At 34.6% G+C, this 52,775-nt stretch overlaps 1 protein-coding gene and 1 long non-coding RNA gene across 2 annotated transcripts; one reads left to right on the top strand and one right to left on the bottom strand.

The window, feature by feature from the left end:
• Positions 1–4,690: 4,690 nt before the first annotated feature.
• Positions 4,691–40,157, bottom strand: LOC134235328 (uncharacterized). The gene is made up of 5 exons (XM_062717460.1): positions 39,823–40,157; positions 36,978–37,342; positions 26,402–26,641; positions 22,993–23,145; positions 4,691–5,365 (listed from the first exon to the last, which is right to left on the bottom strand). Exons 1-5 carry the CDS (start codon positions 40,155–40,157, stop codon positions 4,830–4,832), a joined length of 1,629 nt encoding a protein of 542 aa, XP_062573444.1. The 3' UTR covers positions 4,691–4,829.
• A 6,888-nt stretch (positions 40,158–47,045) lies between these two features.
• Positions 47,046–51,108, top strand: LOC134235327 (uncharacterized). Its single transcript, XR_009985385.1, has 5 exons — positions 47,046–47,146; positions 47,527–47,586; positions 47,921–47,992; positions 48,791–48,918; positions 50,531–51,108. It is a non-coding gene; the product is annotated as an uncharacterized LOC134235327 (long non-coding RNA).
• The last annotated feature ends 1,667 nt before the right edge of the window (positions 51,109–52,775 follow it).

The raw sequence follows: 52,775 nt of genomic DNA, 5'->3' as shown, positions 1-52,775 counted from the left end.
TTTCAAAATGTTTTTTAAGAAAATGTATGTTTTATATGACGGTAAATTGAGAGAAAATTTATTTTTTTTTTTTAACATATTTAAAATGGGTAAAGTTAAAGGTACCACAATAAAAACGAATAGTTTATTCCCATTGAAATAAAATGAATGTGAGCATTTACATTTATATATAGTTATGTCGTAAAATGCAAGCACTTAGCGGCATATCGTCTGAGTGGGCACGTTGTGGCATAATCGGCCTTTTAAAATTAAATAAATAACTTACCGTTTTGTTCAAAAATACATGTAGTTCTATAGGGTGTAAAAAGCATGTAAACAATAATATATCTGCGATGAAAATTAGCATGTGATAGAGAAGCAATTAGTAATTCTTCCATAGAATTAAATACTGTAGATCACTAAATTTTCGCGACACCTTATTTTCGCGAGATTGTCATTGACTCTTAGTAAGCGAGACATAATTTTCACGAATAGTTGTTATTCCTCTATATAATCCTAAGGAATACTTTTAAACGCGAGAATTAAATTTTCACGAACGCATTGTCTCGCGTAATTACGCGAAAATAAAGGTCTCGCGAATAAAAAGTGATTTACAGTAACAAAAAAGAATAGACGAGTTTTGTTAGATAATATATAAATAAATCTCCAAACATTAATAGAAACCAGAGGTATTGTAAGCAATGAGCTCATGAAATGATACCCCGCCCCGCCTCCCATATAATACTAATGGCAAAGTCCATGTTTTGCTGTGGCCGGGAAACCCAAAATATGTGTCGGATCAAAAATGTAATATAGAAGGTGAACAACGACAGTTTGTAATAAAGATTCTGTGAAAGTTTCATCAAATTTCACTCAGTGATATAAGAGAAGTTGCGAATAAGAGATGTGTATACCCTAAAGCGTGACAGACAGAGGAGAGGACAGACATTATTACCCATTACTATATACCCTCCCACTTTTCAAGCGGATACAAAACAAGAGGCCCATGGGCCACATCGCTCACCTGAGAAGCTTTGACCATTCTGTTCTTTACCAGATTTCCCCCTTGTTATACATAATGCATCCCCACCCTACCCCACTGATCATAATTTAGACATTTTGAAATCTACACTACCCCATGATCCTTCCATGGGCACATATGTTTCAGCTTTTTTGGCCCAGTGGTTCCTGAGAAGAAGATTTTCAAAGATTTTTCCTATATATTTCTATGTAAAACTTTGATACCCTATAATGGCCCCGCCCTTCCCCCGGGGGTCATTATTTGAAGAATTTAGAATCTACATTATACCAGGATGCTTCTACATAAGTTTCAGCTTTTCTGGCCCAGTGGTTCTTGAGAAGAAGATTTTCAAAGATTTTTCCTATATATTTCTATGTAAAACTTTGATACCCCATTGTGGCCCCGCCCTTCCTCCGGGGGTCATGATTTGAACAATTTAGAATCTACACTACACCAGGATGCTTCCACATAAGTTTCAGCTTTTCTGGCCCAGTGGTTCTTGAGAAGATTTTCAAAGATTTTCCCCCGGGGGTCATTATTTGAACAATTTAGAATCTATACCAGGATGCTTCCACATAAGATTCAGCTTTTCTGGCCCAGTGGTTCTTGAAAAGAAGATTTTCAAAGATTTTTCCTATATATTTCTATACAAAACTTTGATTCCCCATTGTGGCCCCGCCCTTTCCCCGGGGGTCATGATTTGAACAATTTAGAATCTACACTACCCCAGGATGCTTCCACATAAGTTTCAGCTTTACTGGCCCAGTGGTTCTTGAGAAGAAGATTTTTTAATGACCCAACCCTATTTTTGTCTTTTCTTGATTATCTCCCCTTGCGAGGGGATATGTCCCTTCATTTTAACAATTTAAATTCCCCTTCACCCAAGGATGCTTTGTACCAAGTTTGGTCAAAATTGGCCCAGTGGTTCTTGAGAAGAAGTCGAAAATGTGAAAAGTTTACAGACGGACGGACGGACAGACGGACGGACAACGAACAAAATGTGATCAGAAAAGCTCACTTGAGCCTTCGGCTCAGGTGAGCTAACAATATATTGATTACCTTTAAAAAGTATCCAACATCTTTGGATCTGCTTGAAATAATATAATTTTAAACACCTTCTTTATTGCAGTTTCTCTTTAGAGATAGACGAATGATTTTTTTTTAAAGTTTTGAATGGGTAAAAGTTAAATATTAAACATCAATAACAAATAGTTAAATCATATTGTAATGAAAAGGATATGAGTATTTAGATTTAGATCAGATGAAAATCAATATTCGGAATATAAGGTAAAATATTCCTCTGCTCAAAATTTCACCAATTTTTTTTTCAATTTCAAACATTGATTTTCATCAGATTAAGATAAAAAATAGTTTGAAGCATGAGGCGTTGGTTACTTTTTTTTTTTTAAAGAAAAAATTGATTCTAGTATATCAAATCATAATGTGAAGAAAATTTGATTTGGTAAATAAATAGAAGGATTAATTTTTTTTATCTCATGATAAAACATACTGAAGAATATTCAATTGTTTCCTGTGCTTAAATAATGCGCATCCATCAACAAGAGTTATCTGTCCATTATCAGTATTTCAGTAAAACAAAGAATTAACTACATGTTTGTAAAAATACTGCATCTGAAAATTCTGTAACAATTCACAATGACTTATATGTTAAGAGATGGAAATATCTCAATTTACACCGTTTGAAGGAACTAAAAATAAATGTTTTAGGTAAATATTATAAATAATTAATGAAAATACTGGTAATAGAAACTAAACTCTATAACAGAACAGATTCGATTGAGTTGATTATCAAATGGTCTTTACAACTGAAGTCTGTAATTCCTGACATGAAAATTCATTGAAAAACAAAAATTGTTAAATTTGAACCAAAGGGATATTTCCCGTTCTTTTAAATAAAGAAATGGCTATTTTCATGCACATATTCACTCATTTTTAGAACATTTCAAACCCAGTGACATCTGTTAATGCTGAGACTCTCTTGGAAACTTTTCTTGCCCAAAAAGCCAACACACATTATGCTTATTAAACATGCTAAACAGTGACAATCCTAAGATTACACTGTAAATGAAAATTTAAGAAACAGGAATTTTAAGCTGTTTATTGATAATGTTGCAATGATTTATAGAAAGATTCACAAATAATAGAAGGTCATGGCATTGCTCATCACATGTAATGAATAATAAGTTTGTGTTAAAAATTTTCACACGTAAAAATATTATGTCATAAAGTCAATCAGGTAAAAAAAATCACAGAGATGATAAAATAAAAAAGTTCATAAATAGTATTTTTCAACAATTTCATATCAAATATAAAGCATTCTTTAAATAAAATCCAAGATATTTTCAAGTTTGAACATTAAAGTGTAATCAAAATTTTGTTCAAATGGGATTCATGAAAACAAAATGTTTTTCACAAGGAACAAGAGGCCCATGGGCCTTAAAGGTCCCCTGAGCATCATGTAACAACTTTCCAACAATTGAATTTGATTTGTGTTTTAAACCAGAGATGATGACATTCCAAATTATGAAAGAAGCACCATTGCTCATCATAACTATACACTTAGTTTAAAGCAATATGAGCTGCATGTTTGACATCGGAAATTTTTATTGCAAATTTGTAATTAAGTAATTTAATGACAGAAAAATAAATCATTTATAAACTTCTGTTGTTCATATTTGCGATGGAAATCTTTTTATTAGCTTTGTTTGAAGCAAAATTGAATTATTGTCGTCCTGTGCAATAATGATTTCTAATATAAAACTGTATATTCGGTTGTAAAGAAATATTTCTTATATAACATTTTAAAACTTTATTTTGGACTTATTAGTCATAAGAATTTAAATTACATACAAATTAATCATAATAGCACATTTTACAATCAAAATAAAGTTTTCAAGATACAGCTCATATTGCTTTAATTAATTATTATCCATAGGCAGAGTATGGGAACCAAAATATGCATTTAAACTAATCAAGAATAGAAAAGCAATTGATCCTCCATTGGGGCCCACCCTACCTCCATGGGTTATGATTTGAATCTATTACTACTTCACAATAATTCCACATAAGTTTCATAATTTCTAGCATTGTGGTAATTGAGAATATTTAAAATGATGCCATTAATTTTTCATGAAATCATAATGGTCTCCCCTTGGAAGAAGGTGGGGCCATCCTTTAAAAAAAAAACAATAAAATCCATGTACCAGAGGATACTATGTGGAAAGTTTTGGTTGAAAATGGTTCACTTCTTGCGAAGACGAAAATGTAAAAAGTTTACGAAAACAACAACAGACAAAATTTCTATCAGAAAAGCTCACTTGAGCCTTTGGCTTGGGTGAGCTTAAAACATTGTATTTACATATATTTTAACCCTTAGGTTTCTGCCTGCCTTTAGTAGATTCACTATGAATTTTGTGCAGCATTACAAATAGAATGCAACACAAAACTTGGTATTTCAATTATTATATACCTAGAACTGTCTCATTCTGTGAATTCCAAGTCTAGGAAGTTGAATTCATCATTAAAACTGAGAACATAAATTGCTTGCAATAATTGTTTTCTATTCTTCTTCAATTAGTTGACACTAATACTGTAAACCAACTATTACTTACATTATCTTTTATTCACGATTTCTTAATTCTAAATCAATCCAAAACACTAAAACACAGGAAAATAAATGGTTTGTGGGGATAAATATTTGCAAGTTAAAGTTATTCACGAAATTGCTGATATTTCTCACACACGAATAAAGAATGGTTTACAGTATTAGGATTGATTTGTTTGTATTTAGGCAGCAGTAAAATTTCTTTTATTTTTTTTTCTTCATGCCCTTACAATACTCTGTTCCTTGGAGAACTTTTCTGTTCCATGTATCAACTTTGATTTCTTTCTCTAAAATAGGGAATCCTGGAACACAGCTTTTTAACTGATTTGTATAAATATCCCACTTTTCCTTGGCCAAGATTTGAAAATTTGATTTATGTATGTCAGCTTCCACAGTGTCCTCAAAAACTAATCCACAACAAAAAATTCTGTAGTGTAAAACAAGCCAAAGAATAACAACAGCTTCACTTGAGAGACAGCCATCTGCATTTACATTAAATAAATCAATAAAATTGCTGCACAGCAGGATGTCATTCACTGCATCATACATGATAATTTGAATGTAGTCTGGTGAAACAAGTATATTTGGTATCATACAATTAGGAAAGTTAGGATGTCGCTGTCTCTGAAGTAAGGAAAATACAATGGTCTGAGCTATGGCTTGTTCACTTGTTCCAACAGCTGTTCCTTTCACTTCTGTAATCGTTTTACCTCCAGGAGAGACCTCCTCTTTCTCATCAACTGAAATGACATTTGAACAAACTTTTTACCTTCCTTTAAATACAAGTGGAGAAACCTGTTTTTTATCATGTACGTGAAAATGTTCATAATATCATTCAACTAAGGTCCATGGACCACAACTCTCAACCAGTGTTCAAGCTAGGACACAATTAATAGAGGGGTTACCACACATGCCCTCAAATTTATGTGCCCTTGTGGCCCCGGCCCCAAGTGGGGCCTCTGTGCCCCCAGTTTGTACCCAGAATCACTTAACTTTCCTGATCCAAAGCACTGATTAAAGCTGAACACTTCTCATAAATAGGCACTGTCAGAGGGTATATAAACCGTTCCCTTTCGTTACACCCGATGCACACTTGAAACTCGTGACCGACATGTAGTACTCCTATCGTGTTCTTAGATTTTGTGTGTGTATTTCTTGTTTTTATGTGCATTTTCTGTTTGTAAATAATGTATTGACCTGTATTTTCCATGATACTTCTGTCCTGTTTTGGAAAAAATATGTAAAATTTGATAATTTCATCGATATTGAGTAGCAAGCTTTGTAAGATATACGTCTGCACTCGTCGAATCTCTATAGTAAAATACATTGAACTGACTAGCGATCTGCTCTTATATACGAGTTGTAGGGAGAGCGTTGAAGAAAGAAAAATATGGCAGACTATGTCCATTTACAAGTAGTGTTCAGCTTTAATCAGGAAGGCCACAATTAAATATTGTTGGTATGGCATTGCCGACTCAGTCTTCTTATGTTTTGGTCAGTAGGTAGGGAAAATATTTTTTTTTCAATTTTAGAAATGCTAGTATCTGTGCGTCATGGGTTTCTGGTTGTTTAACAACAACTGAACTCCGATTTGCTTCCCAGTTGTTATTTATTTTCAAACCCTATTAGTTTTAGACCTTTATTATACAAAGGATGTTCGAAAATTATTGAGACATAGCATATATTTTGCTTTCTAAAAACGGACAGACAGACTGACAGACAGACACATGGACGGACACCGGACACTGGAGCTAAAAAACAAGAGGCCCATGGGCCTTAGAGGTCACCTGAGCATCATGCAACAAATTTCCAGTGATTGAATTTGGTTTATGTTTTTAGATGTGTGGCATTCAAAATTTTGAAAGAGGCACCATTGCTCATCATAACTATACACTTACAGACCCTAAACCGTGCTACTACACCACTTGAACGGTACGGTTCGGTACGCTTTGTGCACGGAACGGTACGCTTTGTTCACGGAACGGTTCGTTTTGAGAACGGTACGGTACGCTTTGTGCACGGAACGGTTCGCTTTGTGCACGGAACGGTACGCTTTGAGCACGGAACGGTTCGCTTTGTTCATGGAACGGTACGCTTTGTGGACGGTACGTTTCGTTTCTTGCACGGAACGGTTCGTTTTGTGAACGGTACGCTTTGAGAAACGGTATGCAAATGAAGTGGGCGGAGCCTGCTAGCTTTAATTCTTGATTGGCTGCTAAAAATTTATTCATTTTAAATGACTTTTGAAGTACTTAATGCATGTATATAATTATATTTCAGCTATTAACAAATTAGTTTCTCGGTTTCATATTAAACATTTAACACTACAGCGGTGATGGAGGAAAAATGAAAAAAAAAATGAGAGGAAGAAAAAACATCATCCCACCGATGTCTTTGGCATTTTGTATAGATATGTATTAATATATTTAGAATTCGTAAATATTTCCGTATTTAATTTTTACGTATGCTGACCCTTCATTTGAAAAAGGAAAAAAAAAATAAATGAAATTTTTTTCACTTTAAAATAAAGTTGTAACATAATTAAAAGTAATTAATATATACCAGGTATATACTTGTTCTATACATATAACGCTATGCACATAATTATAGAAATTATTTTTAATTGATTGATCTATAGAAATAAATATGAATATTCCTGCTTCATTTTTATTCCTAGTAATTAGATATGTTAATTGTTTTTTTTAATTGTAGATCTATCGCTTAAACGTTTGAATCAGAAGAGAAATATCAGTAAACAAAATAAATACAAAAATCAACAGCAGACACACGAAATTAATACAATAACTTCCGAGCACTTTCTCGTAACAAAAACATTCTTTTCACAGACAAGTATTTATGTTTTCAATTATCCTTTCAGTGTATTAAGTAATTATTTTTATAAGTTTTTCTTTATTTTATTAAGTTATTCTATTCTTGTTAAGTCTGTAAAAACGAGAGAGAGAGAGAGAGAGGATAGAGAGAGACGCAAACCCTTAATACATGTACATGTGTACATTATCTGTAAAAAAAAAATAACTTGTATATATTCTCATTCTTCGTTTTATTTACATCGCCAAAGTCACAATTAATCAGTCTATGATGCTACTTAATCAACCCATTTACAACTATTGTGCAATGAATAATCCGTTCTCTGTACATCATGCTGCCGCATGAAATCCTCCTGCATCGCCTGTCAATCAAAATGGCATGACGCTAGGCGACCCTGAGGGTATATTCGATTAAACGACACGGGTTACACGAGTCACTAGAGTTATAAATAAAACAACCTATCTTCGACACGGGTGATCAACCCTTGTTACGCGAGTATACTCCTCAGTTTACCTGGAGTAACAGGTAAAAAAAAATGGCGGGAAGTGAAGTCGCATTGTTAATGCGAAAACTGTTTCTGCATAAATATGTCAGTATTTGTATAAGAAATTTACAACGTCAATGAAAAAAGTCTGCAATATAATTTTGACACCCCCTTTTTATTTTTTAGTTTTTAGATCAACCTCTTAAAATTACTGTTGTTTTATCATTGAGAGTTTTTTTTTTTTTTTTTTTTTTCAAATAAGGAAGTTTATCCAGCTTTTTTTTTAAAATCTGCCTATAATTATTGCCCGAACCTCAAGATCCCGTTTTACAAATGAACTTACGACTACAAGCAAATTCAAGGAATTGTGGTCCCCCGCTTTCGATGTCTTTTTGGGTGATATGTCATTTTTTCTGACATATTTTTGCGTAATATGAAAATCCTATCACATGTTATTTATTTAGAAATCATCACTGAAATCCGAGGTCAAGGTCAAAGGGTCAAAGTTTTTGGTATTTAATGAAAGGTCTTCTCACAAGGATTACGTATGTAAAGTATGAAAGCCCTAGCCCTTACCATTCAAAAGTTATGGCCAAGGTTAACGTTTTTTATAAGTACGAAAAATTTCCAAGGTCAAAAGGTCAAGGTTGTTGGTATCTAATGAAAGGTCTTTTCGCAAAAATATATATGTGAAATATGAAAGTCCTAGTATCTACCATTCAAAAGTTATGGCCAGAGTAAAAGTTTGGAATTTCTGTGTAAAAGGGGTCAAACTCCAAGGTCAAGGTCAATATGTCAAAATCGGTGGTACCCAAAGAAAGGTCTTGCAAAAAAGAATACATATGTGAAAAATGAAAGTCCTAGCATCGGCAGTTCAAAAGTTGTGACCAAGGTCAAAGTTCTTGAAAAAAGGTTTTACTCAAAGGTCAAAGGGTCAAAGTTCATGGTATCTAATGAAAGGTCTTCTTACAAGGATTACATATGTGAAGTATGAAAGCTCTAGCCCTTACCGTTCAAAAGTGATGGTCAAGGTTAATGTTTTTATAAGTACGGAAATCTCCATGGTCAAGGTCGATAGGTCAAAATTGTTGGTATCCAATGAAAAGGTCTTGCCACAAAGAATATATATGTGAAATATGAAAGTCCTAGTTTCTACCATTCAAAAGATATGACCAAAGTAAAAGTTAGGGTTTTTTGTGTAAAAGGGGGTCAAACTCCAAGGTCAAGGTCAAAAGGTCAAACTTGGTGGTACCCAAAGAAAGGTCTTGTCACAAGGAATACACTTGTGAAATATGAGCTCAGCTAAATCAAAAGTTATGGGCAAGGTTAAAGTTTTTGTGACGGACTGACAGACGGACAGACTGACAGACTGACGGACAGACGAATGAAATTTAATGTCCCCTCGCTTTCGCGAAAGCGGGGGACAAAAACCAAAAACTTATGTTGATTATAAATTTTTGAAAATTAACTATTTTGGAAATTGTTACCATAAAACATTCTAAATTCTTTTGAAGAAGAATAAAATCGCAACTAATTTCTGGACTTTGTGATATGCACCTAAATTCCGGTCTTAGGGCCTCCAGAATCACAATAACTTTTAACCCCCCCCCCCCCCCCCCCCCCCCAAAAAAAAAAGAAAAAAAAATGTGATATACTAGTACTGCGCGGGGTATATCGATAAAATCGCATATCCCTTGTAATAAATTTATTTTTATTTATTATTTATTTTAAATTCTTATTACTTGTTTGTATATTTATTTTTGCTTGTCAAAAAATTATACGAGACTTAACATCTGTGTGATTTGATGCCCCCCCCCCCCCCCCTTTGAAAAAAAAATATTGGATGTCTGTGCTTACATTATCCCCTATAACTTTTTAAAAATTAATTTTGGTCCTCACTAACAAATTAATACTATACTTATTCATTCCTACTATAGCTATATATTTTTGTCCCTGCACAAAGCCGTACTAAGGAATTGGAAAGGTTTATTTTTTTATTTTTCCTGTTGCCATGGGAACAGGAATCCATAGCAACTAACGAATTAATCACCAGTTTCAGTTTGCAGACGCATTCCTACATGACTGTCAAAAAATTTCAAGATCATATTAATTCCTGGCAAAACTATTTTTATGCATAAATAGAATGTCTATTCAAAAGGAGATTTATTCGCATTTTTGAACAAATATTGGGTTTTTTGATAATCGAAAAAAAAAGATGTTTGGACAAATATATTTTTCTAGAGTTTTGATATATCAAAAGGCTTATTATAAATAACAAAATTCCACTGGAATCATTTCTGCTGCAATTTGTTTGAAGTTTGGGTGTTTTTGAGTTAGATTGACTGGACTAACTGAAATTGCTCTCACATTTGATCCTGTAATTACCTTATAACTGAATTATTAATAATAAGGATTTAACTTCATAAGGTAATTAACACGACATATCTATGCTGCGATTGTTAAATCTATAAAAGTAATTTTAGTGAATCAATATGCATCTATTAGACAATTTTGAAATCAAGGGGCCCGTTTTACAAAAGAACTTACACCTAAGACCAAAATTAATTTTGCGATTTTATTCTTCTTGAAAAGATATAGAATGTTTTACAATGAAATCTTAGAAATATGGAGGTCGGGTCCCCAGAACCAACTGGTTCTTTGTTTACAATAAATGTTATAAGTATATAGAAATTACCTTTTCAGCCTTTAATTACTATCGTAATAATTATTGAACATTTTCATGCGTTTAGTTGAAATATTGAACATTATTTTTACAGACTCAAAATTAAAATCCACAGCCATGTAAGACCATGAAAAACACAGTAGCTCAAGTTTTCTTCCCAACCGACGTCACATTTTTTGTAAAAGTGTCTCTCACATCCTATGACTTACACTATATAAATGAAAAATGTCAGCTATGGTACTTTTCTGACCAATTATTATACCCCGTGCAAAATGTTACCGGGGGGGGGGGGGGGGTAGAGAGAGAATACAGGCAATTAGCATCTGGTGGAAGCGCTCCCCACACTTTTTTTTCCAAACATCTCTTTACGTTTAAAAAAATCTTCATTGAAAGACCACCGATAGCTTCCTCCCTCTTTTTGTTACATTAAAGCCAAGCAAGGGTCAAGTCGTCTTGTATGAATAAAACTTGGTACTGAAGGAAGTGGGACCTACATCCCCTTCCTCCAACTAAATAGGAGTTTCGTTTTTTTTCTCTGGCTTGCCCCCCCCCCTTCAAACACGATGGCACGTCACGATTATATTTAATACTATTGACATGTATGTATGTGAAGACATTCTTATTCTACTTTTTTATTTTAATAAGAGGAAGTATTGACTTGTTAAATAATATTGCAAGGATAAATAATCTATAAAATACATGTTATATCTGTTAAAAATATACATTTTGTTGAACAATCAATTCAGCTTTGAGGTCTTGTATTAAATTATCTGCTATTCTTTATTTGATAATTGGATATTGTTTGTTAATCAGTTGTTTGTCCTGTTCAGACCAAAAATACAGGGAATATACTGTTTTCCCCGCCGTATTTATACAAACACTAAACGACACGAGATGTTTTATTTAGATCACTAGAGTTCAATCAGTGAGCATGCGCATATTTAACACTAGTGCGACACGGGTTGTCTTAATCGAATACACTCTGAAAGTCTGTTTACGCAGGAAGAATTTGTTCTGTGATTTGAAACATTCTTTTGGTCAGTTCATAGTTCACACCTGTCTAAAAAAATATTTGGTCACAACCGGAGAGACGGGGAAGGGGGGGGGGGCGTGTGTTTAACACACCTTTCAAATTATTTAGTTCTGACCACATCAAGGGTATTAAATCACTCAACAGACATCCAGCAAACTCATCTTCCAGGTTTCACCACAACACTGATTACAAATTTACTTCCTAAATTATCCCTTTTCAGACAAAAATAAATAAGCATGTATCCCTGAATTATAATTTTCTTTTTTTTACAAAAGCACAATTTAAAGCCACATAAAATCGCATAAGTATCGCCTTCTAGATGGGGGGGGGGGGGGTAACAAACATAATATGGCTTGAAAGAGGATTAATATATTTTTTTTAAATTTCATTTTATTTAGTAAATTATCTTTTTTCAGACACTAATAAAAATGTTTCCTGTAGATTATGATTAATTTTAATTTACAACAACGTACCATTTTGCAGACTTTTAAAGAACTTTTAACCAGCTAATTCGTATTGCTTTCTAGAAAGGGGATGGGGATACAGTGTAACAAACCTTAAAATATCTTCATTTTACGCAAACTGTTTTTTTTTCATTTTTCATAAGATGTATTTCAGAATGAAGTAATATTTATACTGCAGTTTGCACATTTAATTGCAAGAAATTTGGCTGGCGATTTTTGTATGCAGCGTGAAAGTTGATCACAGTTTTGTTAGTAAGATTATTATCTCTGTCAGTTCAGTAGAAATCTTCACGTTTACCGCATGTAATATTTTAATCCATATTTTATATGATTACAGATTTTCAGTGCTAGTATAACTGCACCAATGATTCGCCTATAGTAAGAATCTTAACAGAATTAATGTGAGAGTCTAATACGTATCTTTTTTTAAATTTGACAGTTTATATATGTTTTAAAATTCTTACAAAATAATTCATTAGTAAAATCACGCATCTGATATGTACTACATATGAATGCATACTTACGACAAAACGATCTTGTATCCGATCAGATTTAAATTAATAAATAGAATGAGCAGAATTAAAATCAAAAGTAGAGACAACCAGGGAATTAATTCATGAAAGCGTGTTCTATCTTAGTGGTATTATAGTCTATTGAACTTTTTTTTTATGTCAAATACAAATATAGGATTATGAAACATGAATTAATGTTCATGTGCACATTTAAGGCGGTTCTTTTTTCCCCGGGCACGAGCACAATTATATTGAATTTTGGGGCATCTTATAATATTAGTTTAAATATCTGTATTGTTAAATTACGAATATTAAAATACAATATTTCAAAAGGAAATTGATTTAATTTTCTAAAACTTGTAGTATGAAAATGAAATACTTCAAAGACGCCGACATCATTCGAGGTCCACTGTGCCCAATACGTGTTTTGCGGGAAAAACTCGTGGCCTGTACTGAACCTTTGACCACAAACACAACCAGTTCATTTAATTTATAGCAAATAAGGAATCGTCTCACACTCTGTCTAGTTATTTTGCAGTTGTAGTTTGATTCGAGTAGCTTCCTTATTTTTACAGTTGAAGATCCAGACGCATGATACTCGATAATGGTGTTTCGAACAGGCAGACACAACCTCCGTCCTCCTTTCACAGGCGCCGTAGCGAGAAATAAACCAAAATGACTTATTTGGTCATTATACGATTCAAAAATCATTGGGGGCGTGGTTTGCATAATTAACCAAAGAATGGTACGGTTCGTTTCTTGCACGGAACGGTACGCTTTGTGGACGGTACGGTACGCTTTGTTAATGGAACGGTTCGCTTTGAGGACGGTACGGTACGCTTTGTTCACGGAACGGTTCGCTTTGTGCACGGAACGGTAAGCTTTGTTCACGGAACGGTTCGCTTTGTGGACGGTACGGTACGCTTTGTGCACGGTACGGTACGCTTTCTGCACGGAACGGTACGGTTCGTTTCTGAGGTGTAGTAGCACGGTTTAGGGTCTGTAGTATTTACTTAGTTTGGTTACTTAATACCCATAGACAGGATAGGGGAACAAAAATGCATTTCAACTAATCAGTAATATTCAGCAATAATCATTGGTGCCCCTACCACACATAATCCCTGACCCAAGGTCCACACATTGCACAAGATTAAAAAGGCATCCCTGCTTATAAAATATGTTTGATAAATACTAAGAAACAGCTTTCAAACAATTCATTTTCAGTATATAAGTAGATCCCTCCTATGGTACCCCCTGACCCTGGGGCCTTGAAATTCACCATTCTGGATAAAGGGTCCTTGCAGTGAATAATTTTATTTTGTCAGAGCATGAAGTATTAAAACTCATAAGGTGAAAACTTAATTATTCACACCTTTGTAAATCTACTGGTCAGTCAGGCATAATTTCTGTCACCAACTGTAACATCAGCGGCAAGGGAGTACTTCAATATAACCACTATGAAAACAACTCATTATCACCTGTGGGGACCGAATAGTGGCTTCATTATAAGTGATATTTCAATATAACAGTTATTTTAATGCAAAGAATTTAAGAGTCAAAAACTGGGGATTTATTTTTATTTCAAAATAAGCGGGATTTCAAAATAAGTGAGTTCAATATAAGTGGAGTAAGCTGTAGGTAGTTCATCTGCTTAATATCCAAGAACAGAGAATAAGATTTTCAAAGATTTAAGGTAGGTCCGTACTTTCAAAATTTTCTGTCAAACTAATAATTTTTTCATTTTAATACCTTTGGTAAGTCATAACTAACTAAAACACCCATAAAAGATATATCTTTGCAGGTGAATTTTCATACAACATGTCTCAGAGTACATACTTCTAAAACTTCAATAGCAAAAATTGATCTTAAAGAAGTGAGATATCATATTTCATTTAGCTATGAACCAAATCACATTAAATCTAAGCAAAAACTTAAAAACATCAAAAATATTCATTTGCCAAGAGAATGTTTCAAATCTTTATTGGAAAACATTAACAAATTGATTTTTAATCTGTCCAAGTCTTTCAGAAAAAAATCTCAAAATTTCTTTATTTCTAATATTTCTCAAAATCGAAACTGTTTATGTGCCATTTTTTCTTTAAAAATATTAAATCATATCTAAGGGTAACAAAAACACATAGTTTATTATGTTCAACCAGATAAATTTAACAAAACAGCCTTTTGAACAAGTATACCCCCATATTTGAAATATCAATTTTTCAATCATTCTTTGCAAAAAATTTTAAAAAGTAAAATTTAAAATATGATGTAGGCTTTAAAATCAATCATAATAGATCTCATGTTAGTTTGTTTGAAAAAGTTAAAAAGCATTAGGTCCATAAAGGCAATAAAGAATTTTGTGTCTGTGTATGTATTTAGTGACATATAGTTTTTATGGACAGAGTGCAAAGTGTTAAAATTTCCATAAATAACGATATTAAATGCTTTGTATGCTCAATGACATTATAATAAACAAATACATACTTGCTAAATTATTTTTAATCATCCAAATAGATTTTTTCAATATATAAGTGATAATCAGAATTTTTTTATTGGTGTGTAAAATTAAAACCGGATCCGTAAAAGTATGGACCTTCCTTAAACAGTTCTAATAGATGTAATAAGAACATAAAGTCTGCCGAGAACCTGTTTTATACGCAATATTTCTCCTCATGCCCCTGTGCTAAAAATAGCGACATGTAATACTATAAATACTAATAAAACAAACGGGGCGGGGCGCTTTGAGAGGGGTGAGAGATGTCCTAGGGAGTTTTGGTATAAAATTACAGGTAAACTTCGTTATCTCGACATCGACGGGACAGTCGGAAAATGTCGAGATATCCGGGGTGTCGAGATATCAGAGTTGAGACTCGACATCCTTAATTTTACTGCATAGTAAAACCAAAGACCTAAACTGAACAGACGTGTAACTACAGGTACCTACGTGTCTTCAATTAGACTGTAGCTCGTTTGTTTCAGCTATCCCTCTACATTTATTAGAAAATCTAAGAAGTTATTCACAAATGTTTTTAATGAAATGCTTTCTTTTTTATTGAAATCTTCTCATTTCACTAAAAGCCGTTTTCCATCCAGCATTCGATCCGCGTGCCATTAGCTCTGTCAGAACAGGATACGAAATGCGCTTTTTAAATTCAAAACCGGAACGGTACAAAGTCGACTTCCGAGATACGGAAAAAAGTTAATGCGTAAATTTTCTTAAAATTATTTCATTTCACTTCTTTTTTTATTTCATAATCATTCCTCGTTAATTTTCATGTCATTTTCAAACCAAAATTTAAATAGAATTAGGCATTTAACAAACTTAATGATGTTACATATGCATCCATATTACGGCTGATGCAATGGTCGTGCATGTCGCAAGTTTGACTGATTCATGTTGAATGCATTTTTACCACAATTTTAAAGTTAAATTGAATTCAGTGTGTATATTGTTCACTGTTATTCAGCTTTTTTTTTTAAAAAAAATGTTTAAGTTCTGTTAGATTTCGACACAAATAAACGGTTGTACATTTACGCAGAATTGAGAAGATTTACCATGATAATTACCCAAGCTGAACATTAAACAATTAACGTAATAAAGACGCCGAGGGGGCTTGGGATTCCTCTACAAACACATTTTTAGGGCAGTAGGTAGTCAAAACATGGGTGTGAAAGGTGTGAATTTCTGACGACGTCGAGTGACACGGAGTCGTCCGTGCGTGACGAGCGACCAGCTAACAAACAATTAGGTTAAGTAGAGCAGAAAATTGCACCGATATCGACATACACCAGGTAAATTTTGCTCTTGGGACTATGAAATACATCGAGATAAGCGGGGTAGTCGACATTACCGAGGTCGACATATCAGAGCTTTTGCAAATCATTTATATAGTAAATAATGCCGGGACCGCGGACGGACGTCGACATATCCCAGGTTGTCGACATATCCGATGTCGAGATACCGAAGTTTACCTGTACATTGCATAAGCTCAAAATCTTCTTGAAATATCGCCCGGAAATGATAGTGTTACACACAGACAGAATGTATTAATTTACTACCTTGAACTTTGACCTTTAGACCTCAAAATCATTGGGGGTCTTCATTACGCCACAGGGAGTTGGTATGTAAAATTTCATTGCAATAGCTCAAATGGTTCTAGAGATATCAAGTGGAAACGAAAGTGTTATAACAGACAGAATTTGCTTATTTATGACCTTGATCTTTGACCCTTTGACCTCAAAATCAATAGGGTTCTTCTTTAGTCCATAGGGAGCTGCTATGCTAAATTTCATTGCAAAAGCTTAAAGGGTTCTCAAGATATCGTGTAGAAAGGAAAGCGTTACAGATAGACAGAAAGACGGACTGATGGACAAACCCAAATTAATATCCCCTACTTTTCAAGCGGGAGACAAAAAGCTCACTTGAGCCTTCGGAAGGCTCAGCTGAGCTTAAAACCCTATGAGGCCAATCCAGTTTTTCACACCTCTGACTTCTGGAGGGTATTTTTCACACCTCCAGCTGGTCATTACTACCCCTCACTGGCCAATGACAGTTCTATTCCTAACAATCAACAAGAGGCCCAGGGGCCACATCACTCACCTGAGCACTAAGGGTAGGGAAAAGTAGAAAATGGCTTTGTATTGTAAAGTTTAAATCCAAAAGTAGTCCCATGACCAATCATGGATTTGCTATTTTTTTAGAAAATGATTTTTAAAGAATTTTCCTACATATTTCTATGTAAAACTTTGGTCGGCCATTTTGACCCCACCCTACCCCTGGGGGTCATGATTTGAACAAATTTGAATCAACACTACTTGAGCATGCTTCCATATAAATTTGATAAATATGGCTATAGAAGAAGAAGTTTTAAAGAATTTTCCTACATATTTCTATGTAAAACTTTGGTCGGCCATTTTGGCCCCGCCCTACCCCGGGGGGTCATGATTTGAACATATTTTAATCTACACTACCTGAGCATGCTTCCATATAAATATGATGAATTATGGCTTTGTCATTCTTGAGAAGAAGATTTTTAAAGAATTTTCCTATATATTTCTATGTAAAACTTTGGTCGGCCATTTTGGCCCCGCCCTACCCCGGTGGTCATGATTTGAACAAATTTGAATCTACACTACCTGAGCATGCTTCCATCTAAATATGATGAACTATGGCTTTGTCATTCTTGAGAAGAAGATTTTTAAAGAATTTTCCTATATATTTCTATGTAAAACTTTGGTCGGCCATTTTGGCTCCGCCCTGCCCCAGTGGTTAAGATTTGAACAAATTTGAATCTACACTACCTGAGCATGCTTCCATCTAAATATGATGAACTATGGCTTTGTCATTCTTGAGAAGAAGATTTTTTTTAAAAATTCCTATATATTTCTATGTAAAAGTTTGGTCGGCCATTTTGGCTCCGCCCTGCCCCAGAGGTTAAGATTTGAACAAATTTGAATCTACACTACCTGAGCATGCTTCCATATAAATATGATGAATTATGGCTTTGTCATTCTTGAGAAGAAGATTTTTAAAGAATTTTCCTATATATTTCTATGTAAAAGTTTGGTCGGCCATTTTGGCTCCACCCTGCCCCAGGGGTTAAGATTTGAACAAATTTGAATCTACACTACCTGAGCATGCTTCCATATAAATATGATGAATTATGGCTTTGTCATTCTTGAGAAGAAGATTTTTAAAGAATTTTCCTATATATTTCTATGTAAAACTTGAATCTACACTACCTGAGGATGTTTACCCATAAGTTTCATCTTTCCTGGCACAGTGGTTCTTGAGAAGAAGATTTTTAAAATATGTCACCAAATTTTCATTAATTCCCAATTATCTCCCCTTGAATGAGGGCGTGGCCCTTCATTTGAACAAATTTGAATCCCCTTCACCCAAGGATACTTTGTAGCAAGTTTGGTTGAAATTGGTCTAGCAGTTCTTGAGAAGAAGTCGAAAATGTGAAAAGTTTACAGACAGACAGACGGACGCCGGACAAAATGTGATCAGAAAAGCTAAAAAGTGGCCAGTATGGTGAGGAAAAATTTCTCTGTTTCTTAAATTTTGTTCTTGAAAAAGTGGCCGGTGTTTAAGGATGGCCTGTTTTATGAGAGTTTATGTGTAAAGAAATGTTAAGAATTTTGCCAGGACTTATAATTTCAGCTGATGTTTAACTAAATGAACTTATGTGAACATCACATATAAGAAAACAGACTACAGGAACTCTTTTAAGCGAGGAGGTAAACAATTTCGTCACAGGAGCCATATTTCGAATGGAGAATTGAATATTTTTTATGTTGGGATTTACATGCCTAAATGGTAAGCAATGTAGAAATAATAGTGACAGAGAGTCAAATAAACAACCAAATGACTTAACTGAAGAGAACGACAGTGTGGCCTAGGTTGCTTGTCAGCCGAATTTGGGGCTTGATTTCCATAGTTACATGAATTATGAGTGGCTGTCTAGAAATTCTGTGGGTGTCAGTCAAAATATCTAGCCCAGCAGAATCTCAATAGAGATTAGGGGAACTGGCTCAGGGATTTATCAGTGCCTTCTCAGGGGCCGAAATTCGGCCCCATTCCCAATTGAAAATGAGTTCAATTTTTCCCAATTTGGCAGTATTTTTTCCCAATTGCAGAACATTGCTTTTTTTTTAATTATCCTTGGAAAAACACAAAGTAAATTAGTCAGATTGTCTGTAATTTTCCTCAGTTTAACTCATTTAGCAAACCTACAGTTGTAACACATGTCTAAAAACATCGCCAATTTTTATTCCGAATTTCCTCAGTTTTTTTCTGAAGTAGTGATACTGTGTATTTCTATAGGTTTATTTACTCATTTTGACTTGCTCAATTGATCTACGAGTGAATGGTAAGAACTGCAGGCATTATTTCACATAGAAAAATATATTTTCAATGCATATTTTAGAAAATGTGCATTTAGTTTAAATTATTTTGCAGGAGGTTTATTATATTTCCCCAGGGACTTAAGGTCCCTGATCTCCCATGACCTAAATTGGAATTTCATGGCGCACAAATATACTACCTTAAGTTGTATAAAATGAATACTCATTGAATTCAAATTTACATAGCACATTTATTAGTCTATTTTTCATACTTAATTGATCTTGTATGGTGATTTATGAAGTTGGATCATATTTAATTGTCTGTTAATTGGTAGCCCAAATTACAGCAGTAAATAAATTGAACCTGAATAGTGAATACATGGTTTAAGCAACATATATATTTTTCCCAATTTCATCAAAAAGCCGATAACTTTTTCCCAATTTCCAAATAATGGCGTTTCCCAAAATAGGCTGATAAATCCCTGTGGCTTCCAGGGGGGACGGTTCGGAGAAGTTTAACTGAATTTAGATTGCTAGTATGTCTCTTTTGTTGTCATCAGTTTTTAGTATTTTATATCCATGAATGTCTACAAACATATAAGCGAGTCATATGTCATTCTTCAGCGTCATGTATTGCTTAATACAAAATTGGAAAACATGACATTGTTAGAGTTAATTCAGTGGGGTTTTTTTTCCAAATTGTTGTCATAAACTCACATCTTCGGACCAGTAGGTGTTACAGATAATGTTATTTTAATTTAAAATTACAAAACCGTATTTGGGGGAATATAATACACACTTTTTTCCCAAAATAAATTTCTGTGAGAAAGGGATGCGTATTTTACATCACAATGGGATTTTGATAAGTTTTTCATTCAGGTAAAACACAGCTATTATATGTACATACCGTAGAATTACTTAGAGACATATGCAAATTCTTTTGTTTATTGCCATATTTTAAACTTCGGAAAGTTATTGTTGGAAGGTATGCTTGTTAAAAATGTCACTTTCATAAGCTTTTGATACCATAATAACATAAATCAAAGTACTCAGAAGTACAGAGAGCCGGGCTCATTTACAGAGTAGAATGGATTTCTTACATGAATCACGTTTATATTCTGATGAAAAAATTATTTTAAAACTATCAATATAAATGAAAAGACACTGACAGTGAGTTTTTCAATCCTAATACCACGGTCCGATTTTGTCAGAATCAGAATTAATCTGGTACCGCCGCTGAATGTAAGGCTTAAAAAAAATAAGTTTGTTTCCTGTAACATTCCCAAAATATCAAGGGTGGGTAGGTCGGAAATTCTTTTTTTTTTTTTTTTTTTTTTTGCTTATGAATGGTCAAACATCCCCGGACCGAAAATACCAGGTGTTATATTTACAGTGGACACCCAATATGGCATCCAAAATGGCTGCCAAGCGGCAGAAAACAAACTTCAGAAAGTTGTAGGGGGAAACTGTTGTTACAATAATGATTACTCTTTATATTTAAGGTAAATGTACACTAAGTTGACATATTTTATGTCTCAAATTAAGCTACAAGCTATTTTTTAAATTTAATAAATGGAATCAGCTGATTGATCAAACGAAGTTTTGCCATTTGTCAGAAAAAAAAATCCACCCGGGGATAATTTGAATGGGTTGGTCGGGTTACAGGGAACAAACATATTTTTTTTTTAGGCCTAAACAAACAGGCCAGTCTAGTTCCCTCTCCTGCTTTACCTCGTATGTGTAGAGAACTACGGTAACACTGATAATCAAAAATCCTTACGCTGATGAAATATGTTCTTTGACTTATGAAGTTTTCAAAGTCATTACTACTAATGTTTATTTTAGATAAAATTCGTTTTATTTTTGTTGCTTTAATTAGCGTTTGTATAATCTCAAAAGCGGTTGAGAGTAAGAACTATATTTTTGCACGTAACTTTGAAATGGCGACTATGGGGTTAACATCCTGTCTTGAACAGGATCACATAAGCCGGCAATTGCTCTTTGAGCAATAAGCCCGGCTAAAAAGCAAGTTTAAAGTAATTTGAGCTGCATGTTGATCGTCTCCAAGAAGGCTGCCATTGCCGATTTTATTTTTAGACGTTCACTCATGGCTATGCCACGTACTTCTGTAATGATAGTGCACATGTACCTTATCTGCCAGACAAAGTAATAAGTCATTTTTTAATGAAATACAATAAAATAAAAAATTATTTTAGGTTTTAAATAACTCAATGAAAATCTGCTGCAACATAAACACCCCTCCATACGTCCCAATGAAAGGAAGCCAATGTTGTGACACACGTGCACTGGTCAAATAATAATTACCTATCAACACTCCTCCAGGCTATTAATTGTCTACTGACTCCAAAGCAATGTTTTTACAGTTAGAGCACTGATTATTTACTGTCATGTTAATTGCTTTGATTAATTTCTTTGTTAAAAATTGGGGGTTGGTTTATGACCTATCGTATGTGTGAGCATGTGTTGATTACGACATATTAAACAATTAAACACTTGTTAAATGTTATTTTGCCTTATCTTATACTTATCGGCCTCTTTTTTTAAATGATTGAGAGTTGACAAATGAAATATGAATTATGCTAAAACTTTAGTGTTATCATTTATTCGTGCTCTTTAGAAAATAAGATATCCGCGAAGATTCAGAAAAGGGAAATCGTAATCAACAATACTTTGATGTTTCAATCTCGTATCCTGTTAAAGTATTGTAACATAATTTTCAGCATGATTACCTAGAACCAAAAGTAAATATGACAACTGTTAAAACTTTCAACAATACTTCATGCTTTGTTGAAATAAAATTATTTCATCTAAGAATATGGCGACGCATAATTTCAAAATCACCGTAATTATGCTGAAAAAAATTCTGTTAATACTTTTACGCAAAATTATCTTGTGCTTTGTTGAAATAAATGAAAATAATTTTCTCCAGATTGCCGCGATATGGAATGTCAGGATTAAGAGAAAGTTGTAAAGTGTGTATTTTAAAATAGGTGTGTTCAATAAATTTTTGACACTTAATTCTCGCGCCGATTTTCGTAACAAACTACTGCAATTTGCAAAGTTCAGGACATCGCTTGGTAATTTTTTTTGTTGCGTATAATACATCCGAACTGCGTTTTTTCCCCAGTTTCAGACTCAAAAAGGGGGGTGCGTATTTTACATCAATGCGTATTATACTCGGCCAAATACATTATTTGGGAAAGTGCACTGTTGCATTTATGTGCACTTGAATTAGACTCAGCCTAGTTAATCCCAAGAGATGAATTGTATCTCTCTTTCTCTAATCCTATTCTTCTTTATTTATGGTAAGAACTTTTTTCCGAAATGTTAAAATGTGGATACTATCTGACTACCTCTTAAAATTAATAGTATTGTTGAACTTAGATAACTTGATAAGGCGGCAGGTAGTATTAGAGGATATGAAAAAGCTAATAGACAGACAAACAGACATGAATATTAATTAAAAACAAATGACAGTAAAATCCAACATACCATCTTCTTTCCTTTTTTTCAAAGGGGTAAATGTACTGGTACTACAATCTGCAACAACTAGATCCTTCTCACAGTTTGCAATGCACTGATCTTCTTCAAGGTTATATGATGAAAATATAATATCAATGTGGCCATGCCATACCTCCTCATGGCCTGGAAAAAAAGAAGTTTGTTTCCTTAGTCCAAACTGAACACAATTATTAAATGTCACAATTAAAAGAGGGCAACAGATTAATAACTTATTGTGAATATATACAAATACAGAGTTAATACGATATATGCTGTTTCTATTTTATCTAAATATATTGTGTTTAGTTTGAAGTAAAACCTAATTCATTTTTCAAAGAAATTGATCAGCCGTATATTACAGCTCTTAGAAGAATAACCAGAAGTCTCTGACGAGAATGTAGCTCTACTGGTTTGTACTTATAACAAAGGAATAGTGGCAGTTTGACCTTGAACTTTTCAATGGGAATTAAAGTGGGTCGGTCACGTGATCAAATCCTGTGAAGGCCGAAAGCCTTCTCAGAAGACAATAGTTACGAATATTAATTATTACACTAACCGTACGTCATAGATTTTGAAAAATGACGCAAGGTTAAAATTGGCTTGATTGGCGGTAACGCCAATAGAATTCATCAGGCGAAGGATTCTATTTCGAAGAAAATACTTTGAATAGCTACCTGTGATCAGTACTAGTGAAAAGATTGTTGTCTGGGAATATTTTTATTTGTGCAAATTGATAATCAATGCTGAAAAGACACAAGAAACATGTCTGAAGATCGCTGATAAAAAGTTGGAGGACTTTCGGTCGCTGGAAGTGAGGGATGGATCCAATGGATGGAAAAACTTAACCGAGTAAATTAATTTGCAATCAAGCATTAAATTTATTCTTGGGTTGAAACGCTTTATATTTTGATGCAGCTAAAAAAAGTCACATTTTTCTGTGCATCATGTGTAAATGATACAGCACAGACTACATGGTTGTGATGTATCTATGACATGATCCACATTCGTATTTTGTAGTCTTTTCTTCTGTATATGTCTTCATAGCTCAGAATACTTAGTTTGAGGGGCGAGTTAGTACCAAGAGATATTTGTTGTCCTCTGGTTATGGCGGCCGTCATACTTGGTATGATAATACGAAACCAAGAAGCTAGATCTACATGTGTAATTGATTTTGTAAAAAAAAACCCAATTCATTAATTGATTAAACTGATATTAATTAATTTAAAAAATTTTAATTTCAGTGAAAAATTATTCAGATATGTTTATTTTTTTTAAAACAAAAATCTAAGAAATTTTAAACTATTTCTAAATATAGCTCTGCATTACACTTTTGAAAAGGTGCAAACTTGAAACGCGCGTAACGTTAGAAATGTGAATTGGTTGAGTGGAGGATAATTAGGATGGTCATTATTTGTCAACCTTTGGAGAAAATAACAGAATACGAGAATCAGTATCCTGAGGATCAATTTACTTCATAACTGCAGATATTAGTGGTGAGTTACAAAAAATGGAGGCAATCACTGAATCAGATATATGTCTGTAGATGTAACATGTACTGTCTATTTGTAAAAGTTATTTGGTCTTTTTTTTCATGAAAATTTTGCCAAATTCTGCTTAAAGAAGGGATCCAACCAAAGTAACATACAATTAAAGATTGAGACTCAAGAAAGTTGTATAGGGAAATGCAAGATGATTATTTCTCTTTATATTTAAGCTGATTGTTGACAAAGTTGACATATTTTATATATCAAATAAAATTTTATTAAAGACTTTGGTAAAAATTGCATCAGCTGATTGATCGAACATAGATTTAGCAGAAAGAAAATTTACGCGGCTGCAATTTGAACATGTTGAATGTGTTGGCTTGGTTACAGAAAAATATGTTTTCAAGGCCAGCTTATGAAGTCAATCTTAAAATATTAAACATTGTTATTAAATATTCCCGACTTGTCCCAGGTCATCATTTGGGCGAGCCAGACTGAAAATCAGGTCGTCCAAATCATTTCTGGGTGGAAATGACAAGATGATGAGCGTAAATGTCGAACCCTGTTATGGGCTAGGTTAAAGGTGATGACAGAGAGAGAGACACACAGACAAACAACTAGACAGACAGACAGGACAAAAACATTATACCCCTGGGATCTTTTGATCGGGGGGCATAAAAATTGAATATCTCAAGATAATATACTAAATAAAGGAAGACAACCTAGTTGAAAGTTTCCTTCTGAATAAACTAGAACTGTCCAAACGGGACAAAATACCCCCCGCTGGGTTTTTCAGAAGTAAGTTTATCCATAAGAAAGATATGTACCGGACACGAATTATAAAATTTTCTTCCAGTGACCTTGAACTTTCCTAAATGACCTTGGGTCAAGGTCATGACAAACCCTTGGGTCATGGGCAATCTTTGAGTGAAATGAGAACATACCAAGTTTATCCATAAGAAAGATATGGACAGGACATGAATTATGTAATTTTTTCTTCCAGTGACCTTGAACTTCCCAAATGACCTTGGGTCAAGGTCATGACACACCCTTGGGTCATGGGCAATCTTTGTGTGAAATGAGAACCTACCAAGTTTATCCATAAGAAAGATATGGACCGGACACAAATTATAAATTTTTTCTTCCAGTGACCTTGAACTTCCCAAATGACCTTGGGTCAAGGTCATGACACACCCTTAGGTCATGAGCAATCTTAGTGTGGAGTAGTAGATTCTAATGTCCCTCTGTAAGAAAGATATGGACCGGACACGATTGCACAGACAGACGGACAGCTAGACAGATGGACAGACGGACAAGGTGATTCCTATATACACCCCCAAACTTCTTGGGTCAAGGTCATGACACACCCTTGGGTCATGGGCAATCTTTGTGTGAAATGAGAACCTACCAAGTTTATCCATAAGAAAGATATGGACCGGACACGAATTATAAATTTTTTCTTCCAGTGACCTTGAACTTCCCAAATGACCTTGGGTCAAGGTCATGACACACCCTTAGGTCATGAGCAATCTTAGTGTGGAGTAGTAGATTCTAATGTCCCTCTGTAAGAAAGATATGGACCGGACACGATTGCACAGACAGACGGACAGCTAGACAGATGGACAGACGGACAAGGTGATTCCTATATACACCCCCAAACTTCGTTTGCTGGGGGTATAATAATTTATATTTAGTTTTCAGGGGAGCTAAAAAGCTCTGATCAAACATGTTGTTCTCTTTCGTGTATTGATATTTATGAGATACCTGGCATTTACCTAGACAATACCTAAAGATATATCCTGAGACTTAGGTATTTTCTTTCTTTTGCCTATATTTTTATCGCAGATTGATAAATAGCTTTTGGTATTTTTTTTAATTCATCCATTATGCTACTTTAATAAAGAAATTAATCATACCAATGCCTGTACTTCCAAATTTTGGGTCCACATTGCATCCACATTTGCATTTTCCTTTCTTTTTTGCTTTGTAATCAATGATATATGATTGCCCTGGAGCAAGTCTTCCAAGAAGGTGTTCGGCAAATGCAACAGTGATATCTGTTTCTGTTGGGGCTGTTTGTTTAGTACGACTCTGACTTTCTCCTTCTTCAGACTCTTTGTAATTGAACACTTTGATCAGACTTTCTTCATGCAAACCTGAAATGATTCAGAAACATTAAAGATGATGAAGCAAAACAAGTTTGTCAATATTATGGATAAGTTTCTCATTGACTATCTAATACCCCCATCGTCTCAAGCCACGGTCCGGAGTCTGCATATAGTGCTCTCTCCTACCCGTGGCTGCTTGATCACAAAAGGTGTCGTAATCTTGAATATTTACGCCTCTCTACTGTGACGTCATATTCAGTCAGTGGTATGTTTTGTTTCCATCGCAATTGAAATCAACAACTGACGTCAACAGTATACAAGAAATATTTCTTGTACTGGGATTGGACATTGAAAGGTCGCAATAAAGTTCATCATCCGACTATGCTTTACTCGCATTAGTCAATTATTTAATGAGCTACGAAGAATTCTCTTCTCGTTCAACCACGGCCAGAATGGGAGAGGATCGTACATTTTGTGCATTTGCGACAATGCTAATACCCCATTCATATGACGAAAATTTACTTATGTGTGCAAATTTACATAAGTTAATCTACACATGTAAGTAAAAGTTAACTTGCAATGCGTTTAGACAAGATTAAGATGCTGACAGTAAATCCTCATATTTTCAAATAAACTAAGGAGATGGACAGATTCACAATTGTGATTTTTTATAGAAAAGGGGTATTTCCTTATTGTTTGTTGTTTGGGTATAAGACTATCTTTTAAATCTTCCTCAAAAAACTAGGGGGAGGGGTGTCCATTCCACTGATTTATTGGTACAACTTAATTAATGACTTTAAGTAGAAAGAATTGTAGATATAGGAATATACACACAAAGTTGGAAAACTTATTAAAATTATTAATATGAGCTGCAAGATTGACATGGCGAAATTTTGTTGCAAATTTGTAGTCAACTTTTTCAATGATAGAAAAATAGAACATTTAACATTAATAAACTACAATTGTTCATATTTGCGATGGAAGAACTTTTTACAAGCTTCAATTGAAACAAAATGACATTATTGTCGTCCTGTGCATTATTGATTTCTTATATAATGCTATATATTCGATTGTACAGAAACATTTCTTTTGAAATATTTTGAAACTTTTATTTTGGTTTTATCATAAGGTTTTAAAATATATACAAATTAATCATAATAACACATTCTAATAGCAAAATAATTTTCTCAAAAACACAGCTCATATATTGCTTTATTGTTGGAAAATATTTTAGCTTCCGTCCCAAAGATTGTAAAAGAGCCATTGGGTGTAAAGAAAACGGGAATTGCCATCTACTAGTTGACGTCTTCGGCAGAATAAGGACCAATTTAAAATTTGTTTGCTGTTGGGAAATCTACAGTACATCAAGTGTGCAAGGCCATTATAAAACATCTGCTTGAATATTAAATAATAATTATTCTTTTCAGTATAATGAAAAGGATGAAAAAAATCTAGCAGTGATTGATCTCAAAAATCTTTGAACAATACAAATATGTTAAAAGGAAATTAACATGAACCCCTGGACATTCATGTTGAGATCAGCTGGTGCCAAGTAGGTTACTTACGAATGTTTATTTTCACTAGCTAGTTTATTGAAATTCCTGAAACATTAACTTTTATATGAGTAGCTTGTCTGAATTAAATACAGAATACTTTCTAGCCAGCAAGTCGCTTGTGTGGTGCAGAGGTTAAAGCATCTGCTATAGAGTCGCGAAGTAAGGAGTTGATCCTTACATCGCCAGTTCGAATCCCATTGTTGGACGTGGAGACCGGTCCTTCGGAAGAGACCGTATATAAACCAAGCTCCCGTGTCGCAGTAGGTGCAGGCATGAAAAAGACCTCTCCCTGCTCAATGGCCCTGAATGCTGAGTATAGGACAGAATTTGCAGCTCTCCACCGGCAAATGATGAGTGAAAAATTCTCAAGAGGGACGTTAAACAAATGTATCAATCTAGCCACCATGTTTACAGACTATTTTACACGTCAATTCTTACACAATCAAAACAGCACTTGAAATTAATAAAATAAACAAAACAAAATACATACATATATACATGTATGTAAATTTGCTGCATGTTCATACGATACAATTTACACACATGAACTAAGGCCAAGCTTAAAAAATTCTTTGTTTGCAGTTGCCGACCTATAATTTTTAAACTGGGTAGGTAGATAGGCATTCTTCTTTTTTTTTTTGGAAAAAATTCATTTTCGTTAGATAACAAATAATAGAGGTTTTCATAGACCTACTAGACATGAATAAGCCCAACTCTTGTTATAAACCACTGACTGATAAAAACAAATGTCAAAATTTGAAAATGAATCAGTTTCAATATTCTGAAAAAAAAAAAAATAAATAAAATCACAAAATGGCTAAAATACAGTTTGGGTCGGGTGCATTTTTAGAGGGTCGGTAGGCAACTGCAAACAAACTTATTTTTATTTTAAGCCTAATAATTTGCTACAAAGTGTATGCAAAAGTTAATTTGCACCTAGTCCTGACCAGGTGTAAATTTACTCAACTGTGCAGAATTTGCATCTGCGTATATCAGTTCATATGATAAAAATTTAGTGCTGTGCGATATTACCGGTTAACCGGTGTATCCCGATTTCGTTCTTCACAATACGTATCGCGGTATTTTTTTGTAAATACCGGTTCGGGTTCGATATGCTATTAATTGTTACAAAAAGAGTTATTTGCCCTTTCCAAGGTAAAATATGGTGGCAAGCAACGTGACGTTTGGTCGGAAACCAGAGACATGTCTGTCAGAGATGAAAAGATGACAACTTTACATGAAAGCCCTTCATGTTAAAGCAGAATCTGAATATTACAACTTGATTCTTAAATTTTTGCCACAAAAAAACTTAGCTTGCCACTTGCGTACACACAACGCGATCAGGCAGTTGCAATATCAACTCGAGAATACAAGTAATTTCAGTTTGTGTTTTCATTTAACATTGATGAAAATCAAAATTTATTAAAAAAATTATATTGTGATATATTGCAATACAAAATATAATATTGAAATAGATTGCGATACGATTTTTCAGCCGCGATACCCAGCTCTATAAAAATTGCACATGTGAGTAAATTTATTCATGTGTAAAATATACTGAGGTATGCAAATCAGGTCGTATGAATTGGATATTTAGTGAAGTCTCTCCATAAAACATTTCAATCTACATTATACATGCACAAACAAAGCGCCAAAATATTCACCCAATACTACAACTCTCTTCTTGACCTAGAAACATGTCCATAAGACATGAATGCAACATAGAAACGTGTTAAGTATATGAATTTGATTAAAATAACTTTCATAGTTTCTTTGAAATTGAGTTTAATAAACAACAAGAGGCCTATGGGCTTGAATTGATCTTCTGATAAATAGTACAACCTATCACTTCTTTTTAAAGCTTTTTTTGTATATAAAGCCTTGAAATTCCAAAGGTAGGTCATCATGACCTACATTTTGGATGAAACACTCTGAACCAAAGATGATTCTACACCAGTTATCGCCTGAGAGTAGATCATAACATTGTGACCTATACTTGACAGTTGTTATTCTCTGAGCTAGGATTCATGATTCATCAACTGAACTGATTATACCAATAAAGTTACAAAAAAAGGTCACAGTAACCTACTTTTCAGTTCACATCCTTTGAGGAACCAATATGCATCTACTGAAAGTTTGATGATTCTAAGCCAATTAGAACCTGAAACATATTTAATTAGGTCACAGCATCCTCACAATGTCAATGGTTTGTGATTTCTCGAACTCCACACAAAACCTTGACCTAAGTCGCTATTTAAATGTCGGACTCAAGCTCAACAATACCTAATAATCTTAACAAGAGGCCCAAGGGCCTTGAATCGCTCTTCTGATAAATTGTACAATCTATCACTTCTATTAGAAGTCTCCAACTCTATTAGTATCATAAGACCCAAAATGCATCAACTTACAAAGTTTGATAATATTTGGCCAGTTAAGACTGAAGATATTATAATGTAATTATAAAGTACCATGAGTAGGTCACAGTGACCTATCTTTTGATTGAAATTTTCTGAGGACTCAAGATACATTATTTGACAAAGACTGATGATTCTAACTAAATAAGTACCTGAGATATTCAAAAGTAGGTAACCATGACCTACTATTTGGTCAACATTTTCTGAAAACCCAAGATGCATCATCTGACAAAGTTTGACGATTCTAAGCCAGTTAGTACCAGAGATAATTAAATATAGCCAGTCTTCACGAAAACTCACTGGTCCGAAGACCGAGGCCAGTGAATTTTGATGTCGGGTCAGTGAAAATCAAAATTCAAGAAGTCCGATGGGCTTGTTGATTATAAAAATCATACACAGTCAATATATATCTTAACTGACTTACTTGCATAAATTTCATTGATATATAATATAAAAAGAACAAGCACGTGTTGTTGAATCGTATTATTGTAACCCTATTATAACATGGATGTATTACGTAACAACCGGAACTAGCTAGTAACTATTAACTAGTACGTGAAATAAGCGAATTTCCAATGAACAACTTACCTAAACACGACAAAGGACGAAAAATGGCGGCATTCAAAAGTTGAAGTATGTAAACATGTATAAATTTACAGTTATGAAAATGTATTTATTTTATTTTTTAATTAAGGGGCCAGTAAAAATTTTGGTGGGCCAGTAAATTTTGAAAGTTCACTGGTCCGACTGGCCAGTTAGTTTGAAAAGTTTTCGTGAAGACTGTAATAGCCATCAAATGTCAAAAGTAAGTCACGGTGACCTACTTTTTGGTCGACGTTATCCAAAAACCCAAGATGCCTAAACTGACAAAATTTAATGATTCTAACCCAATAAGTACCTGAGATATTCAAAAGTAGGTCACCATGACCTACTTTTTGGTCAACATTCTCTGAAAACCCAAGATGCATCAACTGACAAAGTTTGACGACTCTAAGCCAATTAGTACCAGAGATAATTAAATATAGCCATCAAATGTCAAAAGTAGGTCACGGTGACCTACTTTTTGGTCAACATTATCAAAAAAACCCAAGATGCCTAAACTGACAAAATTTAATGATTCTAAGCCAATAAGTACCTGAGATATTCAAAAGTAGGTCACCATGACCTATTTCTTGTTGGACATTCAATGAAACCCAAGGTGCCTAAACTGACAAAGTTTGATGATTCTAAGCTAATACGTAGCTGAGATATTCAAAGTAGGTCACCATAACCTACTTTTTGGTCGACATTCTCTGAAAACCGTAGATGTCTCAACTGACAAAGTTTGATGATTCTCAGCCAATAAGTGCCTGAGATACTTAAATATAGCCATAAAATGTCAAAAGAAGGTCACTGTGACCAACTTTTTGGTCGACAATCTCCGAAAACCCAAGATTGCATCAACTGACAAAGTTTGATGATTTTAGGTCAATAAGTACCAGAGATACTTAATTATAGCCACAAAATGTCAAAAGTAGGTCACCATGACCTACTTTTTAATCGTCACTCTCTGAAAACCCAAGATGCATCAACTCACAAAGTTTGATGATTCTAAGCCAGTAAGTAGCAGAGATACCTAAATAAAGCCATAAAACGTCAAAAGTAGGTCACCGTGACCTACTTTTTGGTCGTTACTCTCCGAAAACTAAATATGCATCGACTCACAAAGTTTGATGATTCTATGCCAATAAATACCTAAGATACTTGAATATACTTAAAATGTCGAAAGTAGGTCATCGTGACCTACATTTTTGTCGACATTTTCCGAAGACCCAAGATGCATCTACTGACCATGTTTGATGATCGTCTGAAGGTATTCAAAATATGCATTTTAAACAATTTGAAAACAAATGTCGGCAAAATTCGAAAAGTAGGTCACATTGACCTACTTTTTCATAAATATGTTTTAAGGACCCAAGATGCATCAAAGTACAAAATTTTATGATTCTAAACCTCCCTGTGTCTGAAATAATGGGATTTTAAGTTTTTAAAAAGAGTCATAAAGTTCAAAAAGTAGGTCACGGTGACCTACTTTTAAGTTGACATTGTTCGAAAACCCATTAAGGCAAGATGTATCAGTTGACAAAGGTTGATGATCATAGGCCTTAAAGTGTCCAAAATATGGCTTCAAATCAATTTGAAAACAAATCCCCGCAAAATTTAAAAAGTAGGTCACTGTGACCTACTTTTGAGTTAGCATGATGTGAAGTCGTAAGATGCATCAACTTACAAGATTTGATGATCCTAGTCCTTATAGTAAGCAAAATATACATGTTTTCATTAAGTGTAAATTTAAGTCAACTTTGAAGTGACCTTGAGACCACGCCCTTTGCCCCAGGGTAATTCCCCATGCAAATTTTAATCTTCGACATATCCTGATCCTTGTTTGTAAGTTTGGTGAAAGTCTGCCTGGCGGTTATGGAGAAGAAGATTTTTTAGCAGCCAGTACTTTTGGTTTTGTTTTCCTGATTATCTCCCCTTGTTTAAGGGTCCCAACCCTTATTTTAGTATAAATGGTAGCCCTTGGGCCAAGGATACCCTGTGACAAATTTGGTACTGATTGGCCAAGGGGTTCTTGAGTTATGGCCCATTATCTAAAAAGTTTACGCACACCGCACAAATGGCCATAGCATTAGCTCTTTGAGCCTTTGGCTCAGAAGAGCTAAAAATAGACTGTCCAATGAAATAACTCCTTTAAAAGCGTAGTTTGGGCTGAGAACAAAGATGGCGGATCTCGAAAAGAAAATATGTGAAAAATTCTAATTCAAATTTACATTCTATGTAAAACTTTGATTCCCCATTGTGGCCCCGCACAACCCCGGGGGTCATGATTTGAACAATTTAGAATCTACACTAACCCAGAATGTTTCCACATAAGTTACAGCTTTTCTGGCCCAGTGGTTCTTGAGAAGAAGATTTTTAAAGATTTTTCCTTTATATTTCTATGTAAAACTTTGATTTCCCATTGTGGCCCCGCACAACCCCTAGGGGGTCATGATTTGAACAATTTAGAATCAGGGATTTTCCACTACCCCGTGTAGGGCCGAATATGGGCCCCATTCCCAATTGCAAAACCCCTACCTTTTTCCCAACAAGAGGCCAATGGGCCACATCGCTCACCGGAGCATTGTGGCTAGGAAAAAGTAGTAATTGGTTTACTATTGAAAAGTTTGAATCCAAAAGTTTGGCCCCACCCTACCCCCGGGGGTCATGATTTGAACAAACTTGAATCTACACTACCTGAGGATGCTTCCATATAAATATGAGCAATTATGGCTTTGCTATTCTTGAGAAGAAGATTTTTAAAGAATTTTCCTATATATTTCTATATAAAACTTTGGTCGGCCATTGTGGCCCCGCCCTACCCCCGGGGGTCATGATTTGAACAAACTTGAATCTGCACTACCTGAGGATGCTTCCATATAAATATGAGCAATTATGGCTCTGCTGTTCTTGAGAAGATTTTTAAAGAATTTTCCTATATATTTCTATATAAAACTTTGGTCGGCCATTGTGGCCCCGCCCTACTCCCGGGGCTCATGATTTGAACAAACTTGAATCTACACTACCTGAGGATGCTTCCATATAAATATGAGAAATTATGACTGCTGTTCTTGAGAAGAAGATTTTTAAAGAATTTTCATATATATTTCTATATAAAACTTTGGTCGGCCATTGTGGCCCCGCCCTATCCCCAGGGGTCATGATTTGAACAAATTTGAATCTACACTACCTGGGGATGCTTCCATATAAATATGAGCAATTCTGGCTTTGCTGTTCTTAAGAAGAAGATTTTTAAAGAATTCTCCTATATATTTCTATATAAAACTTTGGTCGGCCATTGTGGCCCCGCCTACCCCCGGGGGTCATGACTTTAACAAATTTGAATCTACACTACCTGGGGATGCTTCCATACAAATATGAGCAATTATGGCTTTGCTGTTCTTGAGAAGAAGATTTTTAAAGAATTTTCCTATATATTTCTATGTAAAACTTTGGTCGGCCATTGTGGCCCCGCCCTACCCCCGGGGGTCATGATTTGAACAAACTTGAATCTACACTACCTGGGGATGCTTCCATATGAATATGAGCAATTATGGCTCTGCTGTTCTTGAGAAGAAGATTTTTAAAGAATTTTCCTATATATTTCTATATAAAACTTTGGTCGGCCATTGTGGCCCTGCCCTACCCCCGGGGGACATGATTTGAACAAACTTGAATCTACACTATCTGAGGATGTTTCCACATAAGTTTCAACTTTCCTGGCACAGTGGTTCTTAAGAAGAAGATTTTTAAAACATACCACCAAATTTTCACTAATTCTCAATTATCTCCCCTTGAATAAGGGCATGGCCCTTTATTTGAACAAACTTGAATCCCCTTCACCCAAGGATGCTTTGTGGCAAGTTTGGTTGAAATTGGCCCAGCGGTTCTTGAAAAAGTCGAAAATGTGAAAAGTTTACGGACAGACAGACAGACGGACAGACAGACAGACGGACAGACGGACGCCGGACAAAATGTGATCAGAAAAGCTCACTTGAGCCTTCGGCTCAGGTGAGCTAAAAATGAACTGCCTATATTCAATTTTTGAAAGAACTCACAAAATACAAACATGTTTAGGTTTGGAAATTCGAATGAAATGATCAAAATTTTGAAGACTCTTGGGTTAAACTTTATTATAATGATCAATTCTCTGACTCATAGTTCTGAATAACTACTAGCAGTAAGTAAAAGATCAATTTTTATTCATCTTAATTATTTATTACTTGAAAAACATCATACAATAAAATTTCCCAATAAGTGATAAAATGTTGTAAAATTCCCAATTCCAAGGGCCTGGGCCCCATTCCCAAAAGTGAGTGGAAAATCCCTGAGAATCTACACTACCCCAGGATGCTAGCTTCCACATAAGTTTCAGCTTTTCTGGCTCAGTGTCTTATGCATTTATAGGTTGTACATGCAAATGTGGCTGGCTAACGAAAGATACAATGTAGCGGTAATGTATACTTTCTTATGTAGCGGTAATGACTATGTAGCGGTAATGAAAATTTTGAAAATGTAGCGGTAATGATACGCATCCCCTACAGGTGTCGGGTGAGATCTAGCTTCAAAAATAGTTGAATGACTACTCTCTATCATCTGTTGACCTACATGTTAAATCATGCAGTAAACCAAAACGTCTTCGATTCTTGCACCTGTTTATCCAAAGCAACACAAGTACCTATTTCTAACGATGAAAAATGTAGAGGCGTCCCAGAATTACATGGAAAATTTCTGATCTCTCTAGATTTTCCATGTAATTTCGGGACGCCTTTACATTTTTCAACAATAAATATCTGTACTTCTGTTGCTTTTGATTGCTGCGCTTGGTATCAAGAACGTTTGGGTTTACTGCATGTTTTATTCAGCAAGTTCAAATCAACAGACGTATGAAAGGCGTTATTTGATCATTTTTGAAGCTAGAATTCTCACCCGACACCGGTAGGAAAGGTGTAGATATAGATGAAAATTAAGTGTGAACCGAGGCACCCCCTGATTTTCAAGATGGAGAGTGGTGCTCCTTTCCTCTTTTTATATCCAGTAAACATGGTAAATTTGACATTTTTAAAACATGCTTATTTCTGAGAATTTTTATTTTTATTTTAAAGAGGGTATTCAGACACACCTAGAAAAACATGATATAATACTCAAAAAACACCATCCCGAAACCAAGCGAATAACGTTATGCTGTCTTCCTGGATGCAGATTAGTTAATAAAAAGCAAAATTTTGAAAGTTGCATGTAAATCGTGAAATAAAGCTACATGAATTAACTATATAATGCTACGTAAGTAATTCTAGCTACGTAGCTAAATTTGGTGATTGTGCTGGAACTAAATTATACGCCAGAATTATGGACAAAAATTTGTAAGGTCTAACCGTCTAGTAGATAGAATGTTCTATCGTTAAAATGATATTGTCCTACGGACCCGGTTTAACGATAGAATTCGTTCCGTGTATTCGTAATGTAGCAGAAAGAAACACGGGCGATAACTCGCATAGTGCATTTACTAGGAACAATCTAGAGAGTTCCGAATGTAGTAATTTGAATCGAGAGAAAAACGTTGAGAAAATTAATTGGATTTTCGTATATATATGGATTATTTTATGGGATAAAAGGCATAAGCAATCTCAAAAAGGTTTGTTTTGATTATTTTGGTAGTTATTCCCAGTGCAAATAATTTTATATTCTTCAAAATCGTTTCGGAGCGGATCCGCTCCGATTTGCTACATTACAAGTATATGGGACGTATTCTAACTGTGGTGAGGGCCTGTACCGAGACACAGTTAGATTATTCTAACTAACTGTCTAGGACTACTGGTAAATACGACTCACCTATACTTTGAAAATAGTTGTTTAGGAGAAACATTGCCTCCATTTGGGCTTTGTCCATCTTTTTGATATCTTCAATATTTTTATCGTGGCATAAGGTTAAAAATTCGAGTCCAGGTCGGAACAAGGTAGAGAAGTTAACGTTCAATGACCTCACTTCATGTTTCAACTCTTCTTCTTCCCTCTCCATCTTTATCATGTCAAACTTACAATCTGCATCAGTAAATGATCTACTCTCTGTTGCATTACATTTTCCTATTTCCAAAACTGCAAATTTCATTTTATGCAAATGAGGGATTGCCAGGAAAATACCTTTGTGTAACCGTAACGAAACATTTTTCGTGTTCAGCCATTGCTTTCCCACAATCCTCTCGGCGGTGTTCAGTCAACTCGTACACAAACCGTCTCGTACACAAACCCAGTCATACACAAAAAGTCTGCTCGTACACAGCTCGTACACAACGTTTTATTTTAGTTAAGAATTATTTTATATAAATAATGTATAATCTAGAAAAAATGAAATAACGATGAGGAGAAGCGTTAATTTTTTAGATTTTTTCACGAATACCTTTGTGGTTTTATAACATTTGGAATCGACCGTGGCTTCTCTTATTGGGAATACATGTGTATAAACAATTATTGTTAAACTAACACAAGCGCGGCGTTTCTTTGATTTGCAACAAACGCTAATTACGAAATGCTCCTAATTTGGTCCCAATTTCTTCATTTCTTTATCTTCCCCAGTATCTTTATTGACGTATGTATTACATACATGTATATATTGCCGGAATATGCATTATTTATAGCCATTGGTCAACAGGTATTACACTGGTGCTATAACATAATAATAAAGAATATGTATGGAAAGAAGCAAGTAACAAGATATGTTTGTGAAACACTGATGGCAACATAGCAATGATTAAACTTTTCTTAATTAAACAGTGTTGAATGCAAACTCACTGGAAATACAATTTTGAAATATGAAAGTAGGCCAAGGTTGAAATTTTTTCATGAGTACGGAAATCTCCAAGGTCAAGGTCAAAAGACTGTTGGTATCCAATGAAAGGTCTTTCCCCAAAGAATACATATGCGAAGTATACATGTCCTGGTATTAGCTGTTCAAAAAATATGGTCAAAGTAAAAGTTTGGAATTTTTGTGTAAAAGTGGGTCAAACTCCAAGGTCAAGGTCAAAGGGTCAAATTTGGTGGTGCCCAAAGAAAGGTCTTGTCACAAGGAATACACATACACAGGTTAAAGTTTTTGCGGACAAAAAGAAAAACAGACAGTCACAGACAGATGGACGGACATGACAACAACTATATATCCCCTAAACTTCACTTAGGGGACGACCATTTGATTCTGAGGGGGGGGGGGCAGATTTTGGAAATAAATAATCTGTCCCTGAAAATGTTGAAAATAAATAATCTGTCCTTGACTTATGATATTTAAATATTGTGAAAATACCTTTTTATTTACGTTCAATTTAACCTCAGAATCTTCAATTCAGCATTTTTTTTGGCTCGCTTCGCTCGCCATTTTAGAACCAAATAGTATTTAAAATCAGATTACCAGACTGGATACTTGTAGTCAGTTGATCAGCATGGCAATGTGCACTCAGTAGATGTGATGAATCACTTTAAATACAAGCCAATTCTTAAACACCACAAAAGATAAATTTTCTTGTCAAAAAAGTATACTTCCCGATAAATTAATACAAAGTATACAGTGGCGGATTATAAGGAAGGCGTACATCTGTATGATCCCTCCCCTAAAATTTCAAAGTATGATATGAATAATATTGATAATGCCATACTTTGGTACAATACCACTATTTTGTGCCTAGTTTTACTCTTAAAATACACAAATACCCAAGAGCTTCAGGGGGCTCCGCCCCCTAGGCCCCCTTCATTCAAAGTATGATATGACTAGTATTAATTATGTCATACTTTGGAACATTTAACTAACCAATTCCTACATAATTGTGCCTGGTTTTACTCTTAAAATACACAAAAACCCATGAGCTTCAGGGGGCATCACCCCCTGGACCCCCTTCATTCAAAGTATGACATGACCAATATTAATAATGCCATACTTTGGTACATTATAACCAATACCACTACATGTATAGTTGTCCTGGTTTTATTCTTAAAATACCCGAAAACCCAAGAGATTCTGGGGAATTTCCCTCCCTTGGCCTCAACCAGTTGCTTCACCCAGGACCTACTGGGGGCCTTAAGGCGGCCCCAGACCTCTTGCTTGAACGAAGTTATACACGCCAGTAGTATAAGCATCCTAGCTAGGGGCGGAAGTGACGTCATAACCGGAAGTGGACGGAAGTGGGCTAGCCGGAAGCGGAAGTGGCCGGAAGTGGTCTAGCGGAAGTGGGCCCTAGCGGAAGCGGAAGTGGGCTAGCCAGAAATATCCTAGCCGGAAGCCGGCTGGATGACCGGGTCAACTGAGTGCATCCCCTGGGGGATAGCCGGATCAACTCAGTACAGTCCCCCTGGGGGATAGCTGGGTCAGGAGAGTGTAGATGGTGGGGATAGGTGGGTTAATTCATTACATATAGTCCCCCCTTAAATACTGGGTGTTTACACTATGTTTACATTTTACTATACGCTTCTACTACGATTCACAACGTTGCTACTACTATTTTTTGGCAACGATTCAAGAATGTCATTATGACGTCACGCTTCACAGTCTAGCTTCATTTTTTGAAAACCTCATTACCAAGAAACAAAAGTGAAACTAACACAGATTTTGATTTTTATTCAATTTTTATTCACAATGAAAAAAAAAATATACATACAATTTACATTTTCTGTTTCTTCTTCTGTCCCTTCTCACTGGTCAGGGGTAGTTTCCTTTTGTGTGTTCTGGGTGGACACTCCTCTATTTTTCTCCTTTTTGTAGGCTACTTCTTTCACTAACTGGTCTGTCTCCCTTCCTAGATCGCTAATCTTTTCCATCACTTCTTTCACTAACTGGTCTGTCTCCCTTCCTAGATCGCTAATCTTTTCCATCACTTCTTTCTCTAACTGGTCTATCTCCCTTTCTAGATCACTAATCTCTGTCAGCGCTTCTTTCTTTTTATTTAGGATAAGGCACAAATGACTTCTTTCATCTAGATCTAAAAGATCCTGTGTTTCTGGTACAGTCTCCTTTGTATTTTCCTCTGCCATATTTTACCTCTTTCAAGTTAAAAGTATTCACACAGAATGATCCTCTATGTCCAACTCTGGTTTATATATAGCATGGATTTTATTTTTAGGGCCGTGTGCAAAAGAAATATACGTTTTACCTACGTTTTCTTATATATATACCTGTTTGCATCACCTGTAAAGTACCGTGTGCAAAACACTGAGGGTCGTGTGCAAAAGAAATATACCTTTTTACCTGTGTTTTCTTATATACCTGTTTGCATCCTCTGTAAAGTGCCGTGTGCAAAAAAAAATTAGGGTCGTGTGCAAAAGAAATATACCTTTTACCTGTGTTTCCTTATATTCCTCTTGCATCATCTATAAAGTGCCGTGTGCAAAAAGTACGATAAAACTTACCTATACATTGTGACGTCATTCACTGTATAAATATAATGTGATTATGACGTCACACTTTTTCATTTACAGTCTAGACAGCCTAGTCTAGCCAGCCTAACCGGTTTGAACTGATTTTTTTTTTTTTTACTGAAAGACAATAACAAATAACACACAATACAAAAAACATGTGTGTGTTATGTCTGTCAAGTTATAACACCAGGTCACTTTTTTAAAAAACTTAGAATTTCTTTTTAAATTTTTAAAACTTTTTTTTAAAAAACTTATAAATTTTTTTTAACTTTTTAAAAATAACTTTAATTTTTTTTTTCTTATTAATTTTTTTTTTTTGGTAAACTCCCCTTATAGTTTTTAAGAAATAAAATTAAAAAAATCATGTAATACTACATCAGTGTTATGTTATTGTATGGATCCGGGCCACAATTAAAGGGTGAAGGTCAAATGGCTAAAACGTAGCACATGTAGGAAATTCATATGCCTCCCTTTCAATGATAAAAATAAAAATAGCTCACATGTTTTAGATACTTTTGGGGTATAGAATAAAAGTAGAGTGTCTAAAGTTTACAATGATATGCAGCAAGGTGCATTTCAAGCAAAAATTATGCCTAGAAATATGAATTGAAAAGAGCATTCATTTGGTTTGTTTACACTTTTTTTGCCAAGCGAGAGCTATCCTGAGGTCATGACGTCAGAAGTTTATTAATAACCAGGGAATTCCACATTCAACACCCCTATTTCTGGATGTGAATATTTATCTGACACGTTGCTCTATCATGTGGTCAAAGATATTTTGGAAATGAAGATTTTTAAAAAAGTTACAAAGAAAATAAAACACATGTTTTTACTATATAAGTCTATATGTAAGCTAATTGTGGTCCGGGTCCTTATGATGGGGTGTTTGAGGGACTCCCCTGAATTTATTTTTAAAGATATGACAATGAAATTTTGACCATAGGGGCTTGTCTTCCGGATTGATAAATGTAAAATAATTTTTCAAAAACTTTTATCTACATTAAATACACTCTAAAAATTGCTTTAATAAAGATTCTGACATGATCAGGCAAGAAAAAAATGTTTTTAAAAAAAGTACTACACCTATATACATAAACTCTCTATGTATATAGTAGATAGAATGTTCTATCGTTAAAATGATATTGTCCTACGGACCCGGTTTAACGATAGAATTCGTTCCGTGTATTCGTAATGTAGCAGAAAGAAACACGGGCGATAACTCGCATAGTGCATTTACTAGGAACAATCTAGAGAGTTCCGAATGTAGTAATTTGAATCGAGAGAAAAACGTTGAGAAAATTAATTGGATTTTCGTATTTATATGGATTATTTTATGGGATAAAAGGCATAAGCAATCTCAAGAAGGTTTGTTTTGATTATTTTGGTAGTTATTCCCAGTGCAAATCATTTTATATTCTTCAAAATCGTTTCGGAGCGGATCCGCTCCGATTTGCTACATTGCAAGTATATGGGACGTATTCTAACTGTGGTGAGGGCCTGTACCGAGACACAGTTGGATTATTCTAACTATGTATATAGGTGTAGTACTTTTTTTAAAAACATTTTTTTCTTGCCTGATCATGTCAGAATCTTTATTAAAGCAATTTTTAGAGTGTATTTAATGTAGATAAAAATTTTTGAAAAATTATTTTACATTTATCAATCCGGAAGACAAGCCCCTATGATTTTGACAGGAGGTGAGTTATACATTTTGAAATAGTTTCATAAATTTTTTTAAAAAAAATTTAAGCATTTTAAAATTAATTTTTTTTTAAATTAAAATTTTTTGAGTGATTGAAAAAAATATTAAATTATGCATCCCAGAATGAAGATAGTTCCTTTTTAAAAATAGAAAAACTGTTTTGTAATGTGTATTTGCATGTGTATTCTTAATAAGGGGTCCCTTTGAAGTCATAGATGAAAGACGAGGTGTTTATTGGAAATGACAGACAAGCTATCCATTGATTCCCCCCACCCAAAATAAGGCGCAATAAGAAGGTGGTGATTGGGCCAATATATTTACAATAACATGTGCATGGATTTATTTTGCAGGAGAACACGTGGAAGTGGGATTCAGGCTTTGCCCGACTCATAATTGCATATGCAGGCAGAGGTTGTGTATTGGAGTTTATAATTTCAGGTGAGTGGAAATTATATTATGTTGTGTAAAAATATGTACTTTTCACTAAAATAGAAATGGGGGTTGATGGGTTTGTCATTTCAAGGAAGGTGGGGGGGGGGATATATAGTTTGTAGTTTTTGACAAAAACATTGATCAGTAAGTAAGTATGTATGGATGGATGTATGTATGTATGTATGTACGTACATGTGTGCGTATGTGTATGATGTGTCTTATGTATTTATGTGGAAGTTTTGGGTTGTGGCCTGGTGTTAATTTTACACGTTTCTTATATACGACTTTGTATAGTAGGTATCTTTTCGAATAATTTGGTTGGCCCTAAGAAGGGCCGTTTTGTCTTTGTCTTGGCAACTCATGTCTGGTAGTAGGTGTGATTCTCTGGATTGCCTCCCTTGGACTGTAGGCTGGTGGGTTTGGGATCAAGTTGCCCTTTGTTGTAGGTGCACCCGGGTTTGGTCTTTCCTTTTCTAGCCGCCGCATGTTGTTTCATTAGCGTAGCTTTTCTCTGCATTTCTCACCTTTTAACTGCTTTAATTTCTCTTTCTGTATTCTCTGCGATAGGCATATTCCTGGTCAATGCTTTTTAGGTACTGATGTGTGTGGCCGGACAGTGGCAATGTAATCTCTGCTGCTTTCATTGATGTTGCTAGTCCCGGACTGTTGTTTTGTCTTAAAATCTCAGCTGAGAGGATTCCTTCAGCATTTCTTGAATAGTTGGTGTGCTTAGGCAATACTTCGCTGACTGCTCTGTTAAGACCCTCACATTTCTGAGTTGACGTGTTGAGTTTCATTTCCTCAATGGCACTTTGGCTAAGTCGCATCTCAAGAATGACTTTTAACAAGTGCTTGTCATTTTCATTCAGGTGCAGGGATGTCGATCAGTTTGTTCGGGGCGAGGATATAAGACTGATTCCACCAGTTGTGTCTGTCTCCACCTTCACACACCACTGAATTCCTTCGACATTTTGAACAGTCTCCTGAGTAGCAGAGGATGGTACTTTCTACGACAAGAGGAAGTTTACTACAGATGATGTTGATGTCTCCAGTGTAGGTATCCATGAGTTTCTTATAGACTATAAGCTGCACCGGGCCTTTACATCTTGTGCAAAAACTTTTCTCATCTGGTCTAACCTCATTCTTGTTTTGCAGGGAAACATCTCGGGGCTGAAGTGGGCACTGCGACACTGCCGGAACTGGGCTCTGCTGACATGGGTTGGGTCGGCCAGTCGAGTGACTTGCCAGTCTGGATGAAAAATTCGCATGGCATCTTGGAATCCCTGGGCTGACCGGGCATCACCGTCTGTTGTGGCGTGCTTCACCTTGAACCCGTCCGCTGCCAGATCTTCGCCTATGGATTTAGCCATCTCGTACTCTGAAAGAGGTGAGAACATTTCAATATTAGCTGTGCAGTCTTCATGACCCCCCGGACAATGAACATCATAACCATTAGCTGCAATAATGTATATAGCCCTCTCCGATTTTTTTATTTGATATTTTCTGGAGAGGGCTACAATTCCATCGCATCTCCGTAATGGTGCAAATATATTTTTTGATACGGGTGATTGGAGGCAAAATAAATTATTTTTACATTAAACTTACTTCTTATAAGACGGAATTTTTATTCACTGTCAACAACATAGCCTGTTAAACTCAAAAACCATGTAAAATAAATCTGTGTCTTTCCCAGCTGCAATATTCAGCAGCCATGACAGTTCACGCGTGATGTAGTGAGACTTTCGCTTGAAATTTGGAACAACCAAATAAAGCAAATGTCGATGTTTATAAACGATTGTGCTATAATTTATTACAAAAACATCGATAAATGAAACCATTTCAAGTTTTATTTTTGCGCAAACAGCGATACGTATGCTTAAAATAAGGGAATTCCTAGTAGATCCGCTCCTATAGAACCTAAATTCTCATTGGCTGTCCCAAAATACAATCCATCAAGGTCAGTAAACATGGCGGATAAATTCAAGTTAAGCTGTTGACACACACGAAAAATAACCGATATATGGATCGTTGTGAATATTTTTGGATCGATTTATGTTTTGCATAATTACATATTTGGATTCCAGGTAAGAGATGATAATAAAATAGCCGTTTACTGATAATTTGAGCCGAAATCCGTGCGGGAGTGATCCACTGCCGCATCTGCGCCATTATAGAGATCCCAAGGAGTTGTAGCCCTCTCCCAAAAAAAAAAAAAAAAAAAAAAATCGGAGAGGGCTACATTATTGCAGCTACATAACCATTACCTCGAAGCCATGTTCCAGTCCAGCAAAGTTTGTTCTGCATTGATCATGTTGATGCGCCAATAATATACTGTTTGTTGGTGTTGGTCTCGCATGCAATGGCGTAAGCTTGTGATGCATTGTAGCCTGGCTTTTTGCTGCTACCGAAGGTTATGGAGTTGTAGCGTCCATCTATGGCAATGTCCAGTTCCTCTGGATGTTCTTGACCTTTGACCTGGTTGATGGCCTTAACCAGTTGTCTCTTCTCACCCATGTCTTTTTTATTCAGGGCTAGAGTGGCTGTGTTGACCTGGTTGCTGGCCCTTTGCATGGAACTGCGGTTAGGAGGTGGAATGTCCAAGGCAGCTACCATTTCCCGACTGCGTCGATTCCCCATGGAGGTGTTCTGCAGGGCTAACTGAAAGTTCCAGTTGATACTGGCAGGATTAGGGCCTGGTTTGTTAAAGGTAGGAATTTCAGTGTATAATTTATAATAATTTGTCTGAAAATTACATACCGTACACAGTAGTCTTTTCTGCCATCCAAACCCCCATTTCCTCTGTCCTGAGTATTCCCACACTGGAAAATTACAGTGCTTGGCCTGGTCAAAGTGGCATTTGGTTGCATCATTAAACATTTCCAAGACCAATGTTATGTCAGCAATGCGGTTAATTCCCTCAAACTCATAAGACGTCTCTTCATTTTTTAGCTCCTGGCATGGCTCAGGTCTGGGACGAAGGATCGGTGTCCTTGAGATGTTTTCCTGGCCTTCAGCAAGGGGATGTGCTGTCTCAGTCTCTGGGGATCCCTGGATGTTTGACGCTGAACTTGAAGCTCCTGCGGCATTTGACGTAGCCTGATGAGCCTTAATATAACGAGTGTTCCCTTTTTTTTAAAACCCAAAATTAAGATTTTTTCTTCTTTTACGGTCACCTTTCATTGTTTTCATGTGTAGTGAAGAGTGGATTAGAAAGTAAGATTGAATTATGACAATGTTTATTTGGACACATTTTAGTGGTATTTACTGCAAGATATTCCTTTGACAATCACCTATCAAAACAGACTCCCATAGGGTATTAAGATTACCTATACAAAGACTCTTAACCAATCAGCTGCACATGGCCCCTCTTCACAGTCAGGAAAAAGGATATGGGGGTGGGCTTAAAAATCTGTTTATTTTGAATGTTATGTACACTTTTATCAGTAATGTGATACATCATTTGATTTATGAATAAATGTACTTTAAATGTTTACCCCTATTGTCACTCTCAGATTTTCATGATAGATGTTATATTTCTTAATTTAAGAAAATTTTATGAAAATACAGGGTACAGATCATCAAATTACCTAGAAATCTAAAAATCTTGTATTTTACATATTTAAGAGTGTGTGTGTGTTTAAGAGGTATCAACAACTTACTTGTAATAATTAGTTCCTTTTATTGTCTGACAGTTTTTATATATTTCAATTTTAAAATTTCATACTTGCCATTTTTTGCCATTTTCTTTCCTGTATTGCCTTAGTATACACAACATGTAATTTTACATGTAGATATCAACCAATTTCAATCAAACTTGGTATATTAGTTAAGTAGTATCTAAGGATTTCAAATATGGCCTTAAATTTTTTTAATGAATTTTATGCCTCCATATAGGATCCGGGCCACAATTAAAGGGTGAAGGTCAAATGGCTAAAACGTAGCACATGTAGGAAATTCATATGCCTCCCTTTCAATGATAAAAATAAAAATAGCTCACATGTTTTAGATACTTTTGGGGTATAGAATAAAAGTAGAGTGTCTAAAGTTTACATTGATATGCAGCAAGGTGCATTTCAAGCAAAAATTATGCCTAGAAATATGAATTGAAAAGAGCATTCATTTGGTTTGTTTACACTTTTTTTGCCAAGCGAGAGCTATCCTGAGGTCATGACGTCAGAAGTTTATTAATAACCAGGGAATTCCACATTCAACACCCCTATTTCTGGATGTGAATATTTATCTGACACGTTGCTCTATCATGTGGTCAAAGATATTTTGGAAATGAAGATTTTTAAAAAAGTTACAAAGAAAATAAAACACATGTTTTTACTATATAAGTCTATATGTAAGCTAATTGTGGTCCGGGTCCGTATGACTTCATCTTTTATACAGTCGGGTTCGGGGTTTCGGGCGGCCATGGCGAATTTTCGGCAGGATTTTACCCCAGTGAAAAAGGCTTGTAATCCACAGTGTAGGTCGTTTAAAGTTGTTTCACATTGTTTATGATTGTGATTATGTTATCGCTCACCTATATGTTTAATGTCAGCTATGCTAAATAACCCATTTCTGTGTAATTTGAGAGAATGTTTTGACATGTGGTTAAAGTATGGCGTGCTATTCATGTTATCATTTAAAAAGTCGATCCTAAATAAATCTGTCTTAAAAAATACATTTTACGAATGACATTTAATATGATTGATTAGAGTATAGGTATCCATATATAAGAGATATTATTTTGCATTACATTTAAACATGTTTTTCTGTCCTGTTTGTCTGTCAATTGTTGCTTTACTTCCTTTGTAAAATGAGGTTAAATCGAGTATCACTGAATATTGTATGCTTTTTTTTCAGGATCAGCTAAGATGTTGTTTCACTGGATTATTTAATTGGGCATATAATTGGATAATTCTGGTAAGTTTGTCTTATTTTTGTTTACATTTCCTATATGAAGGTCATCTTTGCATTTAAGCATAATTATGTAAAGTTCTGTTTTGAATGTAAATGCTGTATTTATCCTCATTTCATGTGATTTATAGTTGTATTACCTGCATGTAACTCAGAGTGCATTTAATATTTCTATGATGGATCATTCTATGATTGAATTTCAATCAGAAAAATATTCTCTAAATTTTGATAAAATACATGGTATCTTTTACATTTCTGTCCCTTTTGTCTGTAAATTATTGCTTTACTTACATTGTAAAATGAGGTTAATTGTGTATCACTGAATTGTATGATTTTTTAGGATCAGCTGAGATGTTATTTCACTGGATTATTTAATGGATAGACTTATTGGGCATATATTTGGATATCTCTGGTAAGTTTGTCTTTATTTTGTTTACATTTTCCTATGAAGGTCATCTTTGCATTTAAGCATGATTATATGGTTAATTTAATTACTGTGTAATACTTATGTGATCTGTTGTCTCTAACTTACATTCATATAAGCACAGTCTTATTTTGTCTAAAATATATTAACACATGATTAAGGGATCTTCAGAATATTAATAAGTCCTTTTGTATAAATTATATGATTTAATTTCATAATTCATTATGTATGTTACCCATGGAATTCAGACTTACTAAATGGTGATCAAAGAGATATTAATTAGGAATCTAATAAGAGAAAAGGAGGAATTTACAAAAGATTTAATTCTAAGTTATTTACTTTTTGTTTTGATTCTAAATATGTGTGATATATGGTATACATATATTTTCATTTTCACTTTTGTTTCTTGGTAATGAGCTTTTCAAAAAATTAAGGACTACATGTACTGTGATGATGCTAAAAAAGATGTATTTTTCTGTATGCAGTACTGACAGATATTAAACAAAATTGAATCTGCTGTTAATAAAAAATCTTTTAGTGTCTAAATAATTAATATGATAATCATTTTATTTGTGATATCAATACAGTAACTGTGCTTCTTTTGTTATCTAAAGATAACATGATGCACTTTTCTCATCTGGAGTTAATGTTAAAAACAATTTGTTTTGAGATTAAAAACAAACATTTTCATGAACTTTTTTGGGCATTGTACATGTTGTATTTAAACATGCATTGTTTCACACAGTACTCTGTCATATTAACAAAATGGTTTTATTTTCTATACAGTCCTCAACCTGGAAGATATGTTTTGTTCCTAACCATCTATAATCCATTCTCTATGAAGTTCAGACTGTCTGCTCTTCCTTTGGAAATACACAGTTAGTCAACCAACATAGAAACACACAAACTTGAAGGTAAAGTTTCAATGAGATACAATTGTAATATATATTTATTTATTATTTTATTATTTTTTTTTTTTACATATGCATGTTTATAATATTGAATTGATATGTAAATGATATATTTAAATAAAAAGGGCTTGGTGGTCATGGTCATGTTTAAACTATATTGATCTCCTTTAGAAGAAGAAGAAGAGCTCCATTTCAATATATATACAAAAATGCATGATCAAATTTTGAAACTAAAATGTATGAAAGTTTTCTTTGCCAAATGATAGTTAACAGCTGAAGATAGCATATCTATAAAATAAGTTAAATATGGCTAATTTGTAACCCCCCCCCCCCCCCCCCCCCCCCCCCAGCTTCCTTAATATCATAGTTGGTAAAGATAGCAAGTTTTGATTCCAATTGCTGATGAATTCTGAATTTCCCATTTAATATTAACATTATATCACAGGAAAATAATACTATAATGTAGCACATCAGGATGATCAGAAAAGAAATCTTAATGACCCTCTTAACTATGTATAAAGACTGTAACCTTATAACTGATGTAAGATAATCTGATTGTGTGGAATTAAAATTCCCTGGTGTTTCTACTACCCAAGATCTTCTTATGAGTGCATGGGACTGTTGTAAACCTTCTCCTGTTTATAAAAAATATACCTTGGAGCATGACACTTTATACATAAAAGGTACTTTCAATATCATTTCTATGAGTTTTTGTTCTTTCTTTTTAATAATCTAGTGTTATATCTCATTTAAACCCATTAATATGTATGCTTCCAAAATCTTAGATCTGTCTGTATAGTTTTTTCAGCTCTTTGAACACAAATACCCTGATTCAATCTTTTGAGGTAAACATGATAGATAGAGACATCATAGATGATTATCAGAGTGTGTATCACAATCTTAACCACAAGGTCAATTTAAATGGTCTAAGGCACAACAAATGAAAGTGAAAACTTTTTTTTTTTTTTATTAGAATACATAATTTTGTAATAAACAAATACTGGAAAAGTTACTCTCATAATAAGCCTTAATGTCCTCCAAGAATTCAGTTTGGACTTCCTCCATTAATCCTTGTATCTTCTCCAATGGTTTTGTGGGCTAAAATTCATGTGTCTTTAACAACATTTTTTTTCTGACAACTGTTTTCTCTTATCATCTATAAACTTGACTTCTTCTCTAGTCAAAGGTCTTTCAGGGTAATCCAAGTAATTCTTACCCTCTTTTGGTAATAAATGGTTATATTTTTCATTGGCTTCTTCTGCAATCAAGGGTCTTTCTATGTAATCTCTGACAACATTAGGATCACCCTTCTCTGGACTTAATTGATTATATTCTTGTTGAGAAATGATCTCAATAGTGCCATCTTTTTTTATTTTAACTGGTATACCTCTGTCTATATCTTTCCCTGAAAGAACTCTCTTTCCAAACTGAATTTTACTCATTCCTTTACTCATTTCTTTACTGGAGGTGTTACCCATGGTTAATATGAAAAAGTCAAAATCTTATGTTACAACTTGTATTTATACCCTTTTTGTCTATATTTAGAATTCCATCAAGCTTATATTATATAACAATTTTTTTTTTTCAACTAAGACTTTTTAAAAATATTTTTCAGGATTCTCTAGTGAGGGCTTATGGAAATGATCTATGTCTACTCTCAGAATGGTGAAAGACTATCAGATTATATGCAAAGGCTAACAGAATATCCTCTCTTGGAATACTGAAACAAGAAAATCAAACAGGAGATGGATGGAGGATTTAAGAAGCACATAGATAAATATGATTTCCAACGAATTTAACCAGTATTATCATAGACTGTGGTTTACAGGATGACAAAGTAACAGGATTGTATCTTTTTTACTGTCAGACACTGACTATGGATAAGATGTACCCATTTATTAAACTGAGATCTAGTCAAATCAAGTACAATTGTATTGAAAATATGATTTTCTGATAGCATGAACTCTTTAAAAATTAATTCTCACAGACCTCAAAGTATCTGAATGTGACTTTTATTTTTACCAATTTCTGTTGATTTGAAGACTGTTGTTATGTATGAGAAGTGTACATTTAAACCTTTTATTTTTCATCTTATTTCTATAACCCCCTAGAAATTACACAGATATTCAGATGCTGGATTTAATATTATTATTTAACTTTCCTGGAATGGTAAATATATTTTGTTTGTGTATGTATCATTTTTTAATTTTGAATTTAAAAAAGTCATATGAAAGTGATTTTTTCCATAAAATTTTTACTTGATTATTTCATCTAAAGTGCAGATACATGTGTATATGTAAAAAATAGCTTTGAACATATCATGCAACCCCTGCATGGTTGGAAGTTCTGTTCTAAATTAAGATCTTACAGGTAGTGTTGTACTTCACTTATAAGTGACTTATAGATGACTAATACTTGATAAAGTATGAAGGGTTAATTGCTTGACTTATAAGTCACTTATAGTCACTTATAAGTGACTCTACTTGCATAAAGCATAAGTGGCTAATACTGGCTTATAAGTCACTTATAGGTCAAGCAGCTCATTTGCATATAAAATCCTAATGAGTAACATATTAGTCACTTGTAAGTTAAATGTATCAGTGAAGTGTAAGTCCAGAATAAACAACTTATAAGTATAAGAATAAATCACTTATAAGTCACTTATCAGAAATTTCTGTAAGGGGAGCCCCGCCCTAACACCAGAACCCCCAACCCAGGGGCCATGAAATTCACAATTTTGGAAGAGGTAGCCTTATTCAACATAACTATGTACTTGGTTAGTTTATTCAATACTCAGGAGCAAAGAAGATTTTCAAAAAAATAATTCATTTTTTACTATATAATCTATATAACCCTGCCCTAGCACTAGAACCCCTGACCCTGGGGCCATGAATTTCACAACTTTGGAAGAGGCAGCCTTATTCAACATAGCTTTGCACTTGGTTAGTTTATTTAATGCCCATGAACATAGAAGAAGAATTTCAAAGAATTTTTGCATTTTCACTATAATATTATTTATATAGCCCCACCCTACCACTAGAACCCCTGACCCTGGCGCCATTAAATTCACAATTTCAGAAGAGGCAGTCTTATTCAACATAACTATGCACTTGGTTAGTTTATTTTAAATGCCCACAAACAGAAAAGAAGAATTTCAAAGAATTGATGCATTTCACTATAGCCCCGCCCTAGCACTAGAACCCCTGACCCTGGGGCCATAAAAGTCACAATTTTGGATAAGGTGGTCATTTTCAACTTACCTATGCACTTGGTTAGTTTATTTAATGCCCAGAAACGGAAAAGAATTAAAAAAAAATAATGCATTTTCACTATATAACCTGTTTAGCCCCGCCCTAGCACTAGAACTCCTGACCCTGGGGCCATGAATTTCACAATTTTGCTAGAGGACTAAATGCTGATTACAATCATACCAACAGTTTAACTGCTCGATGTCTAGGAGTAAAGAAGAAGATTTTTAAAGATTGCACTAATTTTAGTGGTTTTTTGCCCCACCCCGCAGGCCCAAGGGGGGCTGGGACCATGAAATTCACAATTTTTGTTCCTCTTCACCCATACATGCTATATGCCAAATTTGGTTGAAATTGGTTCAGTGGTTTCAGAGAAGAAGCTTGAAATGTTCAAATGTTAACGTACGACGACGGACAAAAACAGATAAACTGGTTTAGAAATCAGGATGTTATTAAAATTTTGAATATTTTTCATACATTACGAAGATATACTAAACAGATTTTGAGGAACGTCTTGTCTGACCTTAACTTCATTCTTTTGAAACTTCAAAATTTTCATCACTACATATCACTTTGAATAAAGTCACAGTTCTCCAAATGGTCTATTCTTTT

Source organism: Saccostrea cucullata, unplaced genomic scaffold, assembly GCF_032062105.1.
Source record: "Saccostrea cucullata isolate Sc308-1 unplaced genomic scaffold, CSIRO_AGI_Scuc_v1 ctg3619, whole genome shotgun sequence".
Lineage (NCBI taxonomy): Eukaryota > Metazoa > Mollusca > Bivalvia > Ostreida > Ostreidae > Saccostrea > Saccostrea cuccullata.
Note: the sequence above shows the minus strand (reverse complement) of the source record. Positions and strands in the feature narration are given on the sequence as shown.

Excerpts from the sequence above, each read along its gene's own strand:
- LOC134235328 (XM_062717460.1), bottom strand. The coding sequence starts at position 40,157 with ATGGCAGAGGAAAATACAAAGGAGACTGTACCAGAAACACAGGATCTT. Across the intron at positions 23,146-26,401 it reads ATTTGGAAGTACAGGCATTG|GCCATGAGGAGGTATGGCAT; the intron begins GTATGATTAATT and ends CTTTTTTTCCAG. Across the intron at positions 5,366-22,992 it reads GAAAAAAAGGAAAGAAGATG|TTGATGAGAAAGAGGAGGTC; the intron begins GTATGTTGGATT and ends ATGTCATTTCAG.